This window comes from Melanotaenia boesemani, chromosome 8 (genome assembly GCF_017639745.1).
Source record: "Melanotaenia boesemani isolate fMelBoe1 chromosome 8, fMelBoe1.pri, whole genome shotgun sequence".
Taxonomy (NCBI): domain Eukaryota; kingdom Metazoa; phylum Chordata; class Actinopteri; order Atheriniformes; family Melanotaeniidae; genus Melanotaenia; species Melanotaenia boesemani.
In genome coordinates this window covers 9,138,515-9,189,170 of record NC_055689.1, presented here as the reverse complement: position 1 = coordinate 9,189,170, position 50,656 = coordinate 9,138,515, and the positions used below count along the sequence as shown (strand labels likewise).

The 50,656-nt window shown below is 39.5% G+C and overlaps 2 protein-coding genes across 4 annotated transcripts in view; one reads left to right on the top strand and one right to left on the bottom strand.

The window, feature by feature from the left end:
• The first annotated feature begins 12,369 nt into the window (after nucleotides 1-12,369).
• sugt1 (SGT1 homolog, MIS12 kinetochore complex assembly cochaperone) lies at nucleotides 12,370-42,340 on the top strand. Of its 3 annotated transcripts, none has more exons than XM_041992872.1 (13): nucleotides 12,370-12,521; nucleotides 12,616-12,661; nucleotides 13,496-13,586; nucleotides 13,734-13,803; nucleotides 14,704-14,774; nucleotides 21,031-21,084; nucleotides 22,231-22,259; nucleotides 22,481-22,506; nucleotides 22,727-22,823; nucleotides 24,136-24,243; nucleotides 38,588-38,678; nucleotides 39,584-39,756; nucleotides 41,687-42,340. In XM_041992872.1, exons 1-13 carry the CDS (start codon nucleotides 12,508-12,510, stop codon nucleotides 41,786-41,788), a joined length of 972 nt encoding a protein of 323 aa, XP_041848806.1. In that variant the 5' UTR covers nucleotides 12,370-12,507; the 3' UTR covers nucleotides 41,789-42,340. The 3 variants fall into 3 exon arrangements, with proteins under 3 accessions (XP_041848806.1, XP_041848804.1, XP_041848805.1); XM_041992870.1 differs by having other exon boundaries at nucleotides 12,613-12,661; XM_041992871.1 differs by having other exon boundaries at nucleotides 12,375-12,521; nucleotides 12,613-12,661; nucleotides 22,484-22,506.
• A 1,110-nt stretch (nucleotides 42,341-43,450) lies between these two features.
• Nucleotides 43,451-50,656, bottom strand: part of LOC121644639 (leukocyte cell-derived chemotaxin 1-like) — a 10,579-nt gene continuing 3,373 nt past the window's right edge. The window contains exons 5-7 of the mRNA XM_041992724.1: nucleotides 45,418-45,568; nucleotides 44,953-45,059; nucleotides 43,451-44,324 (exon numbers count right to left, since the gene is read on the bottom strand). Coding sequence (XP_041848658.1) covers nucleotides 44,100-44,324; nucleotides 44,953-45,059; nucleotides 45,418-45,568 — 483 coding nt within the window. The 3' untranslated portion in view covers nucleotides 43,451-44,099. The remainder of the gene's footprint in view (nucleotides 44,325-44,952; nucleotides 45,060-45,417; nucleotides 45,569-50,656) is intronic.

Here is a 50,656-nt window from a genome sequence, read left to right as displayed (position 1 = left end):
TATTGAGGGAAAACATTCCATATTATTATTGTTATTTTTTGTAAGAATACTGAATTATGTTTGTTTTATGAAATGTTGAAAATAAGGGAACACTGTTTGTAGAATAGTAGTTGTGCACTGCTGCTGTTTAATGTTTGTGTATCTTCACAGCCGGCCTTTGTTTTCTTGACAATCACCATGAATTTTGTATCCTCTTAGGCCTTTCTGAAATACACACTGTGTAGTTATTGCACATACAGTAATTCATATATGAGACTTTAAAGCCTTGATATCTACATGCACTTGTGTGTTATATACTGTTATGTGTGTGCTTGTGCTTTGTTGCCATTTTCTCCCTCAGGTTTATGAACTTTCGTGCCGCAGACTATATACCTTATGCAACAAGTTAACGGCTGGCTTTTTATAATGAAGTAACTAGTTTAGTGTTTACTCTTCTGCTGTTCTGAACTTGGCCTCACAAAGTTCACCTCATTCACACTTGATAACAGACTCTGTAAGAATGAGCCTGGCTTTAGTGAGGTAAAACTTTGGTTAATGGATTGCTTATTATGCAGTGACTGTGACTGTGTCTTTGCCTGCAGGGAGCCTCTATGCTAAACTGTTTTCACTTTATTAAACTGTTATCCTTAAATTCCCCTCACTTTGTTTCTTTTGAATGCCTTCTGATGCTGTTTTACTGTTTTGGATAAAACTGTAGCTAAAAGAGAGGGGGAAATGCTATGGCCTTATTTTTGTATGCTCGCTTTCATGCAGCCTAAGAGTGATGTATGAAATAAATTAAGCTTTTTCTGTGTAAAAATTATCCTCACTTGTTTATTTTCCTTCATGCAGTATATTGACATAAATTGTGAGAGATTTCAGGAAGTCACATTACTTAATTGCTTATTTATGATCCAAAATTATTGATGTGAAGTAGAAGAAAATACATTTTTTATGTTTTAATATTTCTTTTTTACTTTATTTTTCTATAATGTCTCACCATAGTGACGTACAATATGTGAAATAACAGCAAAAAAGATAACAGATTTAATTTAAACAAAACAACATCAATCCCAGCTCATACAAATATATATATATATATATATATATATATATATATATATATATATATATATATATATATATACACATCAGGAGAGCAAGTAAGCTGTATCTAAAAAAATATAACAGCCAGAGAAGAATGAAAAAAATAAATTGCATCTAAAAAATGTAAAAATAAGTAAATAAATAAAAAAATAGTGCTCCACTTCCGTTGTTGATTCCTCCAAATATCTATTTGTCCAATAATGTTAACTGTCACAATACTGGAGTTAAGTTCTTTTTACTACAATCTCTCCATGTCTTACAGCATTCTTATTAGGTACTTTATAAATACTCATCCAGTTTTAAAGCAGGGCAGGACCAGTAGATAATCAGCATGGTTTTCACCACAATCCCTCCAACATGTTGAAGTTAGTAATTGTTGGAATTTAGCTTGGTGTTAAAAAATATCTCATCTGAATCTTCTGTCCATATTCTCACCAAAACTGAGATGCAGTTGTCTTATTTAAAGACAAGCTTATATCTTCCCATTCAGATTTAGAAAAATTAAAGTTCTTCTTGCCATCTTGTTTTTTGTCTCAGCTCTTCTGGTTCATTCACTTTATAAAACATTATGTAGTATGGAGATTCGATGTTTAACACACACACATAATTCTTGACTAAGAATTAAATTAAACGATTAAAGTTTTTAATTGTTTTATTCTGTATAACACTGTTTTCCATATAACTTCTAATGTGTAAATAACCAAAGAAATGACAGGATGACAGGTTATATTCTCGTTGTAATGATGTAAATTCTACAATATATGTTTTTAGCTAGTAAACTGTAAAACAGTACATGAAGGATTTTGGTCTCTGTGATGCTTGGCGCTCTCACCATCCCACAGTAAGAGAATACACCTTCTTCTCTTCAGTTCACCATTCCTATTCTAGATTAGATTATTTCTTAACTAGCAGCTCACTGATTAATGACATGTCAGAAATCAGAATCCATCCTATTAGCATTAGTGATCACGCACCAGTATCATTCACTCTGAGAAGTAAGAGCAATAAACCAGCAACTAGAAACTGGAGATTTAATACGTCATTACTTAAAGATCCTGAGTTTATCAGCTACTTCAAAAGAGAATGGTCCTTATATCTAGAAAATAACGACTTGCCAGAAACTTCAGCGTGTGTTCTTTGGGAAGCAGGAAAAGCAGTAATGAGAGGGAAAATTATTTCCTTTTCTTCTCATAAGAAAAAGAAGGAAACTTCGAGAATTTCAGAGTTAGAACTCAGAATTAAATCCTTAGAGGCTTACCATGTCTCCCCAGAAGAACACATACTAAATGCTATAAGGAAAGCTGAACTTGAACTTAACGAAATAATAGATAAAAAGACGCAATTCTTGGTGCAAAGACTGGAGAATTTTGAGCATGGCAACAAATCTGGAAGGTTCCTGGCTAATCAGTTAAAAACAAACAAGGAGAAAACAACCATCTCCTCTGTCAGAGATCCAGAAGGAAACATCAGCCACGACCCTGACAAGATAAATAACACTTTCAAAGAATTCTATAAAACATTATATACATCACAACTAACTACAACAGATGACAATATTGATAAATTTCTTAGTAACATCAATCTTCCAAAATTAAAACATGAAAATAAAATGGTCTTGGATTCCCCCCTTTCAGTCAGTGAACTCCAAGAAGCTCTCCAGCATATGCCCAACAATAAAGATCCAGGTCCAGATGGTTACCCAGCAGAATTCTACAAAGAATTCTGGACAACGCTGGCACCCACTTTCTACAATATGATATTAGAAATAAGGGGAAAACAAAAAATACCTTCAAATATGAACCTAGCCAATATTACTCTACTATTAAAACCAGGTAAAGACCCAACACTTCCATCCAGTTACCGTCCAATTTCATTAATAAATGTAGATCTCAAAATAATTAGCAAAGCTTTGGCCAGAAGAATAGAAAAAATAACCCCTCTAATAATACATCCTGACCAAACAGGCTTTATTAAAGGTAGACATTCCTCTACTAACATGCGTAGATTAATTAACATCATAGATTTTTCTACTCTACATAATCTGGTATCCACAGTCATTTCTTTAGACGCAGAAAAAGCATTTGACCGAGTAAACTGGAAATTTTTATTTGCAACGTTAAACAAATTTGGGTTTGGGTCATCTTTCATAGATTGGATAAAAATATTATATAACAACCCAAATGCATGTGTGAAGACCAATGATCAAACTTCTCCAAGCTTCTGTTTGCAGAGAGGCACCAGACAGGGCTGCCCGCTTTCTCCATCACTCTTTGCTATTTTTATTGAACCCCTAGCTGCTGCCATAAGACAAAATAAAGAGATTAAAGGAATCCATGCCAAAAATATAGAACATAAGATAAGTCTTTATGCTGATGATGTATTACTTTGGGGGGGTGACATTTAAAGTGTTTACTGTGGTAATGCAGACTAGTTTCTTTTCACCAGGTCCCCATCGCTATTGTTTGTCTCAGACCAGCAGCTATGTTCCGCCTGGTGTGATCTGGGAAAACATAGTCTGGAGACATTTCGTTTTCATATTGAAATCCGCGTCAATAAAATTTAGCGCAACATTTCTATACAGCTCTGGTGCGGCTTTACCACAGGTCCATAGCGGTGGCGAAACATCAGACTGTCACCACGTCTTTCACAACACCCTCACTACACTCATCATACAGGGAAGAAAGAGACAGTCCACTAAAATGGTGTTGAGATGGCAGTGATACCGTTTGTCCAAAGTGTTGATGAGTTCCTTAAATCCCGGATTGTTCACTGTGTTGAGAAAAAAGTTCTGTTTATAACGTTTGTCTCTCTGTGACTCTGGGAGCTGGTGGATTATTTAGTTGCGACTCACAAAAATTGAACATTTTTCTATTTTTTTGTTTTGCGTTGCAAGCACCCGTGTGCATGTCTGCGTGCACGAACGCAACATTTTACATGCACGACTGTTGCTTGGCTGGAGGAGGCAGCAATTTTCGCATCCTCGCGCAAGTTTACATAGAAAATGATGGAGAAGAAGCAACGCCGCCTCCCGTGTGTCCAGGTGTCTGCTACTCGTTCTGAATGAAACTAAAGCGGTCGGGGCTGTGGGAGGAGTCTGCAGCAAAGCGCTACAATGACAGCTGCGCTCGATTTGAAAACAGCACAAGTCGAAGGACAAAAAATAATCGGACCATTTCATTTTTATGATCGTTGAAAACCCAGATCGTAATTGCGATTAAAATTCGATTAATTGCCCAGCCCTAACACTTATTAACACATTCTCATCAATATCTAACTACTCTATTAGACCAGCTAAGACTATTATTATGCCCATCAACTGTGACCTACAAAACACACCCAAATCTACAATACAGTCTGGAAACATTAGATATCTAGGCGTAAACATTTCCCCCAGGTTATCAGAACTAACAAAGCTAAATTATGTTCAGCTACTTAAAGCAATAGAGGATGATCTCTCACGGTGGAGGCGCTTACCTATATCACTCATGGGGAGGGTTGCCACAGTTAAAATGATGGTTCTATCTAAAGTAAACTACCTGTTTTCAATGATACCCACTAAACCATCCTCCAGCTGGTTTAAGTCACTGGACTCACATATATCTAAATTTTTATGGAAAAATAAGCCATCACGTATCAGTCTAAAAACTTTACAACAGACTAAAGACAATTCAAAATTCTGCATAGAACTCATTATACAGGACAAAGGATGTTCAGGATGGGTCTGTCACAATCAAACATCTGCACACACTGCAATGAAAACACACCTGACAACAATCTCCATGCCTTGTGGTCCTGCACACCTGTCCACAGGTTCTGGCTTAAGGTATGTGTGGACATGTCAACATGGTTTAAATGTAATATTCCTGCAATCCCCGCACTATGTCTACTAGGTGACTTGGGTGACATTAATATGGCAATTAACTCTGCACACATGATACGCACAGCATTATGCATCGCAAAGAAAACTATCCTTGTGAACTGGAAAAACAAAAATAATCTGTGTATTCAGCAGTTTAGGAATCTCTTAGTTGACCACATCAGTAATGAGACAATGTCTGCCTCCTCAAAGAACTATTTAGCTGAATCTCATTCCCTCTGGTCCCCTGTGCTTAGTTCCATCACTTAGTGTAGGTGGAGGACTGTGACCTCGTTGCTATGGGGGTTTGGGAAATGGCCGGGAGTGACTGGTGGTTGTGGGTTCTTTGTGGTTGCCCGTGGTGCGGGACCGGGCTGCTCTGCGGTGGGGGTGGCTCTGGGTCTGGCCCCGTCGGGGGCTGTGGGGGCCAGCGGTTGGAGTCGCCTCGTGGCGGGGGGTGAGGCCACTGGTGACGCCTGGGTTGGTGGGCGTCGGTTCTGGGCTGGGCGGCCGGGCTATTCCAGGGCGGGCTGGGCGGAGGTTCTGGTCTCTGGTGCCCTGGGGTGGTCCTCCCCCGGAGGGTCCGTCTGTATGTGCCGGAGGTCTGGGCCTGCCCGGATGTGCTGCCATGGTGTGGGTTGGTGCATGCCCTGGTGTCTGGTTGAAGCCCTGGGACCCAGGGTATGGCCGGGGGGCAGGGGGGGTGTAGGGGTTTGAAGGTAGGGATGCTTGTATGTTGTGTGTGTGTTTCTATACTTTGGATGATGTTTGTGTGGATGTGGGAGTATGTTTGTGTGCGTGCGTATGCATGTGTTAGGATGAGTGGGGGTGTGTCTGGGGAGTGAGAGTGGGAGGGTTGGATGCTGTGTGAGGGTTTATATTGTGTGGGTGGGGCTGAGAGGGCACATATGAGTTAGGATGAGCGGGAGTGTGCAAGGAAATAGGTGTGTGCATGTGTTTCTGTGTGTGGTTGGGGCGGGGTTAAGTGCACTTGTCGGGGGGGCTGGGCGGGCCTGGGGGTGGTGGGCCATGGGTCTGCCGCTGTCCCCATCCTCTGATTCCACGTTAGGGATGTGTGAGGGTGGATACTTTTTAGGGTTGGTGATGGCTCACTGGCTGTGGCCCCTGAATGGCCCCGTCGTGGGGGGGCGGCCTCTCCTGGCCTGTGTTGCCCTGGGGGGCCTCCTGGGGAGCGGGGGTGCCTAATGCCCCTGGGGCCGGGTCCCAGGGTGGCTGCGCTGGTGGGCTGCTGGCTCTGTGGGTGTTGGGTCAAGGGGGGGTGCTTGGGGCTCGCTGTCCTCTGGTCCACCTGGGGTGTCCCCCACGGGGCATGGTGGGTGGGTTGTGTGTGGTGTGACTGTGTGGTGGTGAGTGCTTGTGGGTGCGGCGCGGGGGAGGGTGTGAGTGTGGGGTTATAGGTGTATGGGGTTATATGGGGTGCAGATTGGAGTAGGTGGGGAGTGGGGGGAGGGGGCCGATGGCACCCTGGTTCTCGGGGTGTGTGGCTGGAACATCGGGGTTTGTGCTGGCCTACGCCGGGTGGCTGTCTGGGGGGCCTGGTCCTCCTGTTGCGGGCCCTCTGCCTTTGGGGGGTGGGGCAGTCGCCTCTGGGCTCCTGGGGCCCTGGGCCCTTCTCTTGGGCTGCCCTGGGTGGCTGGTCCCTGGGGGGGCCGGCGGCTGCTGATCTTGGCCCACTGGGACCTGTGCCCCGGGACCGTGGGGGGCTCTTGCTGGGGCTCTCCTCTGCCGCCCTTTGGGTGAGGCTGGAGTCGTCTTCGTGGTGGGGTGGCTTGGGTTGGTGCTCCGGGTCTGCTGCTGGGGGCCCGCACCTCTGGCCCTGGTCTGCCTCTGGCCTCCGCGGAGGCGTGGTCGCACTTGCATGATCTCACTCACCACTCTTCATCACTGATCACTCCTTGTTTCTCATGCTCTGCATGCTGACACAGTCACTGAGTTGTCCAGTGGGTTTTTATACTAAGTGATAATTTTTTTTTTTTATTTTTCCTGTGAGTTAGTATCTGGTCGCTGTTATGTCTTTTTGATTTGTTGATTATTTAAAAACTCTTAAAGACTAGCAGCCCTGTTTTTTCTGTGTGTGTGTTTCTGTTTTTGTAAAAGTTGTAGGAAATTTTCTGGTGTGTTCATGTACAGGTGTAACAGTTTGTTGTCTGGTGATGGTGTGGATTGAAGGGTCGTTTCCTTCTGTCTGTGATCTTTTTGTCTCCTTTCTTCTTTCCCTTTTGCTCTTTTTGCTATTTTCCATCTTTTTCTGTCCCATCTGGTCAGGTCCAGCAAGATTACATAGATTCCGTGATTCAAAGTAAATAAATAAAAAAATTAATCCGATTATCAAGAGGAGCCTTACCCATAGGCCTCCCCTTGGCAAAGTAAATTTGTTCAGCACGATACAGCAACCAGATTATCATTTTGCTTGCTATGATGCTGGACAGGACAAGTTGAAAAAATAAAAAAAACTGTCTGAATGTTTTAGTCCAAATTTTAAATATGCCCACTTCCTTATTCAGTCTAAAGTCAGGATTTCAGTATTTCTCTGAATACTAAAAGTTCATTTAGAATTTTTAGATCTTTCCTTACTTTATTCCAAGCTGTAAGTGTATTTTGAAACCATATATTGCCTAGTTTCTGTTTGTTTATTTTCCCTGGGACACCTCTATAGACCTCAATTTTGCTTTTATTTCATCGCTTAGTAATATTTGTAATGCCTGTATTTGGGCTGCATAATAATAATTATGCAAATTTGGGAGAGCCAGCCCTCATTTTGGCCAATTTAAGTGTTTTTGTTTTAACTCTGCCTTTTGCTGTCCCATATGAATTTGATTAATATTCGATCCCAACATCTAAACACAACTGGACTAACATACAGAGGTATTGTCTTAAACAAAAATAATAAAAATCTAGGGAGTAAATTTATCCTGATGATATCAGTCTTTCAAAATAGCGAAAAAGGGACTAAACTCCATCTATTAAAGTCCTATTTGATTCTTATTTCAAGTTTATCAGTTACTCTTAATTGTTCCATGCTCCTTGGTATTTCTATTCCTAAATATTTAATTTTCTCTCTGTCCCATTTTCATGTGAATTCATTTTTTTATTTCTTAAGAAATAAACTCTCTTAAGCTGTTTGCTTCACATTTTTGTGTATTTAATTTATACCCAGATACTGTATTGTTAGTCATTAGAGCTGGAAGAATTCTTTTTAATTTAGTTAAGTATAAAATGACATCATCAGTGTACAATGCTAATTTGTGGTATGTACCTACAATTTCTACACCTTCTATTTCCTCATTTCTGTCACTACACTTATACAAAGCTTATACTAGCTTGTACTTTCTCCCACTCCTTTTTGAACATAAAAAGTTGCGATGGCTTGCACACCTACATTTGTTTTCTTGTTCTGCTTTTAATTTTTGTGTTTGTTTATTTATTGATTGATTTGTTGATTATTATTTTATATGTTCGAAATAAATCAAATCAAATAACAAAACTGTGGTGAGAGAGGGTTTCCCTGTCTCGTACCTCTTCTGAGAACAAAGGGACTTGATAGCGTTCCATAGGTCTGACTTGTGTTTTTGAGATTTAATACATACTCTGTAACCAGGAAATAAAAATATCACTTAAACCGACAGGTCTCAGAAATCAAAGGCCAGGCTACTCTATCGAATGCTTAATTAATATAAATAATAAATAAATAAAATTAAAGCCGCAAGCGGCATCTACCGGGTCCGGACCTCGTGGCCCCTGCCACCCGTCTCATACACCTTTTGCTTGCTTGTTAGCTAATGTGCTAACATGCTATGTAACAGAGTAAAATGTGTAGCTGAGAATCTGAAATGTTGATATACCTAGTTAGCGTTTTTTGCTAGCATGCTAATATGCTAGCTAACATGCTATTGTAATATTTTTTTTCTAGTATTCAATGTTTCCGCTGCCACCACCTTTGTTTATCCGGTCTGGTCCTGTTTCAGAGGCAAAGGAGCACTCACCACAACCCGCTTAAAATAACTGAATACAAAAGTTTATTTAGACATAACAAAACCAATATCTATCATAAGACGTCCGGGCTGGCGGATCAGCAGAGGCACTTCAACAGGCTAAGCAGCTCCTCCGCTGTCCCGTCATCAACTCTGCGTCAGGTCAGACACGTCGGCTGAGGGCTGGACGACGTCTCGTGCAGTTGTTGTCATCAGGATGTTGCAGGGAGCTTAGGCCCGCAGGCAAGGCACACTCTAACCCCCGGTCCCTACAGCTGTTTAAAGGAGGCACCCAGCCTCCCCTCCTAGCCAGCACAACGAAGCTCCCCTGCTCAACTGTCTTCGCTGCCGGCAGCACTATAAGCTGCGAACAGCACCCACCCGCCACGGTGCACTTCTCCAGCTCCAGTTCACAGTCAACCAGCTTCTCTCCAGTTTTCTGCACCCGCTTCCAACCTTTTCCCTTCTTCCCTCACCTCTCATTTATCTCCTCTCAATACCCCCCATTGTATTCAATCACTCCCCCCACAGATGGATCACATTACTCATCAAGCCCCAGTGCCACCCACACTACACTATGTTGCCATGGCAATAATTGTTGTAATGTGTTAAGGACCTAACAAATATGAATGCTGTCAACTTTGGTGCAGATCCCATGTATTTCTATGCAGATATGAGCAAACCGTGTTTCATGGCGAGACGGCTTTTTCCATCAGTTGCCACGGTAACATGCTTTGTCCTATTAGAAAGATTTCAATAGCATTTGGTCCCCAACTTGTCAGGAATCTTCCCACCAAGTTTGGAGTCACTCGCATGAATCCCCTCACACTAGTTCGTTCAAATATGATGTAAAGTGAAAAAATGGGGGGAAAGTGGACGTAAACTCCAAGATGGCGGGCATCCCGTTGCTATGACAACATGTGTTCGATTGACTTTGTTGCTCGTCTTGGGGTGTTACACATGTGTGCTGAATTTCGTCTTCATATGTCAAAGTAGACGTTCGGGACCCAATTCAGTTTTGGATTTTTTTTTGTGTGTGTGTGTGTGTCTAGGTGGCGCTGTCGAGCCATTTTTGCATTGAAGTCTATGCGGACCTTAGATTATTGAAATTTTCGCCGGGCTTGATGTGTGTGCCAAATTTCACAACTTTTTATGGGTGTTTAGGGGGTCATATTTGCACTCAAAATGCTTAGAAGAACAATAAACATTTCAACAACAATATGGTCCTTTTCATACTTTGTATGGCTCGGACCCTAATGAAATTTTACTTTGTAATTAATTATCACTACAAAACTGTGCAAAATTCATGAGTCAAGCCGCCAGACTTTCTTGTAGCCTTTTAAGGTGGTCTGAGTAATATCTGAAAGTGATGTCCTTAAAAAAAAGGGGAAAAGGAATCCAGTAAAGACCTGACATATGTTTCTGGACCTTTAGTTGATACATCCATTGTTCACTGAAGCCTCATCAAATGGTTTCTGTGGCAGGAAGCGGCTCTTAAGTAAGGGGAACAAGGAGAAGGGGCTGAGGTACGCCAAATGACAGAAGAACTGGACTGAAAATCAGTGACAACAGGTCTTATGGTGTGACAAATCCTCTGCAGAGCCCTGATGTCAACACTGAAGCAGTGTGGACTCATCTTGACAGAGAAAGGAACAAAAGGCAGCCTTCAGGAAGCCTGAAGAATTATTCCTGAGTACAAATTAGGAAAACAAAAAAGTTACAAGTAAGCTTGTTCAAAGGGGTTTAGATTGTAGCTTTATACCAAATGTTGAATTTTAAGCTTCTTGTTGAGCTATATACACAGTGTTTCATATTTTAATATTTGAATACACATCTGCACCTATTTCCAATTTTTCTGGCAATATATAAAGAAGTTTTGCTCAAGACTTTATTATATCCACAAAACATGTATCAGGTTATAAAATTATTCTAGATTAACTGGTCAGAATGGTAACTGACTGGTTTCATGGTATCGCCTGTAAGGCAAGGCAAGGCAGTTTATTTGTATAGCACATTTCATGTACAGGACAATTCAAAGTGCTTTACATAAAACAAAGACATTACAGATATTTAGAATAGTAAAAGGCATCAACACATAATCAACACATAATCACAATAAAATAATAAATTACATTAAAATGATTAAAAGCAAGTTAAAAAAAAAAAAAAAAAAAAAAAAAAAAAAAAAAAAAGTTACCGTGCAGATTTCATGCATAGGCACATGAGAAAAGAAAAGTTTTTAACCTGGATTTAAAAATGTCTACATTTGGGGAAAGTTTAATCTCCACTGGCAGTTTGTTCCATTTGTTTGCAGCATAACAGCTAAATGCTGCTTCTCCATGTTTAGTCTGGACTCTGGCCTGGACTAGTTGACCAGAGTCTTTGGATCTAAGAGCTCTGCTAGGTTTATATTCTCTGAACATATCACAGATGTATTCTGGGCCTAAACCATTCTGGGATTTGTAAATGATCAGAAGGGTTTTAAAATCTATTCTGTGACTGACTGGAAGCCAGTGTAAAGATTTCAAAACTGGTGTGATGTGTTCAGATCTCTTAGTCCTGGTTAAAACTCTAGCAGCAGCGTTCTGGATGAGCTGCAGATGTTTAATGCTCTTTTTAGGAAGTCCTGTTAAAAGACCATTACAGTAATCCAGTCTACTGGAGATGAACGCATGGATGAGTTTCTCTTGGTCTTTCTGGGAGACTAAACTTTTAATTCTGTTGATGTTTCTGAGCTGGTAAAAAGCTGTCTTAGTGACAGCTTTGATATGGCTGCTGAAAGTCAGGTCTGAGTCTATCAACACTCCCAGGTTACGAACTTGGTTGGTAATTTTAAGAGCCCGAGTCTCCAGGTGTTTACCAATGCTGACTCTCTTCTCTTTGCTACCAAACAGAATAATCTCAGTTTTGTCTTCATTTAATTGTAGGAAATTCTCCCTCATCCAGGTGTTTATTTGCTCCAGACACTGACACAATAAGTCTATTGGACTGCAGTCGTCTGGTGACAGAGACACATAAAGTTGTGTATCATCTGCATAACTTTGATAACTAATGCTATAGTTTTGTAATATTTTACCCAAAGGGAGCATATACAAGTTGAACAGAAGAGGTCCAAGGACTGACCCCTGGGGGACTCCACAAGTCATGGCCACTCGCTCGGATTCATAGCTGCCGATCGTAACAAAATAAATGCTGTATAGCATATAGTTACAATAACTTGATTTGCATTATAAAATACTGACAGGTCTCTTGAGTTGTTTACATACTGTTAACTGATAAAACTTACCTGTGGTGCCATGTCCGATTAAATTCTTATTTATTTATTTACTTATTTACTTACTTACTTACTTACTTAAGCAGTCTTGCCAGAGCTTGCTGAACCCCTGGAACTTGGCCTTTGCCGCTTGCTCCTCCAGGCCGTTGGGAGGAGTCGCGGCTGTGTGAGATACAACCGGATGTTGACAGGCTGTTGCGTTGGTGCTGTGAGTTTTGCAGCTATCACGTTTCCTGCTGTCTCCACGTCTAGAACTTTCCCGTCATTCTAGAAACACACTCCCTCTCTGCAGCAAACTCATGGCAGCCGAACGGCAAGTGTATCTAAACATATTGATTAGCTTTTGTTTTTATGTGCTAATTTTAATTCATCTTGTTAATGGTTTTTCTTTCATTTCGTTTTAGCAGCTTCCCTGATAGCTTCATTGACGAAGATCCACAGAAAGCTCTAGAGGTAAACATTAGCATTGCTACTCATAAACTGCTATATATGTCTTTGCTAGAAGTCAGATTAGCGTTAAATTAATCAACAGGAACTGAGACGTAACGATTATGTTACTGGTTATATATTAGCACTGATTTAAGCTGGCAAAGTTAACTCATGTTAGCTAGTGTCATGCAAACACCACTTTACCAAGAGCAGATTATCGTTAAAATTTGAGCAAAGCATAACTGTTATAAGTATTATTCTTTACGGAGTCTGAGACCTGTCAGTTCTGTTTCCATCTATATTTTCTAATGTTAGCACTGATTTAAGCTAGCAAAGTGAACTTATGTTTGCTAACATCTTGCTAACAGCACTTCACCAGGACTAGAGTATCGTTACAAATTTAGGCGTAACCTTTCTCTTGTGAGGATTTTTTTTATATTTCTTAAAATTATGATTGCAATGCATGCTAGTTATAAGTCAGTACCAATACAAACATTAACTTAACAGTCGTTACCAGTCGATGTGTTGTCGATAGTTAGCATGACAAGCATGCAGGTGCGTTAACAGATAAAAACATAGGATAGGATTTTGATAATCAGCCTTTCAAACTCCCCTTACGTACTCTGCTGTTTAGTGCGACATCAGTTTAAATTTTATGACTTAGTCATGTTTAACATGAACAGAAAGCTGCAGTAGACATCATGTGCTGATCTTGAGTTGCCTTGTAATTTATTGCCTTTTGAGGATACAGAGGTCCAGCCTTGCCCCCAACATTTGTCCAATCATCATTTTCTCCCAGGATCCATACTTCTTTTCTGAATCAAAACGGTATCAGAAGCTGTTCACCTTTCTCTGCAGGCACTTAATGAGGTCTTGCAAGGAGATGCTGATAATGCCGAGTGGTTCTGTCAACGTGCCTATGCCCACATACTTCTCAAAAACTACAGCTGTAAGTCTCCACTTTCCATTTTGATGCATGTATGCTAATTAGATAGCCATGGATTGATTGATTGTTCTTGCTGTCAGGAAATTTGTGTTTAATTAACACTTACTTACTCACTTTATTATAATTATACATTTGTTTTTATTTCCACAGGTGCTGTTGATGATGCCAAGAAAGCACAACAGCTAAAACCCAGCCTCTCTCAAGCATTCATGCGAACAGGGTGAGTACTATAATTTTTATTTTTTTTAAAGGGAAAATTAGCTGTCAGTTATAGCGTGTAAGATTGCCTTTATTCATACGTTGCTATGTTTATGGATGTTAATTGTAATTAGGAGAAAATAAAACATATGTCAAGCATATGCATATAATAAATAAACAGAAGCCAATCAGAAATTGTTTTACTGAAACTGCTAGTTTACACAGTTGAAGAAAGTACAACTGATATGCAAGGAGGATATTTACTTTTAGCTTTTTTATTCTACTATTAACCTTCTTAATGCATTGTCTTATCTTGGACAATTGGCAAATTGTGCATGCACACTGTGGCTCTCTCCAGCACTTTCTTGGGCATATCAGGAAAAAAAACTATTCGGTGCAGTTATTTTTTTGGGGGGGTGGGGGCACCTAACATATCTCAGTTGTAGCAGCATGACTTTTCTCTCCCTGAATCTCTGTGTTCATATTCATTGTTCTTCTATACCCGAGCTCGGAAAAGAATGACACTGTGATAACAAGCCAATCGATGGCAGACTGGTTCTTATCAGAAGTTGAGCACTTTACTTTATATAAAGTACGTCTGGTCGAACATTTAAAGGCATAGCACGTTGGACTTACATAACAACCTTATGCAAGATTTCAAAGTGAAATAAGAACCATTTAATAATCATGAGATACATAATCCGATTGGTCGGCTAGTCGTTTTAATATATATATATATGTGTATATGTGTATATAGCAGTGCAGAGTGTAGAATTTAAACATTTGACATTTATTTTTATTTGGCCAGAAGGAGGGCGTACAATATGATCCAGATTTTCAGTGTCAGAAAGCATCAATTAAATTTTCCAGGATAATCTGATCCAAGTGTGTGTGTGACATGTTTTTCATGCCCAACTTGCAGGATAGCAGAGTACCACCTAAAACACTATGAGTCAGCGCAGGAAGCCTTCACTCAGGGACATGAACTGGATGGTGAGTACAGCACATTGTGGCCTCAAGCACAGATACCATTCACCCACTCCTAACCAACCTCTGTTCACAGCACTACTGTCTGCTTCACTCTCCTCAGCAAATATGAAGCTAAATTTATGTCCCCTTGGCTTTAGGAATGTTATATGGTCATTTACAAATACCATGGTCTTAAAAACATACTCAATGAAACACCATATTTATTTATAGTGTGATACCAGTGCTTTAGTGCAGGTCCCAGATTTAATCATCTTTCTGGAAGTATACACTATGAAGCAAGTTCAGCAACCAGACCTTGTATGAGATGTTTGAAAAAACATAAACCAATGAAGGTGATGATCTTTCTTTGTTCAATCAGGTTTTCCTCTTCAGGATCTGTGTACAAAATACACCAATCAATTGGCACTTGATAAGAAAAGTGACAAATCATAAAGGAATAAATACAGTTGAATGCAGCCAGAAAATTATAAGTTGTACACATAAGTAAGTTATAGGATATATCTCCTGTTTATTTTGTGCTAACTGCACATATAATGCTCTTAAACGGGGCAAAAAATGCATTTAGCTCTGACCCGTATTAACATGGAAATGGACTTGATGTTTTCTAATAATTAGACCCAGACTAATTAGTTTTCTAATTTGTTTTAGACTGGTATCAGCAGTGGAATGGACTTGCCTGCAAAGCAGGATAAAAGATAAAAACATATATAGATATATAGTTCATTTGCATCACAAAACCTGTTTGGTACAATGTCAGGTAATACAGGTTTTGGTATTATATATTTATCATTCTGAGGCTGAGTATCTACTGTAACCACCAGTTGTTATTTTAACAGAGTTCTGATCTAAAAGACTTTTTTTTTTGTGTGTGTGAATATAATCCATGGTTGGTCTGATATTTGATAGATTAAATACTGAAAAGAAGTCACTGAATCAGCATAGTATTAAGGTTACTTATTAACGATTAAAATATTAACATTTTCTCAACATCTAAATGGGGTACACTGGTTGATTTTTATTATGCCAATTATTATTATTTTTCTAAGGTTTATTAATTCAATTCTGTTACTGTGTTGTACATAAACTTCCAGTACTTCTGCCTGATAACAATTAAATGAAGTTCTGAGTCTGAGTGCTGTCTGGATTATAATCGGAACAAGAATAAAGGACTTTTCTTTCTCCCAGCAGATTAAATCTAAAACTTAAAACATAAATAGCTGCAAAGCAGGTTAGAAGTTCAGCCAAGTTACCACGATCACACTGAAAACTCTTCCTTGATCAGTAGTACATGCCTCTGATTGGCTAGAGGTCCTGTGTTTACAGATGACATAAATGATTTTGATTGGCTGAACACTTGAATATTCATGGGTTTTGTAAGTTGGTACATCAGTTAGGTTACCAGTTATTAGTGCCAGTGATGGTCAGATTAAGCTTTTTGAAAACACTGATGCTTTCCATCTTGTGTTAAAAAGGGTGTTTTTCTGAGTATTCAGTAGTGCCACCTGCTAGTTTACTTTGAATTTGGAGAAATGGTAAAATAATACAGTACACATACAGTTTACACTACTCTGCGTGAGTGGTTGAAATATTTTTATATTAAATGTCATTATTTTATAACATTTAAACCACTATTTAACTATTATGTAACTTTATTTAACATTTTGTGCCCTTTCCTTTTTTTTTTTTTATTAATTAGCATTTTCTTTTGTCCAAAGTTTTAAACTAGAAAGGGTCATGGAGCTGTAATTTCATCTGTGTATGATATCAGACTCAAACCACATAAATATCTGCATCATTTGACATTTTCAAAGTTTTTTCCTTTAATATTTAATTTAATTTGCACCGTGCTCTTTACAAATCAAATAAAAATAAGGAGAAAAAAACCTGTAATGCAAATTGGTGGGAGAGTCACGGTACCAGCCAATCATGGACTTCTTGTTCAGGCTGAGTAGCTGGTTTCAGCATATGTGAATTCTTCATGTGGATGCTCTGTGGTTTGTGAATATAGCTGAATATTTTGAAGGAGTCTTAACGTTGTCAGCATTGACACGCTTGATAGCCGCTAGCCAGTTCAAAGCTTTCTGTTAAACGAATGTCTGTGGAGCAGCCAAACACAACATAATTTAAAGGAAACTCTAAGAAAATCAAAGAAACATCTATGAAGATCACCACTAGAAATACAATGACGTTATTGTTTAGCCACTTTTTGTTTTTACTGGCAAAAGACCTGGATGTGACAAAGTTCCCAGATGTTTGTGTCTACCCTGCACCTGTAAAGACTCCTTAAAAAATCCAGGTGGTGATCTGGGTCACACCCAGAATCTAATCATTTATTCCTTATTCCTTCAGAGATTTCCTGAAAATTTAATCAAAATCCATCCATAACTTTTTGAGTTATGCTGCTAACAGACAATGCAAGGCAGTTTATTTGCATAGCACATTTCATTTACAGGACAGTTCAAAGTGCTTTACATAAAACATGTAAAGCATTACAGATATTAAGAAATCATAAAAGGCAGCAAAAACAGCAAGAATCACAATAAAATCATAAATTACATTAAAATGATTAAAAGCAAGATAAGTTAAAAAGATCAGCCATACAAATATCATGCATAGGCATGATATCTGATATATATATATATATATATATATATATATATATATATATATATATATATATATATATATATATATATGTCAATATACATATGTGTGTGTGTGTACATCAGTGTATGCTAAGTTATATTAAGTTTAACAGCATCTATAAGGTGATTTACATTGGTTTTTGCTGCGGGGGCTAGACTCAATAGACCCAGGGCTGAACCCAGGGCTGAAGTCCCGGGAAAATTGGCTGATGATGTCACTGATCCCTACGTCTTCATGGGCTGGCGCAAACCTACGCCACAGACTGACAGACCAACGCTGCTGAAAACATAACCTCTGCCTTGACAGAGGTTATGAATGGATTAGCAAGAGAGCAAAGAAGTCAGTAAATTCAGTACAGGCTGTTTCAGTTCTATTACTACACTTTAGCTTTCATAGGAGTTGAATGGATTAATGACTTTCTTCCATTTTAGCAACTCCACATGCTACAACAGCGCTCATGTGTGCAGTAGGGGTTGTTGCAGCAATAGTGGTCTGGTCCAGACCATGGTCCGTCGATGGTCTGGACCACTGTAATGAGTGGTCCCTGCCGCTAGGAGACATTTAAATCAGTGGTAGCTATATACTATACATGTCAGATACCAGTGTAAGAAAGGCAAATTTTATTATTGTTATTTTATTTTTTATTTATATATATATATTTATGGCAGAACAAAACTCATCATACATAAACAATACATTCGGTAAAAGAATATGAAAAATGAAGTATTAGAGCAATAGATTTTGAGTCATTGGTAGGTACCATTATAATTCATTTGTTAAAAGCTCTTTTTTTTCACACATTTTCACAGAACTTTTTCCCTCATGCTTCCACTTTATGGGATAATAGCGTGATAACCATTAATAGGAAGCCAATATTTAAACAGAATTGGTATGAAAGAGGCATTGTCTTTGTAATGGATTTTTTGGACATAAATGGAAATGTTTTATCAACATTTTCCACTAAATTTATTTCATTTTTCCTAAAAATAGAATTCAATAAGTTTGCAAACCATTCCTGTACCCCTGCTTATTGTCTTACACAATGGTTTGCATTATTCTCTTCTGAAACCAAGTTTAAGAGAAATTGCAGTAGGAGAACTTAATTTAATGATAAAAGAGTGGATTAACAAACCATCCTAACAGTCTGGTACATTATTTAAATCTAAGATATTCCATAATTGTGATCGACTCATCAGACAAACAGCAGATTTTAAATGTTTCCCAATGATAAAGCCCAGAAGTCTAATTTTATAAAATGGCCTGTAAGACCTAAAGTCAAGAGAACACATTTTAAAATTGTAAATAACATCTATCCAGTATCAGACATTTAAATTTTACATTTAAAATTGAGTTGAACCCATGCTCTTTCTGTACGGTTGCAGTAGAATCCTTAGAGCATTTTTTTCCTGCCCTCTTGATATAAGAGGTGACTGTCACCAGAGATGTACAATATTCCATCCTTTAGGCTTTTGACATTATGTGTACTTCATGGTTAACATAAATCCAAATTTCTCCAATGTTATCAACATTATTGGGAAAATAGAGAAATAACAAACCTTCCTATGGTTGTTTTAAAAATGAGTTTTTCAGATATAATAGATATAATCTGGCTTAAAAGATTTTTCTTCAGTAATAATTAATGTGCTGTATTACACACAGATTTTGAAGTGAGTCACTGATGCTAATTTTTGTCCATATTGATTTACCCTGTAGTCATTATCATCCAACTGTTTGTCTATATACAGATAGTTTGATGAAATTTCAGCAGTTTCTTTAGTTACGATGACTTCAGACACGTATGTAGATTCATCCAATGAATAATCCAAAGACACGATCGATTAGTACTTACATCTTCAATTTAACACTTTAGTGTTTTTAGAAATAACCTCATAAATAAGTTAAATAATCGTTATGAATAAAACGGTTATTATAAATATTATTGATGAGACGATCACAGCCATCAAAGCACCATCTTTTTTTAAATATGCAAATATTTGCAGTTGTAGGCTACAGTCATTTGAAAAAGGACACCCTCTGAATTTTAAGTTATACACATCAGACATATCTAAACATCATGTGGTCCCTATCATGTCTTAAAATTAGATAAATACAACCTCAGCTTAACTACAATATGAGTTATTACACCTGTGAATACCTGAGAATATTTGTTCAGCAAAAACTAAGGCAAGTCCACCTTTACTGCTTACATAGTAATTACTGCTGATCAAAAGCATTTGATTCACTCATCTTCATCAGCATGATCACCTCTGTAAGAGCAGGCTTATGGCCATTTGTTGGTCTGGAGCATTCAGGTGTGTCATAACACAGTGCCAAGGAGGAAAGACATCAGCAAAGATCTTAGGGAAGTAGCTGTTGCTGGCCATTAATATGGGGAGGGTTATAATGCTATTTCAGTTTCAAAACAATTCCTAGTCCACCTTTCTAAAGTAAGAAAGGTTATTCACAAGAGGAAAAACATTTCAGACAGTTGCCAATTTTTCCAAGAGTGGACATCCCATCAAGTCAGACTTGACAAGGATCCTCTCTCTAAAAAAAGAAATTGCATGGCAGCACAGCTCATGTTGGTAAAGTTGCATCTAAAAACTATGTGTGTGAATGGGTGAACGTGACGTACATGTAAAGCGCTTTGGATAAAAGTGCTATATAAGTACAGGCCATTTTCCATTTATAACTTCTGGAACAATGTTCTTTGGACAGATAAAGCAGAAGTGGAGATTGTTGGTAATAATGCACAGCTTTGTATTTGGAAAAAACAAACACAAAGCTAATAAAGGCCAAAGCTTGTCAGCAAAAACACCTCATAGCAACTGTCAAGCATGGGGGTGGAGGTCTGATGATTCGGGCTTGTTTTTCCGCCACGTGACCTAGATACCTTGCAGTCATTAAGTCGACCATGAACTCTTTTGTTCATGTATTATGGAGTCAAATGTGAGTCCATTTGTCTGACAGCGATGATATGTGGTAGCTGTCAGACCTGACTATTTCAATGACCCTAAACAAGGCTGAAATAGGGTCATACAGCAGGTCAATGACCCTAAACAAGGCAGAAAATCTACAACAGAACGGCTGAAAAAGAAAGGAATGAATGTGTTACAGTGATCCAGTCAAAGTCCAGAGCTCTGTGGGTTTGTAACGTTGTCATGGGACCTTAAGTTCCTCCACGATGACATGAGAGCCTGATAAGATGGAAAATGATTAAAGAACATTGACCATGTGGGCATGTTGGCAATTTGGGAAGTTTTCTAAAATACAAGCAGTCAGTGAATTTACAGTAAAAAAAAAATGTTGAACTCACCAGCGCTGATGCTGCTTTTTTGTTTGTTTCTTTTTTTTAAGCTGGGAATCATTCTTCATCCTTTAAATAGCTCATTTTAAATAGCAAGGACACCTCTTCTCCTTTAAAGTATTTTCTGTTTAAGAGTAAATTTGACTAAATGCTTACTGTAAGCTTTTCTGAAGCTGAAAGCATTTGAGGCATCTCACACAGATGCAATTCAACATTTCCTGATGTTTTTGATAACCGCATAAGCTTAGTTTAAAAAGATAAATTAACTGGAAAAAACATGTAAGCATGTTTATTTTTCTTTCACAGTTTCTGACAAGTCATTTGAGGTCTGGATCAAGAGGTGCCAAGAGATGATGGAGGGTAAGTTGGATTAGTGTTACAGTTTCCTCACATGGCTATTTATTTATTTTTTTTTTTTATGTGAATATAGATGAACAGACCTCAGATGCATGGGTGATAGTAATTAAATGTTAAATGCATTAGAAGTCTCTACACTGTATTTTAAAGGCAGTTTTAGTTTAAACAAGTTGGAGACTTGCTAACTCTAACCTCCGCGGTATGTTGTATTTTTTTCTGCTTTCAAACGAGAAGCTAAATACTGCAGTCAGGGAGCAGATCAGCTTGTCTGATCAAACAAATGAGCATGCACACACATCCATGGACCTACAGTATGTGCTCACAGTGTTGGAGGCAGAGCTGCTTAGTCCAATAAAAGATGCATGCCATGTCTGAATGGTGTGTTGCTGTTTGCTGGTGATGTTTGGGCCCTCTGGATTATCTCAAGTAAACAAGAGCATGAGTTTTGACAAACACGCTTCACACCCGCATGCACACGTACTCCCAAGAGCGGTATGATTCATCAGAGTTAACGTTACTGATGTTTGAAAGCCCCCGATGAGACCCAAACCCTTCATAAGCCTGCTTGCAGTCACTACACACACACACCCACCCACAAACACACACACAGTCACATTTGCAGTTTCACAAACCGTGAGAAGTCGTCGCTTCTTCTGGCATGTTTACCACCAACCAAACACATATGGCACCTGGTTATTCTATCACATGTGGCACCTAGCATTTCAGTACACGCAAACACAGACGCAGCCCCCCCCCCTTTCTCCATTTCAGACGCGGCCTCATTAAGACAACATTAACACGCCTGCTATCATCTCATCTCTCTCTGTGCTCTCTCTTTGTAATGAAGTCAGTGAATAATGTATGATAGCATGCTGGTAAACGGCGCTCAGACTTGTTTTGGGCTCACAGGGCTTTTAATGGGCGTGGATGGACCGGTAAACAAACTGGTGGCAAGCCTTTCAGAGAGACTGTGTCTGTGTGTGTGTGTGTGTGTGTGTGTGTGTGTGTGTGTGTGTGTGTGTGTGTGTGTGTGTGTGTGTGTGTGCTTTGCTATAAACATATTTCAGAGAGAGTTTCATCAAGCCAGTAAAGACATTTTCACCTGAGAAACTGTTTTTTGTTTTGTTTTTTTTCTTCCTCTCTTTACAGATCAGACTAAATGCAGCAGCGTCAACTTGGTGAGTTTCTCTGCAAGGCCACTTGGGGGCAGTGTTGCTCTCAGCACCAGTTCTGCCCTGCACATGTTTTTGCCTTGAATAAAAGGAAGCCTTATGAAGTTTCTTTTTTGATATCCTTTCTTAATTCTCATTTGTTTGCTTTTTGCTTCATGCATTTACTTTCTCACTACGTCGTCTTCTCCAATTGTGATCCCATCTCGGGGGGTAACCGAATGACCCAGCAGACACCAGCAGCTCCACCTGTGAAGTAAGTGTATAGATGTAAATATTTCTTATCAGGGTATCTCTCTTTTATGTTTTGCTATTTATTTAACTTTGTTTTAGTTTCAGAGCAGCTGCAAAGACATAAACACAAATAGTTTTAAATTCTGGGTTGCATTAAATTTCAACTAGCAAAAATCGGATTATTTTCAAGTCATATGACATATTACAAGTTCCCGTGTTGCTGACATTTTTTTTTCTTTCAGGCATGACTGGTACCAAACAGACTCTCAAGTCATTGTCACAGTTATGACAAAAAATGTTCCCAAGGACGGTGTGTGTGTCAGCTTCATGGAAAAAGAGGTAAAAACACACACTGGAAAGCTGAAGTGAAGAGAATCTGTGTCTTCCTCTGTTTGTGTGGAACAGAGATGGGTTCGCTCTTGGGTGTTTCCTCAGGGGGGCCCATTAGATGGGTCTCATACGCACGTATACACCCACATACACACACTTGCTCCCCGCGGACCCAACTATGCCTCCAGTGGTGCCTTGTTAACATTGCCCCCAAAGTACAGATCTAAGAACAATTTACCCTCCCCAGCTTCTCCAACCTCCTAATTGTCTGTAGATGGAAGGCATAACTGATCTAGGATCAGTTGCAGAGCCCTTCGGGGACAACCTTCCTTTCTTTCTTTTTTTCCTCTTCTCCTTTCTGTCTTTCCACTTGTCTCCCCTCTCTCCGAGGGGTAACTGCAGGGCACCCCAGGGAACGGCTTTGTCTTTCCTAATAGAATAACAAACTGAATTTACCCCATTTCAAAAGAAATAGTTCACTTGCTTCAAATAACAGTCACTTGTTAAGCTCCCTCTGTGGGTACAGAGTACAGATAAGTTCATATATATTTTTTACTAGGTCACTATATACAAAAGAAATTAAAGATGAAAGGCAGTGGTTCCAGTTATTTTCCCTTGTGACTGAGTCTGCGGCAGCTGTATACCTTCACACAGCACAGACATTCAGTGAGAAATGAATAATAAGGCTTTGATAGTTTTGTGGAATTGCCCAAAAGCAACTTTAGCTAACTTTCTAAGCTTAAATCCTCAATAAACTACTTCTCAAATTCATTTGGTCTCAAATGAAAAGAGTCCACCTTTTAAGAAAATCTTAGTTGTGAATTGAATGAAATATAGATTGAAATGATATGCTGTTAATTCAGAGGTAGAAAGTGGGGGTGGGGGGTAAGTCGAGCCGAGCCACAGTTAAAGCCATGCCTGTATAAGCCAACAAGCCCACCCACAGTGCGCGGTCTCGGTGACAGGCTGTTAGTAGCTGTCTGACCCTCCCTCGTCACTGCCCACACTGTGGCTGAAGGGGACGGGGCGAGGATACTCCCGACCATCACATCAGCCGCTCCAGATGATAATTCTCATTGGCATTCTGACACCTTCACCCCTTCCTCCCTCCTTCTCTTTGCTGCATGCATTTACTGTGTGTTGCTGTTAAATAAAATCAAAATATTGATGTAACAGTTGTGACTCTGTCAGCATCAATAAAACTAAAAACATAAAGTTTAAAAATGAAGCAACAAATTAACACTGTTTGATATATTTTTTGATCATTGCTTCCTATCAGTCTTCTAAGGGCTAATACCTGTTTTCTGTGTGACGTCTTCAGCTTTCTGCAAAGATCAAGCTGGAAACGGGTGACAGCTACAACTTCGACCTCCACCTCCTGCACCCCATTGTCCCCCAACAAAGCAACTTCAAGATCCTCACCACCAAGGTATCGTTTTTAATGTAGCTTAAGTTAGCGTAGCCGTGAGAGCCAGCTCACTGGATGGAAGATGATCTTTCTTACATTAGCAGCTATGCATATTTTACATTCATGCGGCATACGTTTTCAGATGGATATGCTTTGACATATCTAGGAAACATTTTAGCAGGACAGATAACATGTTCATGCAGCAGAAATACATTTCTCGTAACTAGTTATGTTAAATCGTCCAACATGGAATAAAAGGTGTTTAAAATTTAATATTATTCTGCAGCACATAGAAGAACAAAATAGGAAAAGTCTTTGCTTTTGGTTTTTTGCACTGTAAAATCTAACAAGTTGGCTTTACTCAAATCAATTCTGTGTAAATTAGAGGCGATGTTTGACAAAATCTTTTTCATTTCCAGTACATGAGTTCAAGTTCTCTTTACTTAGATTAGTTAATTAAGTTCTTTCATCCGCTTTGCAACAGGAATTTGTTGTGGACGTGGTCTTTGCTAAAATAACGTCAGACCACAGATCTTCTGTTTAGAGCCCGACTGATTGATCGGCTAGCCGATTAAATCGGCCGATTATAGCCCATTTCAAATGCCAACCTAGCAAAGCGTTAGCTAACAGCTTTAAAGCCAATAAGTAACTGCAAAAGTAACATAAATGTGCCATGATGTCCTGCTACTCCTAGTTTTACTTTATCAGAAAATATTACAACGTGACTCAGGCTGCAACTTACTGTGTGTGTTGTGTAGTAACATTAGTGCCAGATTATTTGTGACCATTATGTTTAAAAATACAACTCTGTCTGCATGTTTTGACATCTGAGAAAGGTTTTTTATTTTGGTTCATATGAGTCATGACTTCATGGCAAAGAAATGATGGATTAGAGATAACGTGATTTAACATTAAGTGGCATCAGAGGGCTGTATAAATAATGTTTTGCCAGTAACTTGACTCATTATATTGCTTATCTATAGCATACACCTATAGTCTAAATCAGGGATCTCCAACTCCGGTCCTCATGAGCTGCAGGCCTGTAGGTTTTGGATTCTACCCTGATGCAATACACCTGACTCAAATCACTGGGTCATTAACAGGCGTGTGCTTGTGTGTGTGTTGTAGTAGTAAACATCTAAAACCTGCAGGACAGTAGCTCACAAGGACCCCTGGTCTAAAACTACAGATAAATTCATGAGTACCACTGGTAGCTGTATTAATGCATGCTTCATACAAAGATAAAGTCACAATGCAATTTTAAAATAAATAAAATAGAAGTTAATTTATTACATTTTTTTTTTTTTAATCAATCGGCCAATTAATCGGTTATCAGAATGTTTTTTTCTGACAAATATCGGAATCGGCATCTGCCTCAAAAAAATCCATACAGGTCGGGCTCTACTCCTGTTATGTTGCACCAGCTGCCCGTATAATTGTTTTTAAATAAAGGGAGAACTATAATTACCATAAATACACAGTTTGATGGAATCAGTTGTTGATATGACTTGAAAGGTAATGACATGAACGTTACCTAGCAGTAACTTGAGAGCAGTCACATGACTATGCCAAATTAAACAGAAGAAATTCTCATTATCAAACAACGTTATAGCAGATAAACTGTATTTTCATGTCTTTAACATAGTTGTTTACACCCTGAAACTATGGCGACAGGTGGATGATCGCTAATAGGTCAGTATGGTGGATAAACTACATCTAATTTGTTGTCTTTAAAAAGAAGTGAACAGCACTATGCACAAACACCTCCCCTCATCACTGCCATCACCATTTTTACATCCTCATCTTATTTACATAAATTCACCTTTACTGGGGGTGGGAATTTTTCGCTACATAATAATTCAATTATGATTCTGATGACTGTGATGCAATTACAGAACGAGATTTGATGCGGAAACATGTAATATGGCTTTTCATATTTGTCGTGACAAAGAAGAAAATTGGTTGATTGGACCTCTTCTCTTTCCACCGCATCGGAGCAAAACATGGTGCTGGAAACGATCCCAGCAGTCTTGGGTTGATCATGTTTCTATCAGAACTTTTACTGCGTTCTTCCACGTCTGACCTGGAGACATTTCTCCCGACCAGAGCCGCCTGTCGTCTGACACACGTTTGTTTTGCTTGTGTTTACCCACAGTGACCTTTGCAATGCAGTCTGCTTCCTGTATTTGGTTCACTTGAAGCTCGCTTCTGTAATCCACATCAAACTTCATTTGTTCATCCACACGTCCCAAACGTACCTGACTTTCCGAGCAAAGGAACCACCCACAGAAGCCAAAGTACCTCCACATGCTAGCTTTTAACTCGGAGGGTGTTGGATCTCAAGCTCGGCCATCTTTTTGTTTTTCATCTGGGCGCTGCACTTCTGCAATTTCAAGATCATCCTTTTGCATTTCTCAAAATTGTGTTAAATAACAGTTAAAGAATAAAAAATTTACCATTTGTATATGGATTCAAAATCATCCATGTCTGCATCACGATGCTTTAAAAAAAATTTATATGTTAAACCTTCTGTACTCCAAACAAAATCTGCCTGATTTAAGATGAGTGTGAATAACGACTGGATTTAAATTAAGTTATATCTACAAAATAAGTTGTATTAATGCCGATGCTACAAGTTACAGTGTCCATAACTGACCAGCACTCCTTGTAGAAACTTTGGAGGATAAAAGGATCTCAAACTGAACTGACGGATTTGTTTGGCTTCTCCACTTCTCGAATATTTTTTAAATGAAAGTGTATTCAAGTCATGGACTGGTTTGGGAAATTGGTAGTCATGGATTCATGGAATAATGGTGTGTTTTTACAGGTTAAGTTCCCCATTTCACACACATGGCATTAATGTTTTTCCGCCGCGCCACAAGACATTTCTGCTGGCAGAAAATAAGTTGTTGACAACATTTCCGCTTTTGTTAGCTGAAAAATCATGAAGCAACAATGATCTCAGGACTGAGTTTTTGAAAGTCACTGAAAAGTCTTTGAAGTTTTCTCTGAATCATGTAAAGCTCTTCATGATTCTCATTCTGGTAGTTGCTCACAATAAGACAAGAGCAGCCTGTCAGACATGTCAGGGAGCATGTTTTATCATGTTTTAAAGAAAAGGTTATGTATTAATGTCACTCAAAGGAGATACGGTGGTGCTTCCCGCTCTTACCTCGGAGCATCACTAAACATTCGCAGGTTCTGTTTAGTCGGGTTTTTACTGGGGAGATGATCAGTAATTACTTCTCCTGCACTCTAAATTTTTTTGTTTGAAAGGAAATAATAAGGCAAGAAAGAGGATGCTGATGCGGGTTTAAGCAGCTTACGGAAATTGTGGCTGAACATTATTTGGGTTCCTACTTCTGAGATCAACATCTTAAATCTCTTCAATAATTTAAAGCAGTGTAAAGTAGACTGTCACTATCTTTAATTCCTTAATACCGGTAAAGCTTACTGTAGCGGGAGTAGAAACGAGAAAATCCACCCTGGCTGTATACAGTGCAGCTCCTGTGGAGACGTTAGCTCTGTTCATCTGAGCGGCTAACCAGAAATTCACACATAGGCACAAATCCTCACTCCCACACACACAGACACGCACAAACATGCAGCTATAAAGGCTTTAGTTGCTGAGAGTTTTTTGCACGGTTTGAGGTGATTACTGACCTAATGAGAAGGACGGACACTTTTTTTCCCCCCACAATGGACTAATTAGTGTGTATTATAGATGTTGGCTAATGAATGTGTTGGCTGAGTGTGTGCTGAATCAGGACTTAAACCACAGTCTGGTTTTAGCCTGCAGATCAAGAGACAGGTCTTTATGTCACTGTTTTTCTTTAGTCATCAAGGTGTTTTTAGGGCATTGATCAGTCTGACCTTGTTAATACTGAACGATGTAAAGCTCGGCTCTTCTTTTGAATCCTGTTTCTCTCTGAATCCTCATTTAATAGATATCTGAGATGATAGCCTTTTTTTTTTTTTAGTCTGAATGCTTGACTTCAGCCCTCTTATCAGATTAGTTGTTTTTTTTCTTTGAAATAAATCCTAAATTAGATTCAAAACAAAATTAATAAAGTGTAAACAACCAATGGAGATGGAGGAAAAAGATTATTCTTCAGAATTGTGATATTGCAGACTATAATAAGACAGACGACCTTCATGGGAAATTAAATAGATCTCTGACTTGTGTACACAAACCACCTCCAGACATGGAAAAGAGAAGAGTGAGAGAAGTATTGATGCTTCTGATTATAAAAGGTTGATATAGTCATCTGCGTTGGTGTTATTGTCATTTCTACCAGTAGCCATGAGTCCCTGTACATATATTTATGGTCGTGTTGAACTTGATGGCCTTTTGTTCATTTAACACGAAGTAATTCAGTGCAGCTCATACTCTTGTCTTGTCGCTGCTGCACCGTTTAGTTACCCCTGCTTAAGCAAAAAGATACTTTTATCATTTCCAGAACCTTATTTAGACTTTCCCCATTTTTGTAAAATATATATCGATAGGTTTCCTTTTTTACACACATGCACACAGGACACACGGAAGACATGCAGCCATTTTCTTTATGTTCTTGCTGGACATTGAAAGCTTCACATGCAAACAGCATTTTCTTGTTTTCATAATTGTCTCCACTATTTGACGTTTCCTCGGCAAGCTCATTAACAGCTAATTCAGTGTAAAGAAAGGGGTGTTTGCTAGGGGTGAGCTGATTCACTATTTAATCGCTTCATCGCGATTAAATGCAACACTTGCCAATTCAGTTATGATTCGTAAATGCGCAAAAAAAAACAAAAACTATTATATTTCACAATAACTAAATGACAGGAACACAGCTTCAAAGTGCGGCAGGAACACAGAAGTTGCTCGTGCTGCCCGTGGGACACTTTAGGAAACAGACCGGTAGTTTGTCCCCTTAAAGTGTCCGGGTGGCAAACAGTGAACAACAGAGGTACCATGGAGGCGGCAGCTAGCCTTTCAGCCATAGTTGCTGAGTTTCACATTTACTCGTCAGGTTTGAAGGAACATTTTGGTTTTTATGAACATGAGAATGGACACGGCCTGGACAAGACTTACTCCGTATGTAAGCTGTTTAAAGCCAAAATAAAATATAAAATGCTACAAACATGCAACAGCACCTCATGCGCTCAGAGTCCAGGTTAGAGGAGGAGAAAAAGCCACCGGTTGTCGTTCCTAACACATTTTTCCTGTAGATTCCATGGAAAAAATTTAACATAATATGAAAAATTTATTTGATTTGAGTTGGATTTATTTATGGTTCCACGTAAGTAAAAGTTCGTGGGGATAAATTTGTGTGGTTACTTGAATTACTGAATCATAATCTAATCGTGAGGTACCTAAAATAGCACAACACTAGTGTTTACTTTAATACAGTGTGGACTGGTTTCTCTTGTAGCCAGTGGGTATTAAGTGGCGGTCAAAAACTCTGACCTTATTTTAAAATCACAGTGTAAAGAATGTAAATGAATGTAAGCTGAACACAGTTTCGATGACAAAAATAATGAAGTATTAAGCAGCCTCATTCACGTGATGCTGGAGCTTTATTTATTTATTTTTACAGAATTAGATAATTAGGAATGGACATTCTCCATGGAAAAAACTGCCAGGAGCATATTGTTGATCAAGGTTTTACAAGGGAGTTACCAGTTTCTATTGATCCCACCCACTTCATTTGCCATGTTATGACATGTTAAATATTAATCGAATCATAAGAATTTTAGCTTAACAACCACTCGTGTCCATGGGTAGTTGTATAGAAAGCAGATGACTTCAACAGATTACTTGAAAAAGAAAAAAATAAAACCTAAAGATGCCATAATTTATACTTTTCTAAATGTGGATCACGTAAACACTTATAGAAGTGAACCTTCAGAGGAAAATCTCCTAAATCTAAATTGGTTCACTGTACAGCTGCGAGGGTCATATCCCCACAATGCCAAAGCCATGTTCCTAGGAACAGTACAGGGCTATGCAGCCTTTTTGTAATGGTAATCAGATTGTAATCATATGTCTTGTTTGTTCTCAGTGGTTCCTGTTGGCTTGATTCTGTGAGGTGTAGAACATCTGTTTACCCCACTGGAAAAGTTTGAACATTTTCTCCAGCATTTGAACCACTGAGCAGCTTCAATTCAAAGAAGCAGTTGTCCTTTAATACATCCCACAGAGACATGTTGAGTCTGCTGTGATTCTTTTGGTAGCTGATAGATTCATATTAGTTTTTTAAATTTATTAATTTTTGCTTTTAAACAAGCAAAAATAAATCTAGGGTTTCTATACTGTGCATTGAAGTACGTATTGCTTTATCAGCGACAATAATCCTGATACAAGCAGAGCCTCTGAAAGCATTCATGGTAGTTATTTCAGTTTATTTCACAGCAAGGCCACTGGAGAAATGAGAGGCCAGTATGTGGTCGTAGGTGCCAGAGTTACATACTGCGTGGTGTCAAAGTAGAGAAAAGCTGTTGAGAAACTGGATTTGTAGCGTTCCGTAACCTGACGTCTGTATTGTGTGCTCTCTACTCACTTTGGCCACACTGTGCCGAGTAGAGTCTGACCTGCACAGAAACTGCCCTTCTCTCAAAAAGAGAGAAAAAAAAAGCCCTTCCTCTCTCTCATTTTCTCACTTTTCCATGGCAACAGCAGACACCGCATACCAGAGGTGCACGTGGGTTGCAGCTTAAACAAGGGCTCAGTCTTAGAGAGACTGCAGCTGAGGATGGTCTCGCACTCCTCCTGCTTTTTGTTTGTTTTTTTCAACCATTTCTATGATTTACCTTCTTTGTTTTGTCAATCTCTTCAAACCCACGTTCATAAACACACCCTCAGTCCTTCTTTATGCTTTGTGCTGATGCAAACACCTACCTCTCTGATAACAAGAGAGTGTTCAAGCCCTCCTCCTCTTACAAAGCCCTGACTGTTCCCTGGTCCAGTGGGCTCCTCGGGTACACATGGCCCCTACACACACACATTTAACACCACAAACACACACAGCCCTTATAAGAAGTAGTGCCATTCAGAGATCTGAAATGGCATGAAACACTCCCTGTAACCTGTTCAGGTGAAATGTTCTTGTCATTGTGAGCGATCTTAACTAACTGAGGAGCTTTTTCTATGCCTCATTTAAATTTTTTGGAGCCATTTTGAAGCCGCAGGGGGATAAAAACATTCAAATGAACAACAGCATCAATAAATCAACTTTCTCCAGATTGGCATGCATCCCTAATGAGCGTTCAAAAAATGCATTGCCCTCAGAGCTGTTGGTTCTCAACCAACGTCTTAGTCTGTAACAGGCTGCCCTGCACTCTGCTGTGTTTACGCTTCATCTCCTCGCTGTCTTTAAAGACAACTTAGCAGGGGTACACTAAGCTGGGCATAAGCGTGCATGTGCACACACATACATGCATCCGTTTATAAATGCAGAGGCTTGAACAGTAATCTTTCAACACAGTTGTTCTATTTAAACCAAGTATTTTCTGTATGTGTGTGTATGTATGTCAGTGTCGTCTGTAGCACATTATCGTCAGCGACCTCCTCCTGTCCTCCATCACAACAAACATTCCAACCGCAGGGGTCACCACGACAACAGGGAGCCAATTACACACCAGTGTGTTTGATCAGAACAGACGGCTGGCGCACACACACGGAGGCATGTGCACACACAACCCGGCTCTGAATCCCTGCTCCCTCCTTCATTCAGCTCTCAAGTTGTCTCTTTTCCGTAAATAGCTAAAGTGGCGTCTCCCCTCTTTAATTTGCATGCCTGTCAACGTCTGAAAATGTTTGTGTTTCATTTCTGTCTTTTTACTGGGTTTATTTTCAAATCTGCAGGCGTCTGGAAAAGAGAGGGAAGATGCTGGATGTAGAGATGGTTACAAACACATGTGACAAGTAACACAGGACCCCAGTGCCCCTCCGTAAATAGCATGTGTGTGTGTATGCCCACATGCGTGTGGAGCACAGTATTGCATCGTCCAGCCCCTGGGGTCCTGTGGGTGGTGGCCCCCTGATTGTGGCTCTGCTGTCACATCCCTTTACAGGCCATCGCTTCGCCTGTCATACACACAGAAACGCACACAGAGAAGCACACACGCGGCGCCTGGGCTGCCATGTCCCTTGAAAGCCGGGAAACACAGATGTGGCAGCAGATTAATGTTGCATGGCCCAAGAACATGCATAGAAGCGCGCACACACATCGACACACACGGAGCCTCGGCTTGACTTCTGTCACACTTAGCACTACAGAAATATTCAAGACAAACGGCACCTGCGGCACTGGCTGGTAATTTTAAGGTGATAACATTTAATTTGCTTGGTCTTTGCTCTCAGACTGTTTCTGTACCTTCCACTTTCCAGGAATTTGTTTAAGTAGAAAAAAAACACATCAGTCTGGCACACTGTTGAATTGCCGCCTTGTTAAAACCCACAACATTTTTCTTTGATAAATACTTACAGCTTGAAGTACAAACTGTTGCTACAATAGCTAAAGTACACACTTACAAGGACTCCATGAAATTAGATCTTGTTTAATAAGTGCTGCTTGTTTTTTTTTTGTTTTTTTTAATAGGAAGTTTCTCATGACTACTTAACTCTTCATGAGCTGTAACTAGTGTACATAATGAAAGGAGAACTCATTAAAGTGGCACTAAGGTGAATATGCTTTATTTATTGTAAAAAAAAGAAAAAAACAACATAGTAACACAGTTCAGATTCTAATTAATCCAAAATTGAGCAAACGCATCATCATTAGGTCTCTACAGTGCAGTTGGAGGACTTTGCAGTGTAAATTATTACAAGGAGGATTTTTAAAAAGCACCTTGGGAGATGTTTTCCTTTTTTATGAACATGGGTTATAAAACATTAGATCAGGAATGTCAAACTCGTTTTAGTTCAGGCCAGTAAAATAATAGCATAATAATCTCTTTGTTTTAGTGCAAAGTGCAAGTGTGTTATCAAGTCTTCAATTAAATGAACTATTCTTTTACAAAACAAATTATGTAGCTGTTATATTTATTTTAAAAAACATAGTGCCGTTTCCACTGTATTACTTCAGTTTATCATTTACACGTGTATTACAACTTAGAAACCAAAATGGATCTGCAAAATCACAAAATATTTAATGTAGCAAGAACAGAAGAATACAGTATTTTACATGATTAGAGTAACTTGCCAAGAGCTACAAGTTATTTTAAATATACATACCTGTACATTTTCACACCCGTGTAATAATCCCAATCACCTGAACTGACTTGCCTCATCATGCAAACGAAGTCAGATGGAAATAAGTTGTAATCAAGCAGACATAATGTTCTATTTACTAATGTGTGTATTAAAACCTGTGGATGGAGCCTGTCCCAGCAGCCACTGGGTTTCCACTCCTTCACAGGGTCAGCTTAATATTATCTAGGATAGTGTTATATGCAGTCTAACACTTAATATGAACATGTTGTCAGTGTATGTTGACATAACTTCTCACAGCTTGATCAGCAAACACATACCAGCTTATTCTACCTAAGCCTTGTTGTCTGTTAAGAAAAGAGAATCAATATTTTTACTCTTAAAGAAAAGTGTTTTTTTTTTTTTTTTTTTTTTTTTTTTTGCTCCTCTTTAAATGAAGAAATACTCTCACCTTTTTCTGACTGATTTTATAGCTGCATCTGCTTAAAAATTCAAGTCTCTATAGTTGGATGCATTTTTTTAAAGAATCCATCTGCTTCACATAATGATGAAAGCATAACAGACAACTTTTAGCCAAAATATAAGAAGCACACATCCAAATGATCCGAAGCTCAGCATAAAAACAAACAGCTACCTCAAAAAATAAAGCCGGCTGCTGCCCTGATTGGCCATTTAAACTTGGCTCTGTCAGTAAACACAGACACACACACAGTTAAAATGTCCATCTTTGTTACAAAATATGCAGTGTTTACAGCCCGGTGCCAAAAAGATAAAACTAACACTAGTGTTGCTTGTAAAACTGCTTGTTCACCTGCCTAAATTAATTCACTGAACTCGTCTTATTGACGTGAGATTTCTGTGGATCGTCAAACATTATAAATAAATGGGAAGAAAAAATATCAATATCTCACAACAGGGAGTGTAGTTCTTCAGTGTCTCATGCTCTAAGTACTGTAACACACAACCTCAACAGCCACACTGCACCCCCGAACTTTGTAAAACCTGAGCGATCCTCTCACATGCCATTGCTATTCGGCTTGCTGCTTCAGGCTGAAGCCGTCAGAACTCGGCCCATCATCTGTTCATGAAAGTCTTGACATTGATTTGAGGATAATAACACGGTCGAATTGCTAGCTAGTCTTAAAAATACTATTAGAGCTGAGCTAAAAGGTTCAAATTCAAGTTGTTTTCAAACCTGTCTGGAGTTCTTGTGCTAACAGCGTTGCCATATAATTCTAATCTGATGGGACAGTAGCAATCATGTCATCAATCAGTCAAACCCTCAGGTGTTACCAGGGAAACCAAGCCACAGTTTGAGAAAAGCGTGAGGATTTTCTCAAGGCAGGGAAGTTCATGAGAATATAAAGTAATGGTCTTCACGTGGAATCCCTAGGTAGGTATTATCTCCTACACAACTCATCTGCTGAAATTACATTAGGGCTGAAAATGTCTGTTATTATGTGCGTGGTCGTTTTGAGTGACAGGTGAGAGCTGTGGCGTTGAGCCAGAGGACACCATTAGTCTCCTGTCATTTTTAGTCTGATTGATCCCTTCCTCACCTGTGTTTACAAAAGACAGCAGTAACTTCATTTATTAGTCAGATGGAAAAAGCTGTTATAACCTGTGACAGTTGCTCTTTATTATAATCTCATTACCGTAAGATTAACATCTCAGTCCAAGTTTTTAAAAGTTCCAACAGATGTTAACATTTTTAACCTACTTTAAACTACTTCAGAGCTCAGCGGCTCGTGTTCTGTCAAGGACCAGAGGACGGAGAACCTTACACCAGTTTTAAAATCACTTCCCTGACTCCTCGCGTGTTTCAGGATTGATTTTAAGGTTCTTTTAGTAGCTTTGAACGTCTTATTGATCTTGGGCCTTTTTATTTATCTGACCTTCTTTTAAATTATGAGCCCTCACACACCCCGAGGTCCTCTGGTACCGGCTTTTTAACAACACCATGACCCTCGTCTGTAGAACAGCCTGCCAGAGAACCTCAGGGCTGCAGAGACTGGTTTACGAAGAGGCTCGAGACCTACTAACTTAGCTTAGCTTTTAACTGGACTTTTTATTTTGTTTAGTTTGTTTTATTTTATTTTATTTATTTTATTAAATTATCTAATAATGTACTAACTCATTTTAAAACTACCTGTTTTTGTAACTTTTTCATTTCTCTTTATGGTTTTGTTTTACCAAGGCGCATTGTTTCTACTAACCTATTCTTTCATAAATGTCACTCTTTTCTGTTCTGACCACATTTTTTTTTGTTTGTTTTTTTTAATTAGCCCTGTGTTTTAATTATTTTATAATCTTTTTAATATGCAGACATTGTTGTTTTTATTATGTGCTACTCCTGTATGAAAAGTGTTTATAAATAAAAATTTTATATGATTTGAACATGATATGGAGGGGTGGGTAGAGTAGCCAATAATTATACTAGTAAGAGTAGCATTACTTCAAAATAACATTATTTAAGTAGAAGTATAAAAGTAATTATCCAAAACATTACTCAAGTAAAAAAACATATTTGATAGGGATGGAAGGTTAATTTTTGGACTTCCAACCACACACACAAAAAAAACCATTTGCAACCATTAGTAGCTAACTCTAAGGGTGTGTTTGGTCCACTTTAAACCAGCCCTGATCCACTTTTGCAGATAATATGGAGCAGTGTAAACACATATTCGGACTCTGGGGTCTCAGTTCACTTGCAAGTGAACCCTGGTGCAGTTTGCAGTGTGAAAGTAAACGGACCATCCAGGTAACCAACAAGAGGAAGTAACGTAGGACATATGGTAGCGCAACTTCTGGGATAACTTGCTCCCTCTCCTGCTGCTCATGTTGGACAGAATCTTGTGAAAACCACATTAGGGTTTGAACACCAAAGTAAAAACACAAACCCTAAGACTATTAATTTATTGTCATGCCATTGTTTACTTGCAGTGAACAAGCTGTTTTCTGTCCTGGCCAATCAAGGAGCAGGATTTTCTTCTTTCTTCGTCAGTGGTCGTTTTGGGGGAAACTTGTCCCTAGTGAGCAGCAGTTGTAACTGCATAGTGACGTCCAGGTGGTTTGGTCCTCTTAGGTAAAGTGCAGCGTAAAAGCAAATCAAACCAAATTAAGGTGCTACATTTTTCTGAATTCCCTTCCAGTCAAACCGAGTCTCCCAGACTATTCTGATATAAATACACCGTAAGTCATTCTTCCATATAAAATTAATTGTGATCAGCTTATGCAGCATTTAGAAAAATGATTATATACATTAAATGGGTTTATATGAAAGAGTCCTTTTTTATACTGGGATTATATAACTTGACAAGAGTAGCATCCACCTTATCAGAGCAACAAATTAATTAAGGTCTAACTTACCTCAACATGTTTCTTAAGTTTAGACATTCAGTTTTTGTATGCTGAAACATTGGTTTGCAATGGCAGACATGTTATATGGATTATGTGTGGTCACATGACCTCATGCCTACATCTGATTGGTCAAATGTAGCCGTGCCGATTTTTACATACTCTGGTTGGGAAAGCTGGCTGCATCTCATTTGCAAAAATAAAACATATCTAATTTAGAAAAGAAAAAAAAGTGAGGAGTCCATTGTTGCCCAGTGTAGTGTTTTTTACTTGCAAATTTTCTTCAGTAAAAGTAAAAAGTATGTTGTAGTAAAACTACTATATGAACTACTCTGTTTTTTTTCTCTCTCAAAAAGTTTGTGAAGTAAATGTAACTCGTTAGTACCTCTGATTATATTAACAGAGCTCTAAAAACCCTCCAAGTAACTTACTAGAGTCGTCTACACCTTAGTTCTGCAGGTGAGTTTCTAAAGTCTGTTTCAGTGTTCGTCTGGAAGGTTTCTCTACCAACCATGTAATGATCAAAAGAATGTGTTGTCTGCTCTCATTAGAGGACGTGTTTGAAGGCTGGTTAACATGTGTGGTCATGAAGAGGAACGAAACGCGAGTTTCACATTGTCATACGTTTTCTTTTTGAAGACATTCAGTGTTGCACTTGTGCCCACAAAAGTGAAGAACAAAGGGATTAAGAGAAAAGTTGGGATCAAAGAGTGAAGTTTGAGTTGTTGTTGTTCAACGTTATAGAAAGCAGTCGTATTGAAGTGCTCTCGCTGCTAGTGCATATGCAAGCATGTGGGATGCATAGATGAGCCTGTGAAGTAGCATTTCCTGTCAGTGAAACATCTCACAAACATTATGATGAATAAATGATCGCATGCAGAAACTGGCCCTGAAATGAAACTCTGGTCTAAATAAAGCAATTATTTGAACAGCAACCTGTATTCTCAGCAGAGATGTTCTGTTTTTAGCCCTGTGCGGAGCAAAAAGTGATGACACACACTAAAGTGGTCTATCAGTGCACTGTGACATGCGCTCGCTCATCACCTCTAACAGCGATCGTACTGTCGTTTCCTTCAGTCTGCTCCCCTCTTTCAGCCTCCTCGCCCCTAACCTTGTCTACCTCGTGGTTCCGCTCCACTCTCCTGCTCCCCTCATAAATGAATCATCACATCGCCCAGCAGAGCAGAAATGTTCCTTAATTGCACCGACATCACCAGATCTGTCTTTTTGCATGCGCACATATCAAGTGCACACACCATTAATGGGTGTTGAGAAGAGGGGAGCTGCTGCTCACGTGTCTCACTGCTATGTGCCCTGTCAATGCAGCTCAGCATTAAAAGCATGTGTCCACGTCCTCTCTCCCCTCATTGTTTTGCTCCTCTCCCATGTTCTCCTGGTGTAATGATTTGGATGAGATGCTGCTGTGTGGAATTAGGATCTGCCGCCCTCCTCACCCCCACCTCCCCTCCCGCACTCCGTCTCTCACACTGGCCCTCTGGCTGACAGGCATCTCGTTAGTGCGGTATGTCTGTCAGTGAGGTTTGAGATTGAGCTGTGCCCCCGCATATCCCTGATGTCTCTCTCTCTCTCTCCCTCTCTCTCCCGCCCTGTCTTACATTCAAATGCAGGCTAAGTTGTCCACAGCTCTCAACTAGCCTCCCTCTTTGGCCTCAGTAATGATCTGATGTCCTGTGCTTTTAACATGTCGCTCTAATGGAAGCATTATTTTTGTCCCGTGCACCAAAGCCTTCCATTTTGTTAAACAGTGTCATCTCTCTCTCTCTCTTTCTTTTTCTTCCACTTCTCCTCTGTCAGGTGGAAATCAAGATGAAGAAGAAAGATGCCATTAGATGGGAGAAGCTGGAGGGAGAAGGACAGGAGTCCAACATCAAACACTTCAACCCGAGTCAGTCCTCAGCATCGGCATTTACGCTTTTTCCCTCAACTATTCTACACCTCTGCTCTCATTTCTCTCTCTCTCTCTCCCCCCCTCTTCCTTCCCCAACCACTTCTTCTTTCTCATTCTCTCTCCCCCTCTCTCTCTGCAAAGATCAATATAAGCTCCTGTTTGTCTGGTCTCTAAAATGAGAGTGGGCAGTCGAGTCCTGCTAGAGTCTTTCATTAGTGTGATGGTGAAAGGAGGCAGGGAGAGGCAAAGGTATGACAGCTAAATGTGACTCAGTATTTTAGCCCACACATTCCTATTACTGACAGGATTAATTACTTATGTAACTGACTGTGTGTGTGTGTGTGTGAGAGTGTGTGGAGGGGAAGTAAAAGTTAAGTGGGCAGCCAAACTATTTTTCCCAGCCCACTCTTTACCCTGTTTGTTATTGCCTGCTTATAACTCGGACTCCTGTTACGTTTAAACATAATATTTGACATCTGATCTTTCTAGGATGGCACTGCAGTGTGTCCACACTTGGCCTGAATCTGTCTACCGTGCGTCTGGTGGTGGATTTATGTAAATCTTGCATCTGGATTACATTTCCTGCTCTGCCTCTCCCATCTCTTGTTGGGATTATAGTGGCTGTATTACATTCAGAGAATATAGAAATCAAACCACAATGTAGTTGTTTGGCGTGCAGAGTTTACAAATGTGTAGCACAGTGAGGGAAATTATTTCAGATTTGCCGGTCAAGGTTTAGTAAAAATTATTGTATTTAATAATGTCTGTTTAAAAAACTCAAGGTGTTTTTGTTTTTGTTTCTTTATAAGGGTTCAGCTCAGTTTGCTGAAGAGGCTAAAACATTTCCTCTGATTGGTTTTAAATTAGCTGAGTCCTGTTTTTCTGTTTTCTTCCTCCATCAGACCAGTACCCTACTTCATCCCACTGCACCCACAAATGGGACAAGATGGTGTTGGACTTAAACGAGGAGGAGAAGAACGAGAACATGGAGGGAGACGCAGCGCTCAACAAGCTCTTCCAACAGATCTACTCGGACGGCTCAGACGAGGTCAAACGAGCCATGAACAAATCCTTTGTGAGTATTTCTGTTCCATGTGACATGTCACCGCGAAGCCCGTTTTCACACATCCGTTTGTACAGCAGCCTGCTCATCGTCTGCATCTTTTCTTAGCTTACAAAATGAAAGCTTTCTGAAGGGAAAAATCATTATTTTTCAATCATCTTTTCATTGATTTTGCTGACAAAATAGTCACCACTTCCATCATAAAGATTCAGAGTGTACCTCACACTGGTGATACATGCCCTGCCCATTAGTTTTAGCCAAACAGAACCTCAGTGTGGTAAAAAATAACAACTTTTTAGATGCACAATAAGTAAACTGGTCCTTGGCAAACATAACAAAAAGCAGGACTGCAGCTTTGATGAACAACAGAAATGCAAAAGTTGTTTTCAGGACACAATATTTCTCAACTATCTGCATCTGTTTTATCCATTAGGTTTTGTCAGATTTCCTCTAAATGATGTGGAAAAAAAGGTGTGCAGACCAACTTTTGAGTTTAATTCTGATGCAATGCTCTGAGGCATGTAAACACACCCGAACCTGTATCAGCACAATTTCATGTGGAAAAGTATTAAAGTAGAAAATGAGAGGGATCCAGCTGCCACTGGGAAGTATGTATGAATAATGAGTGTTTTACCTGCAGGAGTGAGCGGTCAGAGCGCTGTGTAGAGAGTCAGACATGGCATCTAACACAGGAGCTAATGGCTTTTTTTTTTTTACATGTTTATAGTTTTAAAGAAATAAATAAAGAACAGCATGAACAGATTTGTTTTTCTGACTGCTTTGCAGATCTACAGAGGTGTTAGACTCATGGCATTGATTTTAATAACTTTACTCTGAGTGTAGTGTGTGTGCTGCAGGAAAATGTCAGTATCAGATTGAGACGCATTATCAGCAGATACTTCGTCTTGTCAGTGTCAGGGACAAAACAAGGACATCAGGATCAGCCTCCTTGTAGATCCACAGCTGGTCATCTTTCCACAATTTTTTCTGCTCATAAAACCTAGCAGAAATAAAGTAAATTGGGAGCATGATCATTTAAAATTCACATCAATCACAGCAGCCTCTCTCTGTCTCCTAGTCTCCAGATTTTAGCCCAGTAAAGGAAATAAGAAAGAAACGTATTATCGCTCTTTATCTTTGCTTATTTTGTGGAGCATTGACCTTTTAATGGAGGCAGCTTTGATCTTTTCACTCTGTAGTAATCTAAGTAATGTTGATGTGAGCTGGAGCTTCTCCATCTTTAAATGTGGGAGCAGACTGTTAGCAACACTCATTTTAGTCTCATATACTCACATTTAATAAGGAATTTGGTCCAAAAAAAAAAAAAAAAGTTGATTTCTTGACATGCACACGCCCTGAACTCACAGCCACCCCTCAGCCTTCCAGAAACATCCATCTGCACTTACCCTAAATGCACATTGATTTGCCCTCAGTCGTGTTGTCGGGATCACTAAAACAAAAGTGGTGAGACCAAAGTGGCAGAAACCTCAGTCAGAAATGAGAATAAGAAGAAGGTTTAAGAATGCAGCCTTATAGAATATAAGGTATGAAACAGTAAATGTACTTGAGTTTTTTTTAGTGCTGACTGATGCAGCAGGGACAGATTATCCAGTTAATGAGCTTTCCTCTGACAGAGTATTTTAGTGTAAGGTGTTGAACTTGAGAGATTATTTCCTGTCATTTCCAACAAACCCAAACCTGACACTGTTTCAACATCCGTGTCAAGATGATATTTTGGCATTTGGCACAAGACCTCCAGGGAGTAAGGGGCAGCTTACATGGAAACTAACATTTTTAATTCTGTTCTTCACCCTTTTAATGACATAGCAGAGAAATTAAACCAAAAATTGTGTTAATTGCTCTTATGATGCAGTAGCAGATTGAAGCCTTTTTAGCAGATGTTTTGTAAAACACATGTCTTTGTTTCTCCTCCCCTCTGCAGATGGAGTCGGGTGGTACGGTCCTGAGCACCAACTGGAGAGATGTGGGCAAGAGAAAGGTGGATGTGAAGCCACCAGATGATGTAGAGTACAAGAAATACTGAGCACCACCACCTCCCAGCCTCCTACCACACTCCTCCTCTGTCCTTTCTCTTTCCCCCATCTCTGTTAAACATCATCTCTCACCACATTTTGTCCATCTGAGCTCCGTTGGGAGTCCTTGGTTGCCCTGCAGTTTGCGTGACAGCCCACTTCCATGTCTCTTTCCTCTTTGTGTTGTTGCTCTGGTGTTTTCACAGTGCAGGAAGTCCACTGTGTTCCCACGATCAACCAACCAACCACACATGGTCTACTCTTCACAAAAGCTTCTCACCAGATGGAGTCAGAATAATCTGTTGTACAGACTGATTTACAGTGTGTGACTTTTAAAGGCCAGTGGACTCAAAAGGGAAGTAAATGTGACAGACAAGAAATTCAGCACATCGGCCTTTGATTTTTCTTTTTTTCTTCTTTTTTTAAACATAATTCTTTTCTCTCCTGTCTGAAAACAACCACGGCCTTTCTGTTAGGACACTTTTTATGATGTGCAGTTGTGTAAAGTTGTAAATTTGCTGAAAAAAAAAAAAAAATAAACAACTGATATGTTTAAAGAAGAACTATAAATAGATTTCTTGGGTCTCTTCTTTCACCAGCAATACTTGGTGAGATTGACTTGCCTGCCAGTGGCTTAGTACCTGTCTCTCCCTCATTGTGACTTGAGCTTCAGTGTAAATACAAGATTTGTTGTTGGGCTCTAAAAGTTTGCATCGTGTCTCCTGGCTTGTCTCAGGACACAGTTTTGGATCTGTTGGAAAATAGATCACTCGGACACAAACAGCAGTATGTTGAGACGGGGAGCCGTGCTGGGAGGGATGAAATGTGGTATCACTGATATGAGAGCAGCCAGTTCAGACATGGCTGACAGCTTGAGGATACGGTTTACTTATTGCACTTCGATCGGTATCAAGTAGAGCCCAGAGTTGTTTGGCCAGCAGGCGAGGATGCGCCCCCAACACACACACACACAAGTTCGACGTGGAGCGCTGATTTACAGACAGAGATGATGGGAGTGGGCGCGCCTCTGTTCCTCCTGCCACACTCTGCATATGCCGCAGCTGTAACTGTGAGGGGGTGTCCTGCCGAGGCAAGACAGCATTAATATGGATCAGCCTCCCTAACCACATCATCAAGCCTCTCACACTGAGTTAAGTGTTAAATTCATCACACATCGTTTCATCTCTCGTGACGATCAAACACCCATTTGTGGCCCTAGATGGAACTCTTAGCTTCATGACACTTTTCTTTCTCACACACATACACTCACTCCCCCAGTATCCCTGACACACACAAACACACCGCCCCCATCCTTACCCCCTACCCCTGCCTGAGGCAGCTCAGTGACATCAAAAGGAGCTAAGCACTTTGCATCGTGGGTAAGATCTGGGAGCGTGACGGCTACAGAGTCTTTAGTCTCATTAAAGAGTTCTAGAGCTGCAACTCTCACATTAAAGAACTCTGGAAACTTCTTTCTGCTCAGCCCTTTGGAGCAGCTACCAGATGTGACGCTTCTCAAAATGTTTTTGAGGGTGAAAGGAGAAAGAAATAAAGAGGGCGTTCCCAAATAATCCTGATATATACAAGATGAATAAACAAATGGTAAACATATCCATTTGATCAGTAACAGAATGAAGAGGGTGACGCGTGAAAGTTTACTTAAAAAAGTTTATTAGGTGATATTGCACTTGAGGTTTTTTCTATGCAGGTAAAAATAAATTTTGATGAAAGTTTTTGAGAGGAAATGTACATTTTTTTTCAACAAGAGCTACTCGTGGAGACAAAATAATACAGGAGTTAAAAATATTCCTCACCAAAGTGATGAAAAGTGAAGTGAGGAACAGTTTCTATTTGTCAGCTGACTGCTTCTGACATTCTCATAATTTATTTACAGAAAGTCAACAATGCATAAGAGGCTGGTTTTAAGCTCCATGGATACAAGCTTACCTGCTTTTTTTATGCATTTTCTTTTGGAAAAAAAGGATATTCTTAAATTCAGGCATAATGGAGAACATTTCATAACCATATGTAGCCTGTTTCCTGATAGCATGATGTGCTTTTTTTAACAAGGTGGTGCATTGAGAAGACACTTCCTTACTTTTACATGTGAAATCATGACTACCCCAGATTCTCTCCTATGCATCTGTAATATGTGGCAACAGCTACCACTCCAGTTCATTTGGTACAAATCTGCTACAGTAGATGAGAATAAGTAACTACCCCCTCCCCCCTCTTTTCCATCATTTCCCTTCATCTTCCCAACACTCCCTTTGAACCCCATTCCTCCTGGACTCCATTATTTCTCAGGTTAGTAGGGGCTTCTTAAACCAGACCCAAAATGCGTGCCACCCACCATTTGCAGGGCATGATAACTCTGCAGGCCACCCTGCAGCCTCTGTAGTGGTACGGCCATGGTTCGTACCCTCCGAGCGGCTCGCAGATCCTCTGGCAGTGGGTGTAGCTGCGACGGCACTCGTTGCAGCAGATACCCTGGTGGTCCATCATGGGATCGATGTCCATGGTGCCCTGTTCACCCTCAAGGCCTCGCTGAGAAAAAGAGCAGGAGTGGGGGAATTGCAGTCAGACTGTCTGCTTGGAATTTGGATCTTGTCATACTGTGCATGTTCAGCAGTGAAGTCAGCTCATTTCAAACCAATTAAATATGGATTTTCAACATTGGGATTGGGAAGCAGGGATGTCAGATGTGGGTTTTCAGTGTGGTGCTTGCCACCCACCCCCCACCTGCAGATTTTAAGACTGTGTTGATGGGAGGGATTCAGTCTGAGGGGGTTGGAAGAGAGAGGGATTAGGAAAAGTGGGGCTCAACATAAGGGGTGAAGATGTGTATGGTAGCCTGTGTGTGCTTAGCAGGGCAAAGGGGCCACAGAAGAGGAGGGGTGGTGGGCGTTGTGGAATTATTCATACAATCTCATTCCTGAAAAGAAAGCTTTCGACAGCCACACACAGAAAACACATCCAGTCAGATCTGCAGTGACAATCCGGGCCTCTCCGCCGTGACCTCGGCATCTGCTGCCGCTCCTGCAGCTGTGAGAAACTCTCCTCGGGAAAAGCCTTCTCAGGTAGCCCTCAGATCCGAACGGACAGCTTGGAACGCTGCGGCCGGATGTAAACACATGAGAGAGAAGGAACATGTGAGTTTGTTTGTGTGACTCACCTGATAGGGGTTCTTTGGGTTGAACTCTGCCTCCACATCCTCATAGTCCTCCTCCCCAGCTGCTTGCCGCCGCTGGCGGGGGACAGCCCTCCTCTTCCTCTGGCCGCCTGAACACATCACAGTCTCAGTATCTGACAGCAGGCCAAATTTAGGAGCGGAGTGGCATTAATGTGGCACGGCTCCTCGTTGCAGACATTTCTCTGCCAGCATCTTGAAGTTCTCAGATGATTTAGAATAAAATTGTGTTTTGAGAACTTATGACCTGCTAAAAATTGTACACTCAGATGCTCGTAAATTTCAAAAGATCTCTTACTTTTTATCTCTGTAGCTTTAACAGCTGCTGGGTTAAATAAAGTTGCTTGATACAATTTAACTCCTATCATCTTTGTTTTCTGTAAACACTCACATAGTCAATTTTTTCCCTTGTTATCAGTCTAAAGTCCCCAACATGAGCCCTCTGCTTACTGGTTGAGTAGGTTGGACGAAGCCAGAAGATTGGCCGGTCTCCACACAGGTCCTTGATCTTGTTGCTGAGGAAGGTGGGATCAGACAGGGGCGTATCAGCCGCCACCCAAATCAGATCGTCCTCAAACTTGGCCGGCATCACCTCATCCTCCTTCAGGGATAAAAAAAAAATAGGTGAGACTGATACTTAAGCAAAAACATTACCCAATGATTCTCTGCTGAGGGTGTAACATCACACTTGTTTATGTCTCCTGTCAGGCTTTAAATAGCCCAGTCTCTGCATCCTGTCCAAGTCTAATCCACATTAATGGTGCTCTTTTAATGCTTCTTATAAGAACATAAAATCAAGCAATAAGACAGAAGCCCCCGAGGCGTCAGTATAAAGATTCCTTTTGCAGTAACATTTAGCTGCATACACAGTGTCAGGACTCATCAGCATCTGAGGGGAAGAAGAGATTTGATGTCCTGAATTTACTGGATTCTGCAGATAAACTAATGAGGTCTCCAAAGGAGATACTGTGTAAACACACATACAATGTATCTACAGCCTGCAGGTGAAAGGGAAACTTTATTGGGAGGCTCTTGCCCAGAGGCATTTGTTCCTAAGGGCTGCGCTGCACTAGCCACCGTCATGTTTGAGAACCTTTCCGAAATGCTGCTGCAGTTTGTGGTTTTTTTTTTTTTTTTCCCCCAGCTCAAACGATATGCTGGAGGGACAAATAAAAGCAGGGGGTCCTTCTTCACCGCTCGACTGACTGATAAGAGTTTATCTGACCCACTCTCTCTGGATGGAGATGCATGTTTGTGTGCATCCCTCTATGTCTGTGTGTGTGCTTATCTAACCCATATTTGCCATCACTCTAAATTATAGCAAATGACCAGCCTGCAGCAACCATTATAACAACATCTCCATGTCGCCAAACTCACACAGATATCCACACACACAGGCTCACACACACAATGTACAAATGATCATTTATGAGGCAAAGAGAGGCAATAACACAGACACACACAAAAGCACAAATGTGAAATAAATGATCGTTTATGAGGCAGACAGAGGCAATAAGAGCAGCCTTGCGTGATAATTAATTGTGCTGTTGTGTGTGCCCGTGTGAGTGTTTATGCGCATATACGTTCATGAGAGCAATTCTGGTGATGTGGATTTATGTGGATGTGAGGCTTACCCAGAACTAAATGATTTTAATTATCAGAGGGCCTCAACTGAACAATCACAAGCTGTGGTGTGTTTTGTGATAACAATCCTCACACACAGTACAGTGTACTGCCTTGTGTGTGTGTGTGTATGTACACAACTTATGGGTTATTTTCCATAAAGTTGTCACATGGGAACACACACATGAAAACCACCTTTATTTCCCTGATAGGTAATTAATATGTTATTATATGAGGTTTCTGTTGGAAATCAGAGGCATGTTGGTCTGCAGCTGTTTGTAGTTTAATTTTATTACATGTTTGGTTAAATAAATTTTTTGTCTGTGAGGGGCAGATTATATAAGATTTTTCTTCTTTTTGTTCCTTTTCATTCAAGGGTTTGATATTTATATTGGTAGTGGCTTTTTTGTTTTGTAAAGAATGAAATAATTACATACATATGAAATGAAGTTAACTTGGATGTCTCAGCACAGGGGGTCCTGTGACAACAATGAGCAGATATACATGATATTAAGGAATAAAAACAATAAAAGAGAACAATATTGGTGTTAGTCATACCAAAACCACATTTTTGAAATCCATGTGAACATGTTAGTCAGACCAAATTAAAGCTCTCAAAATCAGACTAACACCACAGATAAATTATTTCAGTATCTAGAAGCTCAATTTAGACTCATATGAGCCTAAACAATTAATTTTAAGTTTTATTAACATAACTGAGTTCCCAGTGAAGCTACTTTAATTCGGATATGTTTCTTTGTTTTGAGTCTAAACACATGAGAAACAGTGACTGAAAGACAACCGATTACAGACCTACTTTACAAAAATCCCTGTTCAACTAACTTAAGGATGCGGTGCAGTGAATTTAGTTATAGCTTCATCTAGAATCTCTCACAAAGCTCAATTTTGTTCCAAGTGGCAAATTATCTTGTCACAGTGTAGGACATAATTCAGTCAGTAACTTCACCAGTTAAATAGTCAAGTTGATAGACAACCGTAGCTAGGCTAACCATGTAGCCATGCTAGATGGAGTTGTTCAACTTGACATACCAATTAAAAAATATTCAAAAGATTTATCATTTGTAACTGTTAAAAGCTTTCATTAATAATTGATTATTTAATGAAAAGCCTATTTAACATGTGTTTTTATGCTAGGTCTGAAATATTATTATGGTTTTCTTAAGACAAATAGAAAAAAAAACGTTTTTTATTTACTGCTAAATGCATCCATATAACTAAATATAGCTATAGTAAAAGTGAGCTAAATGCTAATGTTAGTTTACAAATACTAATGCGCTAATATTAGCATGTATGCTGATATGCTGATATTTTGCATGGCAATGTTAGCTAATTAGCCTAAAGAATGCTATAGCTAAGACTAATGGGCAGAAATTAGATTAGCAGTGGTGAAGTTAAGGAATCATAATCATAGTTATGGTGTATTATTAACCCAACCAAGGTTATTACTTGAGCATAGTCTTAGCCTGATCTCAAAGCAAGTCCACATTGAACACTTTATTTCTACACACCTCCATCCCAGCTCCTGTATTTCACACTATGTTTGACCTAAACGCTGTCGTTACTTATACTGCTCAGTTCTGTACTCAGGAGGTCTTTGCTGCAGCTCTTCCTGCCTCAGGCAATCCATGTTTTCATGTGCAGGGCAATAAGGTCCCAGAGTAGAGTCAAAGAGCTAAATTATAAATTATTCATTCACATTATTAATATTATAATTGTCTCTTTTTTTACACCAAAGGGGGTCCTGGCTGAACTAAAACAAACCCAAAATTAAAATAAAAGTAAGAGACTGAAAATGAACCAAACAATTAAAGAAAACAAGATTAAAGGGCGAGTTGGGGTAAAATCATATGAAAATTATTTTGCTAACATGACAGACAACTCTTTCAGCCCCTTGAATGGAGATCCTGAATAAAATCACTCCACCATCACATCTTCCTACTGCTGAAAATGGACTCTGAGGCTTTTTGTAGCTGCAGTGGACCAAACTTCTCAGTACAAACATCATTAGAAATAAATGGGCAAAAAGGGAATTTTTTGTAGAGCTGTATTGTGAAATTAATTCTTTTGCAGCATGTAACTATAACTGTTGAAAGCTTTAATGTAAACCTGAGTTGGAAAATCTCAAAGGAAGCCGGAGATATTTTATACTGGGAAGAAAGAAGAAAAGGAAGATTTTACCTTCCCTCTAACAATAGTTACAAATATATTAAAAACTAAATATTTTATTTAACTGTTTTATTTTTAGCACTCATAAAGTGCTTTTTACATGACTTATTGTTTGTCTATAAAAATGTTGGTTAAAACTAATAACTGCCTTGTGTTTAGCAGGAAAGGATCCAAAAGTAATGCGTGCTCCTGTTTCCATTTCACTGGGTTTGTTCGGCACTTCCAGTAATAACTGGTTGGGCAGGCTGATGACCAAAACTAACAGTTAAAAGTATGACATACAAAAATATCTAGAATTAAAGAAACAACTGAAATGACAATAAACTACGAGTAATCCTAAGGAAAAAACAAACAAACAAACAAACAAAAAAACATAAAGAAACCACATTCTTCATTCATGTAGGCAATAACGATCGAAAATGCGACCTCTAGTGGTAGTGAAAGTGATTAGAGGGGTAGTGTTAAAATGGTGACAGCACATTGGTAGAAAAATGCTTTCTAATCCCTGAAATGAGGCTTTTAACTGAGCCTGTAAGAAGAAATGAAGGAGGAATAAATTATTTGTTTCTCATACACATGAGAAAAAATCTGGTTCATACCAAATATTTTTACTCACAGGAGACCAATCCACACATTTCAGTCAACGACATGGAAATGACGATGGGTGACTAACCCTAGAATTTCATATGTATCATCTTTAATACACACAGTTTCTGAGACCTTTTGCATCACTTTATGGTAAAAACTTTCTTCAAGACCCTGTTGTACACAAGTTTATTGTCACGGTTTCTGGGTGTTGGTGTGTGTTATGTTCATGTTTTTGGGTTTCTGGTCATGTTTAGTTAGTTTTCCCTTGTGTGCTGTGGTTTTCTGTTCCTGTCTCGTTAGTTCATCTGGTCTGATTAGTCATCCACTTCACCTGTGTCTTGTTACTCCCTCTGTGTATAAGTACTCCCGGTTTTCAGTCACTCCTTGTCAGATCCTCTCATTTGGTCATGTGTGGTTTAGTTTGTTGGATTTATCCCTGTCTTGAGTTCTGGAAATAAACCTGTCACCTGCACCAATTCTGCCTCCTGCTTCTGACTGCCTGCAATTGGGTCCTCACCTCCTCCGATGTCCGCCATTCATGACAGTTTATACTTGTCTTCTGCCCCCTGGTGGATACCAGCAGCCAGACGACTACACTGCAGTCATTTTGATTACACACGGCAATAAATGCTAAATATACAAAAAAAATCTTTTTTATATATTTTTTCACATTTTGCTAAAGGGCTTTAAAGGGTTAATTAGGCTGTATTTTACCTCTGGACCCACCTATAAAGAAATTCCAGCTTTGCTTGTCCAGTGTAATGAGTTTTGAAGTCATGTGGTCTCTTTTGATGCAGGGAATACACTTGGTCAGATTACTAGCCTACTTTCATTCATGAACAATTACAAACATCTGGCGAACTCCATGGGTATTGATAGATGTCATCAAGGTGCGATGGAAATAGATTGTATGTCAGGAACACAGAACTCAACACAAGAGGTGTTGAAACTCAGCATTAGAAATGCTCCTTGTGTGCATTCTTCAATGCCCCCTTATCTGCTCCATAGGTTTTTAACTCTAAGTGGTTTTTATGACTGGTTATGACTAAATGTTTTAATAAATCATTACTGTGGAATTTATTGAATATAAACCAGAAGTGAAAAAGTGCCCCATGGTTAAAAATACTGCTATGGGATTTGGAAGTACCTGTAGTAGAAAAGAGCTTTTGGCGACTGAATTTAAAAAGCATTTTATTTCGGCTGGATGGAGAGTAACAGGGCTCTACAGCAATCTTTTTGATCACCAGCCAATAATAATTTGCACTACATATTTTTTTCAGGATAAACAAAG

Excerpts from the sequence above, each read along its gene's own strand:
- sugt1 (XM_041992870.1), top strand. Across the intron at positions 13,804-14,703 it reads CAAGCATTCATGCGAACAGG|GATAGCAGAGTACCACCTAA; the intron begins GTGAGTACTATA and ends CCCAACTTGCAG. Across the intron at positions 22,260-22,480 it reads AATGCAGCAGCGTCAACTTG|CAGACACCAGCAGCTCCACC; the intron begins GTGAGTTTCTCT and ends CGAATGACCCAG.